The sequence below is a fragment of the Scyliorhinus canicula genome, chromosome 12 (genome assembly GCF_902713615.1).
Source record: "Scyliorhinus canicula chromosome 12, sScyCan1.1, whole genome shotgun sequence".
NCBI lineage: Eukaryota > Metazoa > Chordata > Chondrichthyes > Carcharhiniformes > Scyliorhinidae > Scyliorhinus > Scyliorhinus canicula.
Genome location: NC_052157.1, coordinates 41,799,446 through 41,871,534, shown reverse-complemented (window position 1 = coordinate 41,871,534; position 72,089 = coordinate 41,799,446). Strand labels below are relative to the sequence as shown.

Sequence of the window (72,089 nt, the reverse complement as noted above, 5' to 3'; positions counted from 1 at the left end):
TTTTAACATTAAGGAAACATTTTTATTAAAATATGTTACGTCCCCGTGGGTCTTGTGAAGGTTATCCCTTGGGCCAAGAAGGGGAGAAGTGCATTCCTCCAACCTATCAAGCTCATTTGCTGTCCTGTGCTGTAAAGTAGCTATTGTTTGATTTAACTATTCGATAAGTCTGACCAAATGTTTGTCGTGTACATAGTCATTAATCTGGTGCTGTGATATTTCCTGCCGTTGAAGTGGTTATAAAAAAATGTGGCCAGCATCGCACACAATTCTCGAGTGGCTGACTGCAATTACGGTTTACTTGGGGAACTCCGGGCCAATGAACCTGGCACAATTGAACATACAAAACTCCATTTAATTCTTTACTTAGACTGCGCTCAGCAGTGAATGTGATACCAACACCAGCTTGCATTTACATCGCACCCTTAGCAGAGTAAAACATCCAAAGGGACGCCACAGAAGCATTATCTTTTTTTTATTAGAAAATGTTTTATTGAAGCATTTGTAAATTTCACACTTTAACACATTAACATCTCTTAAACAATTGAAAATGAAATGAAATGAAAATCGCTTATTGTCACAAGTAAGCTTCAAATGAAGTTACTGTGAAAAGCCCCTAGTCGCCACATGTCACGCCTGGTCGGGGAGGCTAGTATGGGAATTGATCCGTGCTGCTGGCCTGCTTTCAAAGCCAGCAATTTAGCCGTGTGCTAAACCAGTCCCTGGTTGTGCGGGCCGACACACGTTAAGAAAGAAAAAACAACCTACAGAACAACACTCCCTACTCCCCCCACTCCCCCCTGCCCATAAACTATGTTCTCTGTCCGGTTGTAACATTGGCCACAGAAGCATTATCAAACAAAGTTTAATGCTGAACCACATAAGGAGATATTGGGGGCGACTGTAAGATGTGATCATTTATTTTAGGAATGTTTTAAAGAGGAAGTGAGAGAGATAGACGGTCAGACAGAGAGACAAAGATGTTTAAGGAGGAAATTCCAGAGCTGAGGGCCTTTGGTAACGAAACTAAAGACATGGTTACTAATGGCGGAGCATTTAAAAATCAGGGAAGGTGAATCAGAGAATGCTGAAACCCTTAACTAAGGCTGCTCGACATTACTGAAAAAAGGGACATGCTGTGGACACTTTTCAACTTGCACTCATCAGGCCAGATATAGGAATATCAAATTTCAAAGGGAACAACAATTTATATTGCATGAGAAACAGGTGCTTATTGGTTGGCATGTGGACTCTGATTGGTTGAGGCATTGCCATAGAGAATGCACCAGCGAACAATTATCTGCCATGCTTTTGTTAAATTGAAAATGATGCAATGTCTGGACATGTTCTTTCTGTTTAAAGAGGACTGGGCCCTACGTATGACGATATGTAGTTTCTCGCAAGTGAGTTTGACTGGTCATCTTAAATTGGTTGTTGGTGTAATTCTCAGCACATTTGGGACTGTTCAGTAAGTGCTGTTCAATCGCAGAATCATATGTAACATAATGTGGGACATTAAAATTTGGGTTTTGCAAGCTGTAAGATGTGATCATTTATTTTAGGAATGTTTTAAAGAGGAAGAGAGAGAGATAGACAGACAGACAGAGAGACAAAGACGTTTAAGGAGGAAATTCCAGAGCTGAGGGCCTTTGGTAACGAAACTAAAGACATGGTTACTAATGGCGGAGCATTTAAAAATCAGGGAAGGTGAATCAGAGAATGCTGAAACCCTTAACTAAGGCTGCTCGACATTACTGAAAAAAGGGACATGCTGTGGACACTTTTCAACTTGCACTCATCAGGCCAGATATAGGAATATCAAATTTCAAAGGGAACAACAATTTATATTGCATGAGAAACAGGTGCTTATTGGTTGGCATGTGGACTCTGATTGGTTGAGGCATTGCCATAGAGAATGCACCAGCGAACAATTATCTGCCATGCTTTTGTTAAATTGAAAATGATGCAATGTCTGGACATGTTCTTTCTGTTTAAAGAGGACTGGGCCCTACGTATGACGATATGTAGTTTCTCGCAAGTGAGTTTGACTGGTCATCTTAAATTGGTTGTTGGTGTAATTCTCAGCACATTTGGGACTGTTCAGTAAGTGCTGTTCAATCGCAGAATCATATGTAACATAATGTGGGACATTAAAATTTGGGTTTTGCAAGAACATGCTACTTAATAAGATCCTGGTGTATTCAGTGTTGCAGGTCAGGTGCCGTACTGTAAAGTAGGGTTGAATCTCGTTGAGGAGTCGGGGTCACGCCTGCTGGCTGGCGAGGCCATTCAGCCCATTGGGTCTGCACCGACCCTCTGAAAAAGCACCCCACCTAGAGCCACTCCCCCGCCCTATCCTTATAACCCAAGCTAATCTTTGGAAACGAAGGGGTAATTCAGTACGGCCAATCCATGGCCTAACCTGCACATCTTTGGACTGTAGGAGGAAATCAGAGCACCGAGAGGAAACCCACGCAGACACGGGAGAATGTGCAAACTCTGCACAGTTACCCAAGGCTGTAAGTGAACCCGGGTCCCTGGCGTTGTGTGACAGCAGTGCTAACCACTGTGCCACCATGCCACCCCGTAGTGTCAGCTGCTCCACAGAGGAGGCCATGGTTGCATCTGGAAGAACAGCCCCTGGAGTCCCAGGATTGTGGAGTGACCCAGGACAAAGTAAAGTAATGTGTGTTGGGGGGGGGGGGGGTTGCAGGCAGTGGGAGTTGTGAGGAGAGGGGGCAGAGGAGGCAGTCTGCATGTGCACAGGGATGGCTCCCAGCCGGTCCCAGCTGTGTAGTCTCCCAATCAGGCATTGAGTGCCTTTTATTAAGGTACCACCCCCCTCCCCACCTCCACAGCGGTGACCAGCTGCTCGCAGGGCAACAACTGTCATTCACGTTGTATGGTGCCGGGCCTCCAGCAACTGAGTTAATCCCAGCGACAATGGGATGAGACCCTTAAATGGTCCTTAATTAGCAACTCAAGGGCCTCAATTTGCAGAATGGCAGAAGGGTCAACATTGGGTCTTCCCGCCCAGAACTTAATTTGGGTGAGATGAGACGGTGTCGCCGTTTGTGTATGCAACCATCCTGTCTAAATCACGACCTTCCTGCCTCCAAGCACGCCACCTGTGAGAGAATGGAGTCCTTCTGTTCTTCTATCAACATTGACAGTGTGTATTCATCCTTGCTCTGTGTTAAGCAATACTGTAGCATTAACCCATTCTTATTTCTGAGAAAATGAATCTGCGGCTGACACCACACGGATGGACATTTCCCAAACTTGGTTGGAAGTTTCTTTTTGGACAGTCTGAGAAAAGTCCTTGGGCTAACTCCGGTTCTAATGCTTAAGGTGCAAATAGAAAATGCCGGAAATCCTCAGCATGTCAACCCCAGGAACAATGGAAAATGAAGCAGAGTTCATGTTTCCGGTCAATGATCCTTCACAGAACTGGGAAAAGTTTGAAATATAATAGGTTTTAAGCAAGTAAAAGGGGAGTGTGTGGGGAAAAAGAACAAAAGGGAAGGTCAAACACGCAGAGAGAAATAGGAAAGCAATGAATGTGAACCAAGTAAAAGATACAAAGGAAATTCCCTTGCAGAGAAGAGCAGAACTTCCTCAAAGTGGGGAATTTTTGGACGAGAAATTGCAGTGAATTGGAGACTGATTAAACAGCAAAATACTGCAAGATGCTGGGAATCTGAAATTAAAACAAAAAATCTGGAAAATACTCAGCAGGTCTGGTAGCACCAGTGAGGAGAAAAGGAGAATGAACGTTTCGGCGGTTGCCCTCTCATCAGAACTGGGAACGATTCTTTGTTCAAAGACCAAAGATGTGAAGATTAGAGGGATTGGTCATGCTAAAAGTGCCCTTGGTGTTAAATGAAGTGCGGGTTAGGTAGGGTTATGGGGATAAGGTGGGGGAGTGGGCTTAGGTTAGGGTGTTCTTTCAGAAGACCAGTGATCGATGGGCCAAATGGCCTCCTTATCCCCCTGAAGGAATTCTATGGATTATCATGAGATCTTTATTAGCACCAGTGCAATTAAATGAAACAGGCCTGGAGAATGATGTGGAGTTGGTCTGTGAGCTTGGGGCATTGTGTGTGAGCAAGTGGACAACTGCTTAGTAAGCACGTCCCTAATTGAACTGTTGTTCAGAAGACCTTTGACGATCTGTGTCTTTTAAGCCACTGGAGTCGTAGTCATTAGATTTAGTCCTATTGATGGCATTGCTTAGAGGTCAAAATAATTGAGGACCAGAATGCTTGGTTAGTCAATATTAAGATGTGAAATTGCAACTCTCTAACTACATTTCTCCAGGGAGGATAGACAAAAGATCTTTTTAAAACATATTTCTATGCAAAACTTTTTCATCGTAACAAAATAACATAATAATATAATTAAAAACAGAGACGTCAAGTCAAAATGTAAAAAGAACACAATCAACAATCAAAAACACATTCAATCCTTTCCAACCCCACATTAAACTAAAACCCCCTTAACAACTGACGGTGACTAACTCTATAAAAAAGGAAATGAATGGCTGCCATCTTAGGTAGAACCCTGTTATCGATTCCCCTTAATGGTGTGTAATTAACCTCCTCCATCATGAACATCCGACCCCCCGCCAGGTCGAAGAATCACCGAGGGGCGGCTTGAAACCTATCCCCGCTGTCTCCCGAAGTCTCCAGCACCAGAGATTCGGCGGGGGCGGTAATCGCGCCGCGCCGGTCGGCGGCCCCCCCCGGCGATTCTCCGGCCCGCGATGGGCCGAATTCCCGCTGCTGTAATGCCGGTCCCGTCGGCGGGAATGAAACCACCTACCTTACCGGTGGGACCAGGCGGAGTGAGCGGCCTCTGGGGTCCAGGGGGCGATCTGGCCCCGGGGGGTGCCCCCATGGTGGCCTGGCCCGCGATCGGGGCCCACCGATCGGCGGACGGGCCTGTGCCGTGGGGGCACTCTTTTCCTTACGCGTTGGCCATAGTCTTCACGGTGGCGGATGCGGAAGTGACCCCCTCCCCTGCGTATGCGCAGGGATGATGTCAGCAGTCGCTGGCGCTCCAGCGCATGCACGGACTTCCGCCGGCCGGCGAAGTCCCTTCGGCCCAGGCTGGTATGCTGCCAAAGACCTTTCCCGCCGGCCAGCGGGGCGCCAACCACTCCGGTGCAGGCCTAGCCCCTCAGGGTTAGGGCTTGGCCCCTAAAGGTGTGGAGAAATCCGAGCACACGAGGACATGGAGTTGACCCAGCAAAAAGCCTCCCTCCGCACCACCTCATCCAGAATAGGACCAAGTTCACCCTCCCATTTCACCTTCACCTCATTCAACGGAGCCGGCTCCACTGACAGGGTCTGGCCTTAAATACCCAAAATATTTCCCCAACCAGACCCAGCCAAAGATAAAATCCTCTCATGCAGGGAAGACAGTGGTTCCAAGGGAAAAGAAGGAAATATCTAAACAAATTGGTCCCAAGGAATTGAAATTTTTTCCAATAGCTCCTTAAAGCTGGCAAACCTTCACTCCTCAAACAGGTTCCCAAAGCTCTCCAAACCCTTCCCCTCCCATTACTTAAACATCATGTCTAAGCCCGCGGGCACAAAGAGATGATGACAGGAAATAGGGGCCAACAAGGACATGGATCTAAATTTAAAATGCTGTCTGAACTGCTTCCAGATTCTCAGGGTGGACACCACCATCAGATTCGAAGAAAATCTTGCATGAGAGAATGGAAGCGAGGCAGTTACTAAAGCGCACAGGCTAGATCCCCTAAAAGAGCTCACTTCCATTTGCCCCCATACGGAAATCGGATCACTAAGCCACCCAGCACTTTCTCAATATTGGCAGCCTAATAATAAAATAACAAATTAGGTAAAGCTAAACCACCCGACTGTCTACCTCTCTGGAGGAACGCACTATGGATCCTGGGGGTCTTGCTCACCAACTTGGGGCACTAACTTGTTAACTATGATAAAGAAGGATTTGGGGAGTTTAGCCATCTGAGATGACCACCTGCAAAGGACCATGGGAATTATGGCCAACCCAGGACTCAGACAGCTACAGAGCTTATGTGTATCTGAAACACAGGTAGCTAGACCTGATCGAAGCCCCCGCTCATTTGCATTCTAATGGCCTATTTCCCCGGAACAATAGGATTCCACTCAAGAAACTGATATAGCCACAGACTGATCGGTGCCACACCCTTTACTCAGATAGCGCAACTGCCAAGGTCAATGACCGCTAAGGACCCGCCCAGCCACCAAGGCACCCGCCCCTTTATTGGCCGAAATCAAAGGCAGTGATCAGAGCCCTATCAAACTATTGGGTCCAAAGTTAAGGACCGCCCCAAAGCGCGCAAAATCCCAGGGGGATAAAAGAGAGCACAGCCATGTGTTCTGTATCTTTTGGACCCGGCCTGTGCCAGCCCAACTGTAACAGGAACAGCCAGCCAAGTTCAAGACCAACGATCGCTACCTGACGGATGAACCCAGCAGAGACAGAGCCACTTTTTTCGAACCAGCCACGTGAGATCAAGATAAAGACCGTATCCATTTGCACAGTGCCGGTCACCCTGAAGTTAAGTATAGGTTATTGTAGCTGATAGGTGTAGTTTAACTTGTAGTAGATATTGTGTTTGCATGTCGATGTAATCCTTGTGTGTGTAAATAAACCATCTTTTGAACTGACTAACTGGTTGTGTGGTCATTTGACCGATAACAGGGAAAGACTTGTGGTTCACCGAGATAAATAGAAATACCCACGGTATTGACGACGCTGTTGAGACATAACATCATATTACCAGACTAGCATAATTGAATTTATGAAACGAGGTCCATTCGTGGGCTACCTGGATTCCCAGATACTGAAGGCTAAATCTGGCCTTCAAAAAGACAGCATTTCCAGATAGGTGGCTTTTCCCAGGGTTAACCGGAAAGTATTCGCTCCTGTCCAAATTCAATTTATACCCAAAGAAGGAGCCAAAACTCCGAAGAAGCTTCATTATCTCATCCATAGTAGAAACTGGGTTCGCAATATAAAGAAGCAGATCATCTGCGTATGAGGACACCCTATGTTCCCTCCCTCCCCGACTTAACCCCTTCCACTTACTGGAAGATCTTAACGCTATGGCTAGCAGTTCGATTGCTAAAGTAAATAGAAGCAGATCAATGGACAATCCTGCCTCATATCACTGTTCAGCGGCAAATATCGCATGCTCAAGGCATTTGTGCAAACACTAGCAGTGGGCCCTATACAGTAAACAAATACAAGATATGAACTTTGTCCCAAAACCTAACGTCCCGAGAATCTCAAAGAGATGCTCCACTCCACCTTATCAAATGCTTTGGCTGGTTTAGCACAGTGGATTAAACAGCTGGCTTGTAATGTAGAATAATGCCAGCGGCGCGGGTTCAATTCCCGTACTGGCCTCCCCGAACAGGCGCCGGAATGTGGCGACTTGGGGCTTTTCACAGTAACTTCATTGAAGCCTACTTGTGACAATAAGTGATTATCATTATTTTTTGGCATCCATGGAAACAATCACCTCAGGTTCAAGCACTTGAGAGGGGGAAAGGACAATATTCAGTAGCCAACATACATTGGCCGACAATTGCCAACCCTTGACGAAGCCTCTCTGGTCTTCCGAGATCACCTCAGGGAGACAGGTCTCCAACTGCCATGCCAGCACTTAAGTGAGTAATTTAGTATGTTTTCAAAAGTGAGATGGGATGAAACGACCCACATTTCTAGGGTCCATGTACTTCTTCAGGATCAGGGAGTCACTGAATATATCTAATATGAAAGGGACCAACTGTCCTGCAAACTTCTTATAAAACCCAATAGGGAATCCATCAGGGCTGGGAGCTTTAGCCATCTGCATTAACCCAATGCAATTTATAATTTCCTCAGGGACCAATGGGAATTCCAATTCCTCCCGCCTCTTCCTCTCTACCAATGGGAAGGATAACCTAGCCAAAAACTCTGTCATGGCCGAACTCTCCTCTGGGGGCTCCGACCTATAGCGATCCCGATAGAAAGTTTCAAAAGCCACGTTGGCCTTAGGCAGGATGGAAACCAAACTGCCACCCGAGTCTCTTATCTTCACATTCTGCGGGGAAGCAGCCGCCACCTCAACCGATGAGCTAAAAGGCAACTGGCCTTCTCCCCGTGTTTATAAAATGCCCCCTGTGAACGTCGCAGCTAGCTCGCCTTACACATTGATGGTGACTCTAACTGTGTCTACAGCTTTTCCTACTTGCCAGCAACTCCAGGGTAGTGGCAAGCTAGTACTGATGGTCCACCTCAAGGTGGGATCCAGCAGCCTCTGCCACTTCACGCTCGCAGCCCTTTCCATGTATGCTTTGCAGGAAATGATCTCCACCCAATAACCACCTTAAGGGCTTCCCACAACGTAGAAGGTGAGATCGACTCACTTTTATTAGATTTAATATATTCCTGAATAGCGGGGGACATGCGTTTGCAAAATCTTTAGTCCACCAACAACGTTGTATCCAATCTCCATGGCGGATGTTGAGATGAATCAAACTCAAGAATCAAATTTACAAAACATGTGGCATGATCTGCTCTCTTCACCCAAGGGAGGAAAGACCTTCCCATCACAAAAAAGTCAATATGTAAAGGTGATGGACATGGGAAAAGAAAGAAAAATCTTTCTCACTTGGGTGCAAAAAACCACAAATTTGCACTCCCCAACTACAACCCCCCCCCCCCCCCCCCCCCACACATACACACACACACCCAACACCCCATCTTCTCCATGAAAGCCAACAACGCTTTCGCCACACCTGATGGAGTCAGATATTTTGGCCTGGATCGATTCAACCTCAGATCCAGAACACAGTTTAAGTCTTCCCTCAAGATTAGCTGATGCGAATCCAAATCAGTAATGGAGATTAGTAAATTGCTAATAAAATCTGTATCATCCCAATTCACCATACAGACGTTAATCAAGATTACCAGGGGATGCCCACCAAGGCCCCATTGACAATCACATGCCTGCCATCAGGATCCACCAGTATCATAGCGGCGGACAATTGAACCATTTTGCTTCTCAAAATCTGTCTACACCTCCCGCTGCCTCAGGAAGGCAGACAGCATTGTCAGAGACCCCTCGCACCAAGGCTTTGCCCTCTTCCAGACCCTTCCTTCAGGCGAAGATACAGAAGTCTGGAGACCCGCGCATCCAGACATAGGACACAGCTTCTTCCCCACAGCTACTGGACTCTTCAATGACTCTCCCTCAGACTGATCTGTTCCCTGTCAGAACATTACTGACAAAGCCCTGTGCTGCTCTTGCTTATGTCATATTTACTTTATTTGGCCCTTGTTCCTGTAACTGGACGAAATGGGCTAAAAATACAATACCCGAGGGGGTGGCACCTTGTGTACGTCATCCCCCTATTTACCACCACTGGAAATCCTTTAAGAGATCTTAAAGTATTTTAGAATCCATAATAAAGTTGTTTATTTTCAGCCATTTAATTTCAGGGTACTGTGGGACTACAGACACACAGATATGTGATTGGCTCTTAACTGTCCTCCAAAATGATCTAGCAAGCCATTCAATTGTACGCAAGAAGGTGTCTCACTCCCACCTTCTCGAGAGCAGTTGAGGATGAACAATAAAAGCTGGCCTTAACAGCAATGCCGACATCCTGTGAATGATGAAACGTTATCAACCAGTCCTCCGTATTTTTCGTGCCAATAAGGCAGGCCTTCTTTCAGGGTTAAACATCTGTCCCTCCCTCAATAATTCAGTTCATACACTATGCCTATTTTTTGAGCTCGAGTGCAGGAGATTATGTGATGCTGATTGGTTGCTCGAATCTATCCGTGATCAGTAGGCTGATTCATAAAAGAATAAGAATGAAGCTGCCTTTCAGTTTAATTTATGCATGCATTTTCAGTTGCTAAGCCACTTGTCCCGATTTTAGTACCGCCCTTCGATTTTGTTGCAGTAATACACAATGTCACTCCGGTGACCCCAGGCACAATACAGCCTGTGCAGCAGATTAATCTGGTTGGTGGTGGTGGTGGTGTGTGTGTGTGTGTGTGTGGGGGGGGGGGGGGGGGGGGAGAGAGAGAGAGAGAGAGAGAGAGAGAGAAAGAGAGAGAGAAAGAAAAATCACTTCTTTTTCGTCATCTGATTGCCCGGATCTGATTAAATTCTCCTTCAGAATACCATCTCAAATTACTAAGTGGGAAATTATTGCATTTACCGAATGAGCGTATGGAAAAGCTTCCACACTATCTGAAGATTATTCCACTTTATAAGGAGTGTAACCTAGTTTTCATTTGGTCATGCTGTCGCCCTAACTATGAATGATGAACTTTTTCCTGACTGCACTACATATTCCAGTCTGAGATGACGATGTTAAGAGCCAAGGTTAAACAAGCAATGAAGAAACCGGGGATGGAGGTCATTCAAGGGTGCAAGATTTTTAATGGGCATTTTTCCAACTAAGGAATAGATAAAGAAAGACAGACACCTGTACTTTTCCTTCTGTTCACATTCTGTCAAATTCCTCCCCTCCTCATTCCATCCATTCTCCTACCTCTATCTGGGAACAGTGGAACAGTCCAAGGAGATTTAGGGGCCACTATGCACACGGCGCTGCTAAAACATAGCAGTCGGGTGAGAAAAATAATCAAGAAGGCTAATGGAATGTTAGTTGTAATAACCAGAGGTCACGAATACAAAGCAGAAGTTTGGCTACAGTTAAACACAGCCCTTGTTAGACTATATCTGGAGTACTGTCTACTGTTCTGGCGATCACATCTCAGAAAGGATATAGTGACTTCTAAAGGAATGCAGCATAGGTTCACTAGAATGTTACCAGGGTCCACGAGTTACATTATGACGATGGGTTACACAACATAGAACATACAGTGCAGAAGGAGCCATTCAGCCCATCGAGTCTGCACCAACCCACTTAAGCCCTCACTTCCACCCTATCCCCGTAACCCAATAACCCCTCCCAACCTTCTTTGGTCACTAAGGGCAATTTTATCATGGCCACTCCACCTAAACTGCAGGTCTTTGGATAGTGGGAGGAAACCACAGCACCCAGAGGAAACCCACGCAGAAGGATTGCATTCCCAAAGTTTGGGAGATATTTTGTTTTGATTGACATTTGCTGGATTTTGAAAGGAATTGCCAATGTAAGAAGAGAGAAGCATTTTTTGTTGGCTGGGTATCCTCGGTCAGGGGGACATAACTGTGAAATCTGAGCCGGGCCATGTGGAAGAGTGCCGCATCTCTATAATGATATAAGTCCTTGAGTTCTTTTGTTTTTTCGAATAAATAAATAATCATCTTTATTATTGTCACAATTGGGCTTACATTAACATTACAATGAAGTTACTGTGAAAATCCCCTAGGCACCATATTCCGGTGCCTGTTCGGGTACACAGAGGGAAAATTCAGAATGTGCAATCCACCTAACATCATGGGCGGAATTCTCCATTGTGCTGGCGCCCGGGCGTTTCCCGATGGCACGAGACTGCCCCACAATTGGAAAAACCATTGCCCGGCCGGCGTAACGGAGAATCCCGCCGGCGGGTCGGGGCAGAAAAGTGGTGCAACGGGGCGGAGAATCCAGCCTCATGTCTTTCGGGACTTGGGGGAGGAAACTGGAGCACCCGGAGGAAGCTCATGCAGACACGGGGAGAACATGCAGATTCTGCACAGTGACCCAAGCCGGGGAATCAAACCTGGAACTCTGATGCTGTGAAGCAACAGTGCTACCGTGCTGCCAAAATAGCACAAGGCATCATTCACTGATAAAGGATTGGGTAAGCACACTGTGGTTTAATTTATTAAAATTAGACAAATGTGAATGGTCTTCCATTGTTGTAAAGCTCTGGACTGTCTTCTGCTCTGCTGCTTAAAACAAAAAGTGAAACTGGATGCTGGATGCTGAAACAAAGAGTCATCCGGGCTCCCTTCTCTCTCCACAGAGGCTGTCAGACCTACTGAGATTGTCCAGTGTTTTCTGTTTTTGATACACACACACCATTCCCCTTCCAGCCTTATGCACCATGCAGGGCAGCACACGCAGCACGGTTGCTTGACAGCATCAGAGTTCCAGGTTTGATTCCCCGGCTTGAGAGTGGATGCAGTGCGCCCTTGAAGGCGGAGTTAAGCGTCGTGTGCGCGCACGCAGCACGTCACGTCGTCATACGTCAGACGCATGCGAGCCGGCTGGCCGGCAAAGTTTATAAAGGGAACGTGGAGCCGGGCGCCGAGACCCAGTCGGAGAGGCGGCGATTGATTCATGGCAGCAGTGGGTTACCTCAGAGTGTGGAGCCGGATCTGGCTACGAACCACCAGACACCCCGCAGCCCTGGCACCAGCCCTCGGGCACGCTACAACCCAGCGGCGCCACTGTGAGTGTCTCCCCGCCGTAGCCGGCTTCTCCCGGGGGGGGGAGGGAGGACGAACCCGGCCGACACTGGTTTCAATGAGGGGAGGTCCCGGCTTTCATCGCCCGGGGACGTAGGTCAACTCAAGGGCGCCGCATTCCGACAGCAAAAGGCGCCCGGATCTCCCTTACCTCCCACCACCGTTTCTCCGCCCCCTTTACTCCTTCCCCCCCCCCCCCCTTACTCTTCTCCCCCCCCCCCTTACTCTTCTCTCCCCCCCCTTACTCTTCTCCCCCCCCTTACTCTTCTCCCCCCCTTACTCTTCTCCCCCCCCTTACTCTTCTCCCCCCCTTACTCTTCTCCCCCCCCTTACTCTTCTCCCCCCCCCTTACTCTTCTCCCCCCCCCTTACTCTTCTCCCCCCCTTACTCTTCTCCCCCCCTTACTCTTCTCCCCCCCTTACTCTTCTCCCCCCCCTTACTCTTCTCTCCCCCCCCTTACTCTTCTCTCCCCCCTTACTCTTCTCTCCCCCCCTTACTCTTCTCTCCCCCCCCTTACTCTTCTCTCCCCCCCCCTTACTCTTCTCTCCCCCCCTTACTCTTCTCTCCCCCCTTACTCTTCTCTCCCCCCCTTACTCTTCTCTCCCCCCCTTACTCTTCTCTCCCCCCCTTACTCTTCTCTCCCCCCCTTACTCTTCTCTCCCCCCCTTACTCTTCTCTCCCCCCCTTACTCTTCTCCCCCCTTACTCTTCTCCCCCCTTACTCTTCTCCCCCCTTACTCTTCTCCCCCCTTACTCTTCTCCCCCCTTACTCTTCTCCCCCCTTACTCTTCTCCCCCCTTACTCTTCTCCCCCCTTACTCTTCTCCCCCCTTACTCTTCTCCCCCCTTACTCTTCTCCCCCCTTACTCTTCTCCCCCCTTACTCTTCTCCCCCCTTACTCTTCTCCCCCCTTACTCTTCTCCCCCCTTACTCTTCTCCCCCCTACTCTTCTCCCCCCCTACTCTTCTCCCCCCCTACTCTTCTCCCCCCCTACTCTTCTCCCCCCCTACTCTTCTCCCCCCCTACTCTTCTCCCCCCTACTCTTCTCCCCCCCTACTCTTCTCCCCCCCTACTCTTCTCCCCCCCTACTCTTCTCCCCCCTACTCTTCTCCCCCCTTACACTCTCTCCCCGTTATTCTCTCTTCCCCCCTTGCCCCATTTCCCCCTTTCTCTCCCCCTTGCCCCATTTACCCCTTTCTCCCCCTTGCCCCATTTACCCCTTTCTCTCCCCCTTTCCCCCTTTCTCTGCCCCATTTCCCCCTTTCTCTGCCCCTCTCTTGCTCTTTCTCCCTCCATCCTCTTCTCTCATTCTCTCTCTCTCCTCACTGATCATTGACGTGGCCTCTTCGCCGAGTGGTTTCTCATATCTGCTTCAGTAATCCGCTTTGTAGTGTGGCCTAATTTCACATCCTCAGTTGGGAAGGGGGGGGGGGGGGGGAGGAGGGAAAACTGATGTTTGTTATCACCTTGTTGTATTTTAGTATCTGGTGCAGTTGCTGGGGACAGGATATTTTCTGTTCGGCTCGAACCGGATCTGTTTGCATCACTTGTTTGATAAGTAGTGAGAAATGGCTGCTCTCTGGGAGCTTGGTGAGCATCTTTGAATGTTAAACGGTGTGACCTCGGGAAAACAGGAGTGCATGCGTGGTTCGTGCTCAATGTCAAACTGCTCGGATTTGGAGTGCACTCAATGAGAGGCTTCGTTTAATATTTCACCGCCATTGGAACATAGTCTGCTATGAATGGGTGCTGCAGATTGAATTTCAGAAAAATCCTTGAGAGCATGTAACCTGATGCCTTGTGTGGGATCAAACGGTTATAAATGCTGGCCTTTTTCTGAAACCCAATTGAAATCAGCTCTTTGTTTAAAATTGCTCGCTGTACTGTGAATGGTGCTTTGCTCTTGTTAGGCCACTCGTGTTTATTTTATGAAAATTGCAAATCCCCACAAATCATGAATCAACTGCTGGTTGATGCAGTGGTATTAAATCTTTCATTTGGCTGCAGACCTGACTTCTGTTTTAAAGTTTGCCAGTCTGATAATTATATGCCCAAGTGTGGATTGGAAGGTGTTAAAATGGTGGCCTTCGTTTATAGATCCACAGTCCTGAAGAAGGGTTTTATTCTTTGATCAAAGCATTTATATTTATCTGATTTCAGTGTCAGATTAATTTTATGTTTGCGAACTGAGCATTTTGCAGAGAAGGACATTTGCATTCCCAATGCTCATTCAGCTGACACGATCAGGGAAAATTAACCAGTGTGTTACTTGAGTTGGCGCCTGTGTTTTGAAATTAGCTGCTGTGGGGGGGGGGGGGGGGAAGAGGGAGGGAGAGAGAGAGAGAGAGAGAGAGTTAATTTGAAAATGGCTTTACTTGGAGGGAGAAATGCAGAAGAATGTGTGGGCAAGTTGGACGGACATTGTTGCAAATAATTTGCAACATACTGAAGGTTCAGATACAGACAAATAGACATCTAGAGGAGACAAAAAACTTTCATATATGTGCCCACTGGTCCGCTTGAATTCTAATGGCACTCATGTACTAAGCTTTCTGGACTGTAACTTGTTGATTACAGCATTGAACCTTTGCTTTCATCTAGAAGCCATTGATCACTTAAAATAGCAAATTTAGTCAATGGTAACACTTGCAACTACAGTTTGTTCTGGTACTGTGCATTTTGGCTGCACTGTGGCTTGAAACACAGGAAACCGTGTTTGAAATGTACTATGTTATATCTTGTTGTAGTCAGCATTTCAGTGCAGTGCAAACTTCTCAATCATTTCAAAAGGAAATTGTAGTTAATGTACCCGTTTATCACTATCGTGGCTCAAAGTTAAGGTTTTACAACTAGATTATGAATGGAGAAAAGTACACTTGCAATAGATAATGTGACGTTGACTGTGATTGATGATGGTAGGTGCCTTCCAAGGAGTTTGCTTGGGACTGTGTGATTCCACATTCCAAATGTTGCCTCTGCTGAAAATTTCCACAATTCTGTAGGAACTGATATCAACCATTCAACCCCATAGTCTGTTCACATTCAATTAGACCGCGACTAAGTTGTCTCTTCCTCCCATCTACTTGTAATCCTAATACTCCTGCTAAACAAAACCATTGATCTCCACAATGTCATTTTTAATTGATATCACCTGCCAATCTTGAGTTCCAGATTTCCAAAAACTGACAGTGCCTCCTGAATGGCTCAGTTCGAATCTCGACATTGTGCACGCTTGATCTGAGCTGGTCATTAATCAATTATTTCACAATCCAATGGTAGTGCCCAAGGTGTCTGACTTCATACTGATAGGAAAGTTTCACTATTTGGTGGTGAGGAAATCTTATTCCACTTGGACCTGCAGTCAAATTGAGAAAACCACTATAAAATCCTTTGGTGAAGTGAACTGTTGGGCATTAGTCTGGTTTTGCCAAGTGTAAGTCAAATAACCATACTTTATCAGAGTTACAAAGCCAGAGCTTGGAATGTGGACAGGGGCAAACCCCTAATCCAGATTCTTGTCTGCTCCAAAAACAAATTCAAACTCAATCCAATTCATGGTCCCCACAAGAGAGACATTTCAGATCCATGCATTGCACCGTACCTTGCTAAAAGGCCAAGAAGCGAATGTGTTTAGAATCCTGGGAACCCAGAATTGGCTTTCTTCCAAATAGTCATGTGTTTACTGAGCAGATTGCTCAAGGTTCATGATAACCTTGAAGCCGCCAAGTATTTAAAATTCCTGTCTAAATATTGAAGAAGTCTTTTGAATTTGATGACCTTTTGGGAGAATATCTTATTTTGTTTTTGAGTAAAATATTCACGGATACTAGGTTGCTGATATTTATATTTTTACTGGGGAATGGGAGAGAAATGATTTAAGATGAGAAAAAAGCTATTTGCAGTACTGGTGTCCCTCCAGGATGCACAAGGTATTGCTCAGTGACCTCTACCAGTAGATGTACACTGCTGAAAAATCATCAATGTCAAATGATTGTGTGCATGATCACTGTACTAGCTGTTGACCAGATACTTCCATCTCTCTCCCTTCACAATACCCCTGGTAAAGAGAAACTTCAATGAGCAGTTGAAGCATTCTTGTCTGTTGCGATTTTAGGATAGTACATTTCAGTTAAATTTATATTGAGCATAGTTTGTGACTAAGCGTCCACCTTTTTTGGACCAGTGAAGTAAGACCATAAGACATGGGAGCAGAATTAGGCCACTTGGTTCATCGAGTCTGCTCTGCCAGGACTTCCGGTGTGCACTATGTGAGTGGTCACACAAAAGGCAGCTCCTGCCAAGGTTACAGAAAACAGCTCTTTTTTGGGCAGTGCGGGGTGGAATTTTGATGGGAGTGTGTGGGTGAATGTTGGAGGAGTACTTTCCCCCAGGAATGGTATGTTTCTTGGTTTCCAGACCCGCAGAAACAGTGCAAGATTTGGCTGGAGCTACAGAGACAAAAGCCTCTTCAACATGCAGGCGGGGGAAGGGCTAGTTTAAAGGCCTCAAGCTGACTTGAAGGCCTTTATGAAAGTTGAATTCTTTCAACAGCAGAGGGAACAACTGTGAAAAGATCTCACCCTGGCCATTGAGGTGATGAGGCTTCTGGTTGCCGCGATGCAGTGCTGAGCCGCACGTTCGGTGGCTCCTGCTATTTTTGGACTTTCGGACTCTTTTAAGGGCCCGCAACGGTGCTGATTTGATTTTTCCCCGGGTGGGAACGCAGCCTCTGTGCTTGGTGGCCGGTGGATGGGCTGGACTGGAAGTGGAGCAACCAGAAAATCAACTTTGCAGCGGAAGAAGGTGCAAGGCAAAAAGGACAGGATGGCGGCGGGCGGGGAACCGGCAGCGTGGCAGCAGTGGGCTAGGGAGCAGCAGGAGCTGCTGCTGCGCTCCTTCCAGGAACTAAAAGCTGAGATCCTGAAACCGTTGAGGGCATCGCTGGACAAGCTCAGGGCGACTCAGGCGGCTCAGGCTGCAGAGATTTGGGAGCTGCAGCAGGCGGTTTTGGAGAACGAGGATGAACTCTTGGGCCTGGCGGTGAAGGTGGAGTCGCATGAGGCGCTTCACAAACGATGGTTGGCAAGGATGGAGGAGATGGAGAACTGCTCCCGCCGGAAGAATCTGCAGATTTTGGGGTTCCCGGAGGGGCTGGAACGTTCGGATTTGGGGGCTTATGTGGTCCTGATGCTGATGGGCGCGGTCGTTCCGGGGACCCCTGGAGCTGGAGAGTGCCCACCGGGTGCTGCTGTGGAAGCCCTGGCCGAATGGGCCGCCCAGAGCGGTGCTGGTCTGCTTTCAACGCTTGGCCGACCGTGAGTGTGTGCTTCGTTGGGCGAAGAGGGAGAGGAGTAGTAAGTGGGAGAATACGGAGATCAGGATCTACCAGGACTGGAGTGCGGAGGTGGCGAAGAGAAGGGCTGGGTTTAACCGGGCGAAGGCAGTGCTCCATAAGAAGGGGGCCAAGTTTGGCCTGTTACAGCTGGCACGCCTGTGGGTCACTTATAAAGAACGCCAACTTTATTTTGATTCCCCGGAGGAGGTCTGGACTTTTGTCCAGGCAGAGAAGCTGGACTTGAACTGGGGGCTGGGGAGCATTGTGCGCAGCCCGGAGGCTTTGTCCTCCTTGATATCCTTTTGCTCTTTTTGGTTCTATTGGACGATGTTTGTTTTTGCTGTTTTGCCTTTTCTTTTCTGCTTTTTGGGACTGTTATCTGTTTACTTGGGTGTTTTATCATATCATGTTGGGATTTTTATTATTGCACTGGTTGTGGGTTTGGGTGGGGTTCGCGGCCCTGTTGGGTCATGTGCCTGTCTTCTCACGTTTAGGGTCGGGGGCGGGGCTTGGGATGGGGGCGTGGGCTTTTCTCCCGCGCTGGGGAAGCAGGGGGCAGGGTGTGCATTGGGGGAATGGTTGTATGACACTGGGGAGGGTAATTGGGGTGGCAGGAGCAGCCGGGGTCAGCAGGAGTCGGCTGACTTACGGAAGTATAATGACCGGAGTTACGCAGCTGGGGGGGGCCCTAGCTTGGGGGGTGGGGGGGATACCGGGTTGCTGCTGGAATGGCCAAGGGGGTCGGGATGGGGGTCTGTCGCTGTGTGGGGCGGGGGGTGCGTGCACGTAGCGGATTACGGAAGGGTGATGGCTAGTCGACGGGGGAGGGGGGCAGGTGGCCTTCCGATCCGGCTGATCTCCTGGAATGTGAGGGGACTGAATGGGCCGGTCATATAGTCCCATGTGTTCGCGCACCTGAGGGGGGTGAACGCGGACGTGGCTATGCTTCAGGAGTCTTACCTGAAGGTGGCGGGTCAGGTTAGGTTGAGGAAGGGGCGGGTGGGCCAAGTGTTTCATTCGGGGCTGGATGCAAAAAACCAGGGTGTGGCGATCCTGGTGGGGAAGAGGGGTGTTGTTTGAGGCGTCAAGTGTGGTGGCAGACAGCGGCGGGAGGTACGTGATGGTGAGCGGCAAGCTACAAGGGGAGCGGGTGGTGCTGTATACGGTCAATGTATACGCCCCGAATTGTGATGATGCAGGTTTCATGCATGTTGGGCCGGATTCCAGATATGGAGGCGGGGGGTGGGCCTGATAATGGGGGGGGGGGGGGGGGGGGGGGGGACTTCAGCATGGTGCTGGATCCGCCACTGGATCGATCCAGTTCCAGGACGGGTAGGAAGCCAGCGGTGGCTAAGGTGCTGATGGGGTTTATGGACCAGATGGGAGGGGTGGATCTATGAAGGTTCGCGAGACCGACGGCCGGGGAATTTTCATACTTCTCCCATGTGCATAAGGCCTACTCCCGGATTGATTTTTTTCGTTTTGAGTAGGGCGCTGAGTGCGAGGGTAGTAGACACTGAGTACTCGGCGATAGCCATTTCTGACCATGCCTCGCATTGGGTGGACCTCGAGCTGGGGGAGGAGAGGGACCAGCGCCCGTTGTGGCGCTTGCTGGCGGACGAGGTGGTGAGGGGGCGGGTTTGAGGATGTATAGAGAGGTATCTAGAGACCAACGATAATGGGGAGGTCCAAGTGGGGATGGTCTGGGAGGCGCTGAAGGCGGTGGTTCGGGGGGAGTTGATTTCCATTCGGGCCCACAGGGAGAGAGGGGAGCAGAGAGAAAGGGAGAGATTGGTGGGGGAGATGGTGAGGGTGGACAGGAGGTACGCGGAGGCCCCGGAGGAGGGATTGCTGAGGGAGCGGCGCAGCCTTCAGGCTGAGTTCGACTTGTTGACCACCAGAAAGGCGGAGGCTCAATGGAGAAAGACTCTGGGTGCGGTGTACGAGTATGGGGAGAAGGCAAGCAGGATGCTGGCACACCAGCTCCGTAAGCGGGATGTGGCCATGGAGATTGGTGTGAAGGATCGGGGAGGAAATGTGGTTGCGGAGGGGCGTAGACATTAATGGGGTCTTCAGGGACTTTTATGAGAGACTGTATCGGTCCGAACCTCCGGCGGAGGAGGGGGGATGGGGCGCTTTTTGGACCGGCTGAGATTCCCGAGGGACGGGTGGAGGGTCTGGGGGTGCCAGTTGAGCTTGAGGAGCTGGTCAAAGGGATAGGGAACATGCAGTCGGGGAAGGCGCCGGGGCTGGATGGGTTCCCGGTTGAATTTTACAAGACGTATGCAAATCTGCTGGGCCCCCTGTTGGTTAGGACCTTCAACGAGGCAAGGGAGTGGGGGGGCCTTGCCGCCGACGATGTCTCGGGCGCTGATCATCTTGATCCTTAAGCGAGACAAGGATCCCCTGCAGTGTGGGTCATACAGGCCGATCTCACTTTTGAATGTGGACGCCAAGTTGTTGGCAAAGATCTTAGCCACGAGGATAGAGGACTGTGTGCCGCCGGTTATCCACAAGGATCAAACGGGGTTTGTGAAGGGGAGGCAGCTGAACACTAATATACGGAGGCTCTTGAAAGTTATAATGATGCCGGCGGTAGAAGGGGAGGCGGAGATAGTGGTGGCGCTAGATGCGGAGAAGGCCTTTGATAGGGTCGAGTGGGGGTACTCGTGGAAGGTGCTGGAAAGGTTTGGGGAGGGGTTTGTCAGTTGGGTGAGGCTGTTGTATGAGGCCCTGATGGCGAGTGTGGCCACGAATAAGAGGGGGTTGGAGTATTTTCGACTATATCGAGGGACAAGGCAGGGGTGTCCCCTGTCCCCCCTACTTTTTGCACTGGCAATTGAACCCCTGGCTATGGCGCTGAGGGAGTCGGGGGATTGGAGGGGGCTGGTCCGGGGTGGGGAGGAGCACCAAGTGCCTCTCTATGCCAGGGGTGGGCAAACTACAGGCCGCATGCGGCCCGCCAAAGGTCTTTATGCGGCCCACCAAGTCATTAAAAAAAAAAAAATTTTTTTTTACAAAAAAAAGTTTTTTTTTAAGGTTAATGGGGGGGGGGGGGGGCTGTTGGGTTACTTACTGGTATAGGCTGGATATGTTGACTTGAGTAGGGTGATCATTGCTGGGCACAACGTCGAGGGCCGAAGGGCCTGTTCTGTGCTGTACTGTTCTATGTTCTATATGAGGCGCCCAGAATCATAACCGGGTGAAGTAATTATTTTACTTAATATACTATGCGGCCCTTTAAAATTGTGAATTTCTGAATGTGGCCCTTGCACGGAAAAGTTTGCCCACCCCTGCTCTATGCGGACAACTTATTGTTGTATGTGGCGGACCCGGTGGGGGTGATGGGGATTCTCCGGGAATTTGGGGATTTCTCAGGGTATAAGCTTAACTTTGGGAAAAGCGAGCTGTTTGTGGTGCACCCGGGGGACCAGGAGGGGGGATTGGGCGGCTCCCACTGAAAAGGGCGGAGGGGAGCTTAGGTACTTGGGGGTTCAGGTGGCCAGGAGCTGGGGGGGCCTTGCATAAGCTTAACCTCACAAGGCTGGTGGAGCAAGTGGAGGAGGAGTTTGAGGTGGGACATGCTGCCGCTGTCTCTGACGGGTAGGGTGCAGTCAGTCAAGATGACGGTGCTCCCGAGGTTCCTGTTCCAGTGCCTCCCCATCCTTCTCCCGAAGGCCTTTTTTAGGCGGGTTAACAGGAGCATTACGGGGTTTGTGTGGGGGGGCTGGTGTTGCCCAACCTCTGTGGGTATTATTGGGCTGCCAACGCAACGATGGTGCGTAAGTGGGTGATTGATGGGGAGGGGGCAGCATGGAAGAGGATGGAGATGGCATTCTGTGGGCACGAACCTGGAAGCGCTGGTAACGGCGCCGCTGCCGCTCCCTCCAACGAGGTATACCGTGAGCCCGATGGTGGCAGCTACCCTCAAGATTTGGGGGCAATGGAGGAGGTGGGGGCCTCGATGGGGGAACCACCGGTTTGTTCCGGGGAGAATGGATGGTGGGTTCCTGAGTTGGCACAGGGCAGGTGTCAGGAGGCTGGGGGACCTGTTCAGAGACGGGAAGTTCGCGAGCCTGGGTGAGCTGGAAGGGAAGTTTGCCCCCCCCCCCTCCCCCCCGGGAACACTTTTAGGTACATGCAAGTAAGGCTGTTTGTCAGTTGGCGGGGTTCCCTCTGCTACCACCGCGTGGGGTTCAGGACAGGGTGCTCTTGGGGTTGTGGGTTGGAGAGGGGAGGATCTTGGAAACGTACCAGGTGATGCAGGAGGTAGACGAGGCCTCGGTGGAGGAGCTGAAAGGTAAATGGGAGGAGGAGCTGGGTGAGGAGATTGAGGAGGGGACGTGGGCGGATGCCCTAGAAAGGGTGAACTCCTCTTGTGCGAGGCTTAGCCTCATACAGTTTAAGGTGCTGCATAGGGCTCATATGACCAAGACGAGGATGAGCCGGTTTTTTGGGACCGAGGACAGGTGTATTAGGTGCTCAGGGAGCCCAGCAAACCATGTCCACATGTTCTGGGCATGCCCGGCGCTGGGGGAATTTTGGAAGGGGGTGGCAAGGACTGTATCGAGGGTGGTAGGATCCAGGGTCAATCCAGGCTGGGGACTCGCAATATTTGGGGTTGCAGTGGAGCCGGGAGTGCACACCCAAGTGTGGTGGCCTGGGTCAACGATATGGCGGGGTTTATTAATTGGAGAGGGTGAAATTTTCCCTAAGGGGGTCAGTGCAGGGGTTTTTCAGGAGATGGCAACTATTCCTAGATCTCCTGGCAGAACGGTAAAAGCAAAAGGTCAGCAGCAGCAGCAACCTGGAGGGGGGGGGGGTTGTCTCTTTGTTTTTGTCTTGTGTTGAATCTTTGCCAACGACGGGCGTTAATTTATTTTTTCTCTTTTATATATACGGGGGGGGAGGTCTGTTTTTTTTTTCTTTTTTTGTGTTCCTAGAATTTTCTGTGTTCTTTTTTGTGAAAATTTGAATAAAAATTATTTTAAAAAAAAGTCTGCTCTGCCATTCATCCATGGCTGATATTTTCTCATCCCCATTCTCCTGCCTTCTCTCCCTGATCCCCTTATTAATCAAGAACCTGTCCACCTCTGTCTTAAAGACACTCCATGAATTGGACTCCACAGCCTTCTGAGGCAGAGTCCCACAGATTCACCACCCTCTGGCTAAAGAAATTCCTCCTCATCTCTGTTTTAAAGGATCGTCCCTTTAGTCTGAGATGGTGTCCTCTGGTTCTAGTTTTTCCTACAAGTGGAAACATCCTCTCCACGTCCACTCTATCCAGACCTCGCAGTAACCTGTAAGTTTCAATAAGATCCCCTCTCATCCTTCTAAACTCCAACGAGTACAGACCTAGAGTCCTCAAAACGCTCCTCATACGACAAGTTCTTCATTCCAGGGATCATTCTTGTGAACCCCCTCTGAACCCTTTCCAAGGCCAGCACATCCTTCCTTAGATATGGGGCCCAAAACTGCTCACAATACTCCAAATGGGGTCTGACTAGAGCCTTATACAGCCTCAGAAGTACATTCCTGGTCTTGTATTCTAGCCCTCTTGACATGAATGCTATTAGTTGTCCCTAAGCTTGTGAGTTTAAAAGCTAATGAATGCCAATACTACTGAAGGATATCTGGGGAAGTGTAAGAGCATATTCTAGATTTCTGCAAGTTTTAATAACATTTTGTTACTGAGAATTATCATACTCATATCTCAGTATTTTTCTCCCACTCTAACTTGATGAAACAAAATACTTTGGTGCTTCTGTCACCAAAATGAAGCCTTGGCATCTTTGACTAAGCTGGGTTTTTCCCAAGCTTGCTGAGCAAGAGGGAAAAATTGTACTCGAGCTAATGCTGTGTCCTATGCATTTTTGTGGGGTGAATTTAATTTAATTTACTCCATTCGGTGATAAACCACAAATTCCCCAAAATTCAAGTTTGTAATGCCTCATTGACAAACATGACTTTGATCTGGAGAAACAAAGTCAATGGGTGGCACAGTGTTAGCACTGCTGCCTCACAGCACCAGGGACCCGGGTTCAATTCCAGCCTTGGGTGACTATGTGGAGTTTACACGTTCTCCCCATACCTGTGGGCTTTCTCCCGGGAGCTCTGGTTTCCTCCCACTGTCCAAAGATGTATAGGTTAGGTGGGTTTATGGGGATAGGGTGGAAAAGTGGCCGAAGTTAATTGCTCTTTCAGAGGGTCATTGCAGACTTGATAGGCCAAATGGCCTCCTTCTGCACCATACAAATTCTATATTTAGAAAATTGTGATTATGCTTCACTGTTCATATCCTATTAGTATGAATATTTCACTTGCTGCCTTTCAACCAACAGTGCTGAACCTGATTTATTGCAGTTACAAATGAACTTCCCAGACGAGTACAAACTGTGAAATATTGATGGGCCCTTTGAACCGTAGCAGCATCTAAATCATTGAGAAATAAACTCTTTAATGGTGGCCTTGGATTTAATGCAAGTGTTATTAGATTGTCACCAAGTTGCTTTCATCTGAATAGATGCAGACAAACGCATTAAAGTGGCTAACCCAGTGGTTGAGATGGACGGTGATGAGATGACCCGCATCATCTGGGAGTTTATCAAGGAGAAGGTAGGAACGTTGCTCTTTTTGTAAAGTTTTAAGAATGCTCAAGCTTCATTTTTAGCCCTGGTGATTGTTCATTCATCAATAACTTATTAGATGTGAAGAGCTCAGAAGAGTTGTGCTACTATATGAATACTAGCTGGTCTCCCCATCTTGCTCATGATGTGCTGGGTGTCACATTTTTCTAACAATTAGTATTAGCAACAAAATGGGGAAAGTGCTGCAGTGTGCACACAATAAATATCCATTTCTCACATCGAGTTTGCCACAGACTGGCATTTCATTCAAACAATTTATAGTGCACAAGGAGGCCACTCAAGCCCACACCTCCACCCTCTGGGCAGCACAGTAGCAGGATCCCAGGTTCGATTCCTGGCTTGGGTCACTGTCTGTGCGGAGTCTGCATGTTCTCCCTGTGTCTGTGTGGGTTTCCTCCGGGTGCTCTGGTTTCCTTCCACAAGTCCCAAAAGACGTGCTATTAGATAATTTGGACGTTTTGAATTCTCCCTACGTGAACCTGAACAGGTGCTGGAATGTGGCGACTAGGGTTTTTCACAGTAACTTCATTGCAGCGTTAATGTACTTGTGACAATACAAATTATTATATATCCCTGTCGCCCCACCTAACCTAACCTTTTTTTGGACACTAAGGGCAATTTATCATGGCAATTCACCTAACTTGCACATCTTTGGACTGGTAGAAAATGGGAGCACCGGAGGAAACCCACACAGACGCAGGGAGTGCATGCAGACTCCGCACAGACAGTGACCCAAGCTGGGAATTGAACCTGGGACTCTGGAGCTGTGAAGCAACTGCTACCGTGCTGCCTTTTGTAGCTGGGCAGAACATGCTCCTGGATTTTGGTGGTGTTTACTGTTGGAGCAGGGGTGTCGGCTTTTTTGGCTTGGCCAGCATTTGTTGCCCATCTCTAATTGCCCTTGAGAAGGTGGTGGTAAGCTGCTGCCTACTGTACTTTAGGGAGGGAGTTCCATGATTTTGACCCAGCAACAGTGAAGCAACGGCGATGTATTTCCAAGTCAGGACAATGAGTGACTTGGTGGGGAACCTCCTAGGTGGCATTCATATGTATCTGCTGCTCTTGTACTTCCCAGTGGTAGTGGTTGTGCATTTGGAAGATGCTGCCTAAGGTGCCTTGGTGAGTTCTTGCAGTTCATCTTGTAGATCGTATATACACTGCTGTTACTGTGTGGTGGAGGGAAGGAATGCTAGTTTAAGGGGTGCAAATCTAGCGGACTGCTTTGTCCTGAATGATGTTCAGCTTCCTGAATGTTGTTGGAGTGGCACTCATCCAGGCAAGTGGGGAGTATTCCATCACACTCCTGACTTGTGCTCTGTAGGTGGTGGACAGGCTTTGGGGAGTCAGGACATGAGTTCCTAGCCTCTGGCCTGCTCTTGTAGCCACAGTGTTTATATGGCTAGTTCAGTTTATGGTCAGTGGTAGCCCCAGAATGTTGATAGTGGGGTATTCAGTGATGGGAATGCTATCGAGTCATGGGGCAATTATTTGATTCCCTTAATGGAGATGGTCATTGCCTGAGCACTTGTGTGTTACTTGACACTTCTAGCTGAAGATTATTGCCATTGCTTCAACTTTGTCTTTTGTACAGATGTACTGAGCTCCTCCTCCATTAAGGATGGGGAATTTTGTGGAGCCCCTTCCTCCAGTGAGTTTAATTGTTCACAACTAGTATGTTTTTCCCTTTTGAGATCTAGTATGTTTTTCCCTCTTGGTTCCCTCACCATCTGTCACAGACCCAGTCTAGCACTTATGTCCTTTAGCACTCTGCCAGCTCGGTCTGTGGTGGTACTACTGAGCCACTCATGGTGATGCACACTGAAGTCCCGCACCCAGAGTACATTGTGTGACATTGACATTCAGTGCTTCCTTCAAGTGGTGTTCAACATGGATGAGTGCTGATTCATTAGCTGAGGTGAATGGTACGTGGTAATCAGGAGGAGATTTCCTTTTCCATGTGTGACCTGAAGCCATGAGACTTGCAGGGTCCGGAGTCAATGTTGAGGACTTACAGGGCAACTCCTCATGACTATACCACTGTGATGCCACCTCTGCTGGATCTGTGCTGGGACGGACATACCCAGGGATGGTGATAATGGTGTCTGCGAGGGTTTTTTTCAGGTGCTTTGGTTTCCTCCCATAGTCCAAAGATGTGCAAGGTAGGGGAATTAGACCTGCTCAATTGCCCCTTGGTGTCCAAAGGTAGGGTTTAGGATTGGGGTGGGGGAGTGGATCTAGATTGGGTGCTGAGGGTCAGTGCAGACTTGTTGGGCCAAATGACCGCCTTTTGTACAGTAGGGACTCTATTTTTTTTTAAATTAAAAAAAATCCCTACCATTGATTGGGTCAGGATATGCAGAGTGTTTTCAGTTTCTATCTTGACTTTGGTATTTTAAAGTCATTCCCACCTTTCAACAAAAGCACTTATTGGCAGTAAAACACTTTGGAATGCTCTGAGGTTGTGACAGGTGTTATATAAATACCATATTTTAAGTAGTGTTTAAGGCCAGTTGCTTAGTGCTGAAAAAAAAAGGCCTGCTCTAACTGCTGTTGGGAGTTGATGAAGTGCATTCTGGTGTTAGCCGTATAATGTTCCCATTTCAACTATTTGGCCACTTCCAAAGCTCTTCCAACAATCATTCATCACAAGTGCTCAACTATAAACAATTGTCCAAAATATCTAATTTCAGCTAATGATACCCTTGGATAAGATTGCTTTGGTTTCAGACTGGACACCATTGGGTCATACACTCGGCTTACTTTCCTCCTAGCTACAGTCAGCAAACTTAATACATTATACTGTTTCCTCCTCTAAATAGTTGCTGTAGACTGTAAATGGCTCAAAACCCGAGCACTGAGCCTTTGTGACACCCCATTAATGATGCCTTACCATCACCTGATCATTCCTATTGGTTTCCAATTTAACCAGTCCTCAGTCTATACCCATGAGCACTAAACGCTAGAACAGTATCTTGTGGGGGCACCTTATCAAATGCCCTCAGAATCCAAATATACTATATCCTGGAGGTTCTCCCTTGCTTACCTTATTAATTACACCCTCCAAAACGATAATAAACCTCCTTGAAACAATGCTTGTCAGTGATTTGCAAGTGATCTGTTACCATGTCTTTGCTAGAATCTGGCATTCTACCGATTACTTATGGCAGTCTAACTGGCCTGCGGTTCCCTGCTTTCAATCCCTCTTTTGAATGGTAGGGTTAAATTACTACCTTTACCCAGAATGTAGGGAATTCTGGTGATCAAAACCAATTCATCCACCATCTCTGAAACTAACTATACGTCTATCATGTATCTCAACGTGCACAAAGTCCAGGGAGTTTGTTGACGTGGTCTCATTCATTTTCTAGGACATTTTCTTTGCTAATATTAACTATTCTCATTAGATCCTTGGTTCTGCACAATTTTTAAAAGTGTTTTGGGCCTTGCTTGTGAAGGCAGGTACATTGTTTATGGTACCTGCTGTTTCCTTAATCTCCCCTTTTGTGCCTGTAAGGTTATCACATTCATGTTCAGTACTCTTGTCCAAAGATGTGCGGGTTAGGTGGATTGGCCATGCTAAATTGCCCGTAGTGTAAGGTTAATGGGGGGATTGTTGGGTTACGTGGGTTTAAGTGGGGTGATCATTGCTCGGCACAACATCGAGGGCCGAAGGGCCTGTTCTGTGCTGCACTGTTCTATGTTCTTGCTTTTTGCATATATGTAAAAGCTTTTGTACTACTTGCTGATTTATTGTCATTTTATTTTTCCCTTGAAATTTCATGTTGCTCAAACAGCTCCAAATCCTCAGACCAGCTAACCTTTAGCAACATTGTACGACCGTGCTTATAGTATGTATCCTTAACTTTGCTAGTGAGCAATTGCTGCACTACTGTGCCAGTGTAGTTTTTGTTCCTCAGTGGAATGATATTGTAAGTTATGAATGGCTTCAAATATTTGCTTCTATGTACTGTCATCTTTCAATCTAAATTTTAAATTTACCCCCTCCCATTGATGTACCCCACCCCAACTATACACCTAATTGCCTTTTTAAAAAAACGCAATAGTTTAAGAATGAACCACATCACTGCAACTTAATGTTAAAGAAAATCATGTCATCACTTTCCCCCAGAGAATCTTTAAATAGAACCGCAAGACTGCTAATTAATGTCATTTTGCACCATGCTCAATCTAGGTGTAGCTACTCCATGTATTATAGAAAGCTACTGCCAATGTGTTTCATGAACTTCTCCCTTTCGTTTGTTGTCCAGCATATAGGAAGATTAGAATCATTAGGATACCTCTGACCAACAATGATCCAACAATGATCTCTGGTGGCATATAAACTACACCTACCATATTCTTTGCCCTTTGTTACAAGGAAACACAGAAAATAGGAGCAGAGGATGCCATTTGGCCCTTTGAGCCTACTCAGCCATTCATTATGATCATGGCTGATCATTCAACTCAATAGCCTAATCCTGCTTTCTCCCCATATCCTTTGATCCTGTTCACCCCAAGTGCTATATCGAACTGCTACTTGAAATCATGCAATCTTTTGGCCTCAACTACTACTCTGGTTTAAAAAAATCCACAGGCTGACCGACCACACTCTAGGTGAAGAAGTTTCTCATCTGTCTTAAATGGTCTTTCATGTATCCTCAGACTATGACCCCTGGTTCTGGACACTGCCATTGGGAACATCCTTCTTGCACCTGTCTAGCCCTGTTAGCATTTTATAGGTTTCTAAAGAGATCCCCCTCATTCTTCTGAACTCCAGTGAATTCAATCCTAAGCAATTGAATCTCCTCGTATTTCAGTCCTGCCATCCAGGAATCAGTCTGGTAAACCTTTGCTGCATTCCCTCCAGAGCAAGAACATGCATCCAGATGAGACCGAAGCTGCACACAATATTCCAGGTGTGGTCTCACCAAGGCCCTCTATAATTGCAGCAAGCTATCCCTGCTCCTGTAATCAAATATGAAGGCCAACATACCATTTGCCGCCTTTACTGCCTGCTGTAGCTGCATGCTTCAGTGACTTGTGTGCAGGGACACCCAAGTCTCGTTGCACATTCCTCCCTCCAAATTTATGGCCATTCAGATACCGCTTTGTTTTTGCTACCAAAGTAGATAACCTTGCATTTCTCCGAATTACACGGCATCTACTCACTTGTCCGAATCACACTGAAGGATCGCTGTATCCTCTTCACAGCTCACCCTCCCATCCAACTTGGTGTCATCTGCAAATTTGGAGATATTACATTTGTTTCCTCATCTAAGTTATGAAAATATATTGTGAATAGCTGGGGTCCCAGCACTGATCCCTGTGGTACCCCGCCAGTCACTACCTGCAAATTATTACGCCAACTAGGTTTCTATCCATCTCAATACTCTGCCCCGAATCCATGTGCATTAATTTTGTACACTAATGTCTTATGTGGGATTTTGTCAGAAGCCTTCTGAAAATCCAAATACACCACATCCACTGGCTCTCCCTAGGCTCCCCCTACTCGGCTTTACTAGCTACACCCTTGAAGAACTCCAGTAGATTTGATGAGCATGATTTCCTCTTCATAAATCCATGGATTGGCTGCCTTTTCCATTTTAATTTTGCGCCAGACAGGTATGGACAATTGTTGCAGTTCCCTCATGTTCCTTGAATGTTTACCATTGCCTAACCACTGTCAACCCTTTAAGTAACATTTCCTAATCTATCATAGCCAACTTGCGCCCCATATCATCGTAGTCTATTTATTAAGATTCAGGACCCGAGTCTTAGAATCAAGTTCTTCACTCTCCATCTTGTCATATTATGGTTGCTCAATCCCAAGGGGTCTTGCACAACTAGATTGCCAATGATTCAGTACTCGGTCTAGAATGGCCAGCTCTATAGCTAGCTCCTCAACGCATTAGTGTATACACTCCAGGAATTCTTCCTCTACGGTATTGTGGCTAATTTGATATGCAGATTAAAATCACCTATAATTACAGCTGTTCCTTTATTGCATGCATCTGTACTTTCCTCTTGAATGCCATTCTCAACATCACCACTGCAGTTGGGAGGGGGGGGGTGCCTGTATGCGACGGCCACTAATGCTTTTTGCCCTTTGGTATTTCGTAGAGAGGCCATTCGGCCCATCGATTCTGCACCGACCCTTGGAAAGAGCACCCCACTTAAGCCCACACCTCCATCCTATCCCAGTAACCCCACCTAATCTTTTTTGGACACTTGAGGGCAATTTTATCATGGCCAATTCACCTAACCTGCTCATCTTTGGACTGTGGCAGGAAACCAGAGCACCCTGAAAAAAACCCACACACACTGGGAGAACGTGCAGACTCCGCACAGACAGTGACCCAAGCCGGGAATCGAACGTGGGACCCTGGAGCTGTGAAGCAACTGTGCTAACCACTGCTACTGTGCTGCAAATTCTTGCGTCATCCAGTTTTCTATCCATCTCAATATTCTACCCTAAATCCATGCGCATTAATTTTGCACACTAATCTCTTATGTGGGACTTTGTCAAAAGCCTTCTGAAAGTGCAAATACACCACATCCACTGGCTCTCCCTAGGCTTCCCATAGTCAGCTCTACTAGCTACACACTTGAAGATCTTCAGTAGTTTTGTCGAGCATGATTTCCTCTTCATAAATCCATGGAATTGGCTGCCTTTTCCATTTAACCTTTGCGTCAGACAGGTATGAACAATTGTTGCAGCTCTCCCATGCTCCTTGAATGTTTGCCATTGCCTAACCACTTGTATCCCTTTACGTAACATTTCCCAATCTATTCCCAGCTCTACTCCTGCAGATTCCACATTGTCAGAGCTAATAGCCTTCCTCACTATTGTGTTAATTTCCAGTTTAACCAGCATTGCCACTCCATTGCCGTTTCCTTTTTTTTACCTTCCTAAATACTGAATACCCCAGGACATTCGGTTTCCAACCCTGGATCCCCTGCAGCCATGTCTCCGTCCTCCTGATTACATCATACCTGTTTACGTCAATTTGCTACCTGTAATAATTCTATATGGTGATTTTTCTTGTCCAAGATCCTTTCTCTGCCACGCCTTTATCTGTGCTTCATCCGAGCTACAACACCTTTTCTATTTTTTCCCATCTTTTCTAATCGGCAGAACCTGGAATAATTAGTTCGAACCTTAGTCATCCTTTAACCGTTTCTCAATTATCACTCATTAATTCATTTATTACAAATTCTTGTGTGTTTATATGTAGCACTTCAATTTTTAAATGGGCTAGTTTCTCAAATAGAGAATCAGCGGTATCAATGTATTGAGTGTACCTTGGGATACATGTACAGTGGGGCTTGACGGGAACCTTCCATTGTCTTGAGATAGTTACTGGATTGCCAGGAGATTGTATTTAAAAAATCAGGCTCTGTCCAGGATCAGTGGACTGATCTAGCATTGTGCGAAGTGCTTAAATCAAAGTATAAGAATGTGTTTTCAGTTAAGTGGTGGCAAAAACATAATTGGTTTCCAGCTGTGCCATTTTTTTGCAGGAGATGCAAATTGTGAATTTTCTGTAGTCTGCAATATTTGTGCAGAATTTCCACACTAATTTTCAAATTGCTGCTTGTATATGTAAGTATGCCTTCCTGTTGTAATTTTTTAAAAATGGAATCCTTTTCAACAGTGTAAATGGAACCACAAAGGGTAATTCTGAGGGGTAAAAAAAGACTTTTTGTCAAGAGTTGAATTTGAGGACGCTTTTCAAGATCGAAGGACAGGTGGTGATATTTGGGCAGAGTTTTCAGCAGCACCAAGCTTGTTAAAACCCCATGCCCTCAATATTTGGGTACAGTATGGATAAGTGTAAAGAAGGGTATTGGTTAAAATTTAAAGGTAGGGTGGGGTCTGACCCGGTTTAGACTAAGACGAGGATTTTGAATCTAATTTGTTGGAGGACAGGGAACAGCACAGATAAATATGTAGAACAAGGTTTTGGATACGATGAGGCTAGGGAAGGATGGGATGTTTAGCTGTGAAAATAAATGCCTACACGGGATGTGACTGGTTTAAAATTCAGTCCTGAACTTGATGCCAAAACTGCATGTGGTGCAGCATATAGAATGGGAAGGAGAATAGAGTTGGCAAAAGTTTGGGGGGAGGGGGGAAAGAACAGCATGTGTTAATGCCACCATAGTCCAAACAATTTTCCTTTTTGTTAAACTTTCTAAATGTTAATCCACTATCATTAGTCTTTTCACATTGTTGCAAAACTGTGCTCTACAAATGAGTAAGACTATAGTTGAGCAGTCAGCTGCTTTAGGTACACCACTTTTTTAATCCTCTGCATGGTTGGCATAGTGTTAGCACTGCTGCCTCACAGCACCAGGGAACCAGGTTTAATTCCGGCCTTGGGTGTCACTGTCTGTGTGGAGTTTGTACATTCTCCCCGTGTCTATTAGTTTCCTCCTGATGCTCCGATTTCCTCCCACAGTCCAAAGATGTGGGGGTTAGGTGGATTGATCATGCTAAATTGCCCCTTCATGTCCAGGGATCTGTAGGTTCGTTATGGGATTTGGGGGATAGGGAGAGGTGGTTGGGTGAGTGGATATGGGTAGAATGCTCGTTGGTGCAGGCTCGATGGGCTGAATGGCCTCCTTCTGCACAGTAGGGATTCTATGATGCTGTAAGAAAGAATGTTTAATACAGCATGGTAACTGGGCTATGCTTTAAGTTTTGGGGGTACTGATCATCTATTTTCTTTATCAAAAAAAGCATCCATTGGAATGAGAGATGATGTCCCTGATGTGATATGTGGTGAAGTTGTCACAACAAATCAATAGTATTTAATCCAATCAATCAGCTTGTCATAAAATGGCTATGTTGAATGCTTTTGTGGAAAGTATGTTATACTCTTGTTTTGTGATTGAAATTGTTGGCGGGTTTCTTGCTGATCTCGTATCTTGCGAGCCTGAGTATATTTATCAGAAACCTCTTTCTGCAGCTCATCCTTTCTAATGTTGATGTGGAACTGAAATATTATGATCTGGGTTTGCCACATCGGGATGCCACTGATGATCAAGTTACTATTGACTCTGCGCTTGCGACCCAGAAGTATCACGTTGCGGTCAAGTGTGCTACAATCACGCCTGATGAGGAACGAGTAGTGGGTAAATGTTTCTCTTGTATTTCAGTTTCAAGTATAGAATTAAAAAGCCACTGCTACACAAGTTCAGTATTAAATTTATGTTGAATACTATACATCTTAATGCAAAGAAAATAACTGTTCAGGTTTGTACTTGGATGTGCAGTGTTCATGATCACAGTCCAGAGCGCTTTCCAACTGTTTTTGAACTAATCAAATTGCATTGTACCTCTTGCCAGTGTTGGAATGCAATTGTCAAAAGATCTTGGTTCAAGCCCAGCTCTAGACACTTGGTTGCATAGCTCGGGTTCACACTGCAGTATGGAAGGAGTGTTCTGAGGTGTTCTTTTGAGATGTCAAACTGTCTTTTTGACTCTTTCAAATTAGTGTAAAAGATTCAATGGCACCATTGGAACCGGGAGTTCTCCTAGTTTCCGGATTAATATTTATTGAGCCATCAATTTTTTTTGAAGAAAAATTACCTAATGGTTTATCTCTCGTTTGTGGAATGGTGTGCAAATTGGTGTTGCCCTAAATTACAACTATTAAAAAAAATAATTTTTATTGACATTTTTGAAAAATGTATAACAATAATAAACACCCCCCGACCCGTAACAACGCATATAACGAACCCCCCCCCCACCCCCCCACCCCAAATCCGATGAACAACAAAATAAATTATAAATAAATTAAATTAACATAAACAATACCCCCCTGAAGCCCCTCCCTTCCTCCCCGGGTTGCCGCTGCTGCTAACCTAGTTCCCTATCGTTGAGCCAGAAAGTCGAGGAAAGGCTGCCACCGCCTAAAGAACCCTTGTACTGACCCCCTCGGGACGAATTTGACCTTCTCCAGCTTAATGAATCCCGCCATGTCATTGATCCAGGTCTCCACGCTTGGGAGTCTCGCATCTTTCCATTGCAACAAGATCCTCCACCGGGCTATTAGGGACGCAAAGGCCAAAACACCGGCCTCTTGCGACTCCTGCACTCATGCTCCACTCCAACCCCAAATATCGCGAGCCTAAATTACAACTTCAAAAGCACTTCATCCATTGCAATATTTTGGGATATCCTATTCAGCTGTGAACCGCAACATTTATTTAAATGCTTATCTGTGAAATATTAATTAGTTGCATAGAATCTAGGTATACATACAACTTGAGTCTTATTGAAACCTCCATGTGCATGAATATCTGAAGGTAGTGGGAGGACACCAGAAGTCAAGGCTACTGACCTTGTTTTCTTTGCTGACTTGCTACAAGGCACGTTGAACTGAATTTGGGTTTCCTCCTTAAACCTGCCCCTCCCCCCAACCATCCTGACTAGGGATTACCAATCCTGAATGTCTGTCATCAACACTCTTGCTGGGTGTTGGTACCAACAACTACTACAGAACGTGCATGTGTACATTTGGTGAAGCTGTTAATCATCTAGGATGAATATATACTTAGTCTTTCCAGAAAGATCAGAAGTGCAGTTAGGTAGAAAAATAAAGCATCCAGGTCAGTGGAGGGGACAGTGACTTGGTGGAGGTGATGCATAACTACAGATCATAAATGAGGGCAGCTAATGCAAGTAAGTTTCTTTTTAAAGTATTGGTTTTAATGCACAAGTTACAAATTGATCTTCTAGAGAGCTACTTCATAACCGTGTTGTATAATCATTGTTGGAATGCAAGGTTCTACTAAAAACAATGTAGCAAGTTCATTATCTAAAGATGCATCTACACTTGTAGTGTCTTCCCAGAGAGTGATTAGAATCTGGGACTTGCTCCCTGGAGGAGCCTTCATGCCTTGGAAAGGAAGCTAGATAAGTAACAAGGCAGAAGTAAATGCTGATGCGGCTAGGTTACCTCCCGCAGTCCAAAGATGTGCTGGTTAGGTGGATTGGCCATGCTAAATTGCCCTTAGTGTCCGGTGGGGTTATGGGGATAGGGTGGAGGTGTGGGCTTGGGTAGGGTGATCCTTCCAAAAGCCAGTGCAGACTCGATGGGCCGAATGGCCTCCTTCTGCACTGTAAATTCTATGAAGTGGGGAGAATCATAGGCTGGGCTGTTCCTATGCTACTCCTACTCCTATATATGTAATTGGCCATGGCCACGTGGAACAGCTGATTTGTACCAATTCTGCAATTCTAGTGTAAATGCAACCTGCATCCAGTGTCTGATCTTAATCTGAAACTGGACAGAGAGGTTTCCTTTTGACTTTAGTCAGTTTGGATCTTCACGATGGACTGGTACTGCATTACAACTCTTGATAAGTCTTTCCTTTTCTGTCTGTTTTCAACTTGTCAAAATATCTGCTTTCCCAGAATTTAAACTGAAGAAAATGTGGAAGAGCCCAAATGGTACAATCAGAAACATCTTGGGTGGTACAGTCTTCCGTGAGCCAATTATCTGCAACAACATCCCTCGACTTGTTCCTGGTTGGACTAAAGCCATCACCATTGGCAGACATGCACATGGTGACCAGGTGTGTAATTTTATTTCTTGGTGACAAAGTGATTCGTAGCTTTTTATAAATTTGTACACCGTTAACTGTTTTGTACACTTAGTAGGACTAGTTTATTGGTGACTATCCTCTGGGGCTGATTCTTGTGCATTTTCAGCGAATTTTATGATTGCAAAACCACTAGGTGGTGACTGATACTTTCTTCACAGAAAAAGTGCTTGTGGGCTCAACTCCCCTGTTTTGCCCATTGCCATGGTGAAGTGCGCATTGACTTAAAATAACTACCCATTGCTTCTAATTGGAGACTGAAGAGTTCAAAAGTTCCTTTGGAAATGGCAGGTTAGGTTGTCCCATCTCCTAGTAGATATCTATATATGGTGGCATCGTATCACATTGGTTAGCACAATTGCTTCACAGCTCCAGGGTCCCAGGTTCGATTCCCGGCTTGAATCACTCTCTGCGGAGTCTGCACATTCTCCCTGTGTCAGCGTGGGTTTTCTCCGGAGGTTCCGGTTTCCTTCCACAGTCCAAACATATGCAGGTTAAGTGGGTTGGCCATTCCAAATTATCCTTGGAGTTAGTTTGCGTTACGGGGATAGGGTGGAGGTGTGGGCTTAGGTAGGGTGCTCTTTCCAAGGGCCGGTGCAGACTCGATGGGCCAAAATGGCCTCCTTCTGCACAGTAAATTCTATGATTCTATATTCTACAGTAATTATGGAGTGAGTTGATGGGCTTCTTGAAGGGAATAGGTGCTTGAGCTCTACCCACATTGTCAGGTAGTTAACTAGAGGATGAACAAGTGAGAACAGCCCACAAACTCGATGTATGTGGGAGAAGAGGCTGTTGCAGTACATTACTGTACAGCTTAGCTAGCATGGTTTTACCAAGGTCCTTTTGGTGCCTTGCAATCATGAGCTGATTAAATGCCACCTGCTTGAAGTAGACCATCTGAAATGATCATCGCTTTAGTACTGCTACCTGGTGTTGATGATCCTACAAGGTGGTGTTCCAGGTGGTGATTGGGAGGAAGCTGAGTGACGAAATGCATTGTTCTTAACTTGATGTGCCGGTTTGGTGGATTAGCGATGCTAAATTGCTGCTCAAGTGTAAAAAAATGTTTTATTTTTATAAATGGTTAGCTGGGATTACTGGGTTATGGCGATAGGATGATGAAGTAGGCCTAGACAGGGTGCTCTTTTGGAGGGTCGGTGTAGACTCGATGGGCCGAATGGCCTCCTTTTGCACTGCAGTGATTCTATGATCAGGCGAAGCAACAACTAACACAAGATTGTTTTAACCTGACCAGGCTTCCACAGGCTATGACAGTGTAGACTATACCTATTTAGCAGTTTGTGCCAGATTAAAATGATTTTATCTGAACAAAGGATTGTATTGTGTAACTCCTGACTCATTGGCTAAACTAATATAACGTGCTCTGTTGGCATGTCAAATGTGTACACTGACAAGGTATTAATTATTCTGAATTGCGCTCTTGTCAGACTTTTTTAAAAAAAAATAAGTTGTAGTCAGTGACTAGTTACTCAAGATTGTGAAATTTGTTTGTTATGGCGAAACTGCATGGAAAACTGCTTTGATTTGATTTATTATTGTCACATGTATTGGTATACAGTGAAAAGTATTGTTTCTTGCATGCTGTACAAACAATGCATACTGTACATAGGGAAGGAAGGAGAGACTGCAGAGTATAATGTTAGTTATAGCAAGGTGTAGAGAAAAGATCAATTTAATATGAGGTAGGTCCATTCAAAAGTCTGATGGAAGTAGGGAAGAAGCTGTTCTTGAGTCGGTTGGTACGTGACCTCAAACTTTGGTATCTTTTGCCTGACTGAAGAAGGTGGAAGAGAGTATGTCCGGGGTGCATGGAGTCCTTAATTATGCTGGCTGCCTTTCTGAGGCAGTGGGAATTATAGATAGAGTGAATGGATGGGAGGCTGGTTTGCGTGATGGACTGGGCTACATTCACAACCGTTTGTAGTTTCCTACGATCTTGGGCAGAGCTGGCTCCAAACCAAGCTGTGATACAACCAGAAAGAATGCTTTCTATGGTGCATCTGTAGAAGTTGGTAAGGGTCGTAGCTGACATGCTAAATTTCCTTAGTCTTCTGAGAAAGTAGAGTCGTTGGTGGGCTTTCCTAACTATAGTGTCGGCATGGGAGACCAGAATGGGCTGTTAGTGATCTGTACACCTAAAAACGTGAAGCTCTCAACCCTTTCTACTTCGTTCCCATTGATGTAGACAGTGCATGTTCTCCACTACGCTTCCTGAAGTTTATGACAGTCTCCTTCATTTTGTTGACATTGAGGGAGAGATTATTGACATCGCACCAGTTCACCAGATTCTCTATCTCATTCCTCTATTCTCTATCTGTCTCGTCATTGTTTGTAATCCGACCCATTATGGTGGTGTCACCAGCAAATTTGAAAATCGAGTTGATGGGGAATTTGGCCACACAGTCATAGATGTATAAAGAGTATAGTAGGGGGCTGAGGACACAGCCTTGTGGGCCCCCGGTGTTTAGGATGATTGTGGAGGAGGTGTTGTTGCCTAACTTTACTGATTGTGACCTGTGGGTTAGAAAGTTCAGGATCCAGTTGCAGAGGGAGGAGCCAAGGCCAAGGAGTTTGGAGATGAGTTTTGTAGGAATGGTGGTGTTGAAGGCTGAGCTGTAGTCGATAAATAGGAGTCTGAGATAGGTGTCTTTGTTATCTAGGTGTTCCAGGGTAAAGTGCAGGGCCATGGAGATGGCATTTGTTGTGGACCTGTTGCAGCGGTAGGCGAACTGTAGTGGATCAAGGCAATCCAGGAGGCTGGAGTTGATTCGTGCCATGACTAACCTTTCGAAGCACTTTGTGATGATGGATGATGTTGGCTTTTTGGTGCGGGAAATTTGTATAGTGGAAATGCGCACAATAGTTTAAATCTAATCTGCTTTGATTGCCCCTGATTTTAGTCCATGCCTTTTTAAGCATTGTTTAGTGATTCCATATTCATGTTTCTTGTGGTTCAGGACATGTTCCAGGCTGGAGAGGAATTTGGACTGAGAGGGACGATCCAGTAGTTGTGGTCCATGTAGATACCAATGACTTGGGCAGGATGAGGGAGGAGGTTTTGAATAGTCAGTATGAGGAGCTGGGCACCAAATTAAGGAGCAGAACCTCAAAGGTGGTCATTTCTGGATTATTACCGGAAGAATGTGCAAATTGGCATAGGACAAATTAGATTGGAGAAATGAATGAGTAGGCCAGTGCAGGAGAAGTGGGTTCTAGTTTGTGGGACACTGGTGCCAGTACTGAAGAAAGTGGGATCTGTACGGTTGGGATGGACTACACCTGAACTCTGCTGGGGCTGATCTCCCAAGGTGCATAACTAGGGGAGTAGAGAGTTTAAACTAAATAGTGGGGGCAAGGGATCAAATTTCTAGTCTACCGAAGAGAGGCAAAGCAAGTGAAAGGTATTAAAATGGGAAATGATGAGCACCATGGCAGGAAGGGACAGCATACAAAATCTAAGAGTAAATCACAGAGGCTAGATGCTGCAAAAATAGACGGCCGAAACAAAGACTCTGTATCTGACCGCATGTAGCATGTAAAATAAAACAAGCTGATTGTAGCACAATTAGAAATAAATAAGTACAATCTGATGGTGTACAGCGACATAGCTACATGATGACACAGAATGGGACCTGAATATTGAAAAATGTGACATCTAGGAAGACCAGAATTTTGAGAAAATAGCTCTGTTAACTAATGATGGCTTTAGCACATCATAGAACGATGATCAAAGTTCAAGAAGCCAGGATGTCAAAGTGGTTTGGGTTGAGATAAGACTGATGGGTAACACATCACTTGTGGGAGTGATTTTTATAGGCCCCCTAATTGTAACTACATGGTAGGTCAGGGTTTAAATAAAGAAATAATGGGAGCTTGTCAGAAAGATAGTGATAATCATGGGGGATTTTAATTTATGTAACAGTGGTTCACAGTGAGGTTGAGTGTCTTGGGTTACAAGAAGATGTAGACCGGTTGGTCAAATGGGCAGAAAAGTGGATGATGGAAATTAATCCTGAAACGTGAGAGATAACTTTGGAAGGAGTAATGAGGAAGTATTCAATGAATGGCCTGACGAGGCATTTCTGAGGAACAAACAACATAGAACATTACAGCGCAGTACAGGCCCTTCAGCCCTTGATGTTGCGCCGACCTGTGAAACCCCTCTAAAGCCCATCTACACTATTCCTTATCGTCCATATGTCTATCCAATGACCATTTGAATGCGTTTAGTGTTGGCGAGTCCACTACTGTTGCAGGCAGGGCATTCCATGCCCTTACTACTCTGAGTAAAGAATCTACCTCTGACATCTATCCTATATCTATCTCCCCTCAATTTAAAGCTATGTCCCCTCGTGCTAGACATCACCATCCGAGGAAAAAGGCTCTCATTGTCCACCCTATCTAATCTTCTGATCATCTTGTATGCCTCAATTAAGTCACCTCTTAACCTTCTTCTCTCTAACGAAAACAGCCTCAAATCCCTCAGCCTTTCCTCATAAGATCGTCCCTCCATACCAGGCAACATCCTGGTAAATCTCCTCTGGAGGGGTTTCCAATGCTTCCACATCCTTCCTATAATGCGGCGACCAGAACTGCACGCAATACTCCAAATGCGGCCGCACCAGAGTTTTGTACAACTGCAACATTACCTCAAGGCTCCGAAACTCAACCCCCTCAATCTGGGTGGCAACTTTCAGGGATCTATTTACATAGACACCGAGATCTCACTGCTCATCTACACTACCAAGAATCTTACCATTAGCCCAGTACACTCTCTTCCTGTTATTCCTTCCAAAATGAATCCCCTCTCACTTTCCTGCATTAAACTCCATTTGCCACCTGTCAGCACAGCTCTGCAGTTTATCTGTGTCCCTCTGTAACTTGTAACATCCTTCTGCACTGTCCACAACTCCACCGACTTTAGTGTCATCTGCAAATTTACTCACCCATCTTTCCAAGCCCTCCTCCAGGTCATTTATAAAAATGACAAACAGCAGTGGCCCCAAAACAGATCCTTGTGGTACACCACTAGTAACTGGACTCCAGTCTGAACTTTTCCCATCAACCACCACCCTCTATCTTGTTCCAGCTAGCCAATTTCTGATCCAAACTGCTACATCACCCTGAATCCCATGCCTCTGTATTTTCTGCAATAGCCTACCATGGGGAACCTTATCAAACGCTTTACTGAAATCCATACACATCACATCAACTGCTTTACCCTCATCAACCTGTTTGGTCACCTTCTCAAAGAACTCAATAAGGTTTGTGAGGCACAGGCCATGCCCTTCACAAAACCATGTTGACTATCTCTAATCAAATTATTCCTTTCCATGGAGGGACCATGGAGTGTTTATCCATAGATCTCTGAAGGCAGATGGGCAAGTTAATAGGGTGGTGAAAAAGACATGGGACACTTGCCTTTAAATCGAGGCATAGATTACAAAAGTAGGGAAATCATGAGTACTGTGCAATTCTGTTTGCCACGTTATAGGGAAGATGAGATTGAACTGGAGGGGGTGCAGAGGTGATTCACCAGGATAATGCCTGGGATGGAACATTAGTAAGTTAAGAGAGGGTGGATAGGCTTGGGTTGTTTGTTGGAGCAGAGAAGACTGAAGGGTGACCTGATCACAATGTGCAAGATTGAGGGACATAGGGTGGATAGGGAGTAGCTGTTCCCCTTCGTTGAAGGGTCAGTTATGAGGGGACACAAGTTCAAGGTGAGGGGCAAGAGGTTTAAGGGGGATTTGAGGACAACCTTTTTACCAGAGGGTGGTGGTGATCTGGAATGCACTGCCTAGGGGGGTGGTGGCAGCAGTGGGTTGCCTTACATCCTTTAAATATCTGGATGAGCACTTGGTATGTCATAACATAAAGGCTATGGGTCAAGTGCTGTCAAATAGAATTAGCTAGGCAGGTCAGATTTTTTTCATATGTCGGTGCAGACTCGATGGGCCAAAGGGCCTCTTCTGCACTGTGACTCTCTGATATAGACTGGAAAAATCAGATGGGCAGAGGTACTGTGGATGAGTTCATAATATTTTCACAATAGTTTCTTCAAACAACATGTTCTGGAGCCAAATGGAGAGCAGGCCGTACTAGACTTAATATAGAGCAATGAGGTGCGATTAATTGATGACCTCAGTGAAGGCATCCTGAGGGAGCAATGACTATAATATGATAAATTTTAGTCTGTTTCAGGAAGAGAAGAGTGCATCCAAAATTAGTATTTTAAACTTTAATAAGGACAACTATGAGGGTGTGAAAGCAGAACTAGCTGACGTAAACTGTCCAGTTGCAGACAATGAAGGGGCTATTTCAGAATAGAGATTGGGCAGCAGGGTAGCATGGTGGTTAGCATAAATGCTTCACAGCTCCAGGGTCCCAGGTTCGATTCCCGGCTGGGTCACTGTCTGTGTGGAGTCTGCACGTCCTCCCCCTGTGTGCGTGGGTTTCCTCCGGGTGCTCCGGTTGTCCTCCCACAGTCCAAAGATTGCGGGTTAGGTGGATTGGCCATGATAAATTGCCCGTAGTGTCCTAATAAAAGTAAGGTTAAGGGGGGGGTTGTTGGGTTACGGGTATAGGGTGGATACGTGGGTTTGAGTAGGATGATCATGGCTCGGCACAACATTGAGGGCCGAAGGGCCTGTTCTGTGCTGTACTGTTCTATGTTCTATGTTCTATATTTCAGTGGGAGAAGTGCAAGCAAAGGATCCACTGCAGTTGACTATTAATGACTGTTAAATGTGAAAGAAAAAGCATGGGCTGGATTCTCCGCCCCGCCGCGCCACATTTCTGTTTTACCCCGCCGCCGGGATGCTCCGTTACGCCAGCCGGTCAATTGGATTTCCCATTATGGCGCAGCGCCAGACTGTCAGGAAACCCCGGGACTGCGGGCAAAACGGAGCATCCCGCCGGCAGAGAATCAAGCCCCATATGTGCAAAGATGTGGCAGGTCAGGAGGTTGGAAAGAATATAAAGAACTTCAAAGAATAAGGAGGGAAAAACTAGTCAGTAATATAAATGTGTACAGCATGAATTTCTGAAAGTTAACAGTGAGCATTGGTCCTATGGTATGTATGTCTGTGGAATTGGTAATGGAAGATGGGGCTATGGTGAATGAATTAAACAGGCCCTGAGTCACCAACCGTCTGGGGTTTGCACATTCTCCCAGTGTCTCCGTGGGTCTAACCCTCACAGCCCAAAAGATGTGCCGGGTAGGTGGACTGGCCACGCTAAAATTGCCCCTTAATTGGGAAGCACCAGCTTTTTATCTGGGCATGGTGGTTTATCAAAAGTCCCATTATTCATTTTAGTACAGTCCCATCATGAGTTTCTCCTCACATTCTGCACCTTCATTTTCTAAGCAGAGTAAAATGTTCCTTTCTTTACTGTAGAGTTACTGCTGTCATTATTTGAATTGTTCAAAGGCACCTATGCATTCCTATACTTAACTTTTTTGTCTTTTTTCTTCCCCTTCCAGTATAAAGCTACAGATTTTGTGGTGGACAGGCCTGGAAAATTCAAGATGGTCTTCACTCCAAGGGATTCTGGTGCTGCCAAGGAGTGGGAGGTGTATGACTTTCCAGGAGGTGGTGTTGGAATGGGCATGTACAACACTGATGAGGTGAATCCGAGATCCTTGTGTTAAATTTCTCAACAAAGGGAAAGTTTTCTGTTTCTTCTGACGGGAGAGGGGGCAGGAGGATAGAGGAAATAAGTGCGGGGTGCAGGGGGGAAGAGAGAGAGGAGAAAGAGAATCGGACATGTCACTCATGGGGAGGTAAGAATTACAATACAGTGCAGAAATGGGCCATTTGGCCCAGCTTGTATGGAGAATAAACGCCAGCATAGATGTCCTTTCACTCTCAGTTTTTTTTTCTTGCATTTGCTTAGTTTCTGCTTTGTTTCAGTTACAAATTTCGCATTCTGACCAATCTTTAAGGAAGTTTCTCTTGAGTTCCCTGTTGAAATTATTGGTAACTGTCTAAGAGAATTGGTTAGCATTGCTGCCTCGTGGCGCTGAGGACCTGGGGTCGATCCCGGCCCCAGGTCACTGTCCGTGTGGAGTTTGCATATTCCCCCCATGTTTGCATGGGTCTCACCCCCACAACCCAAAGATGTCCTGGGTAGATGGATTGGCCATCCTAAATTGCCCCTTAATTGGAAAAATAAAAATTGGGTACTTTGTAAAAAGCTTTCCCACTGGTGTTGGAGGCAGTCCACAGAAGGTTCACTACAGTGATCTTTGGTATGGAGGGATTTTCTTATGAGCAGAGGTTGAGTTGGTTGGTCCTGTACTCATTGGTGTAGGTTGAGTCTGTACTCATTGCTGTTTAGAAGAATGAGAAGTGACCTTATTGAAATATTTGGGATTCTCAGGGGGGCTTGACTGGGTGGATGCTGAGAAGATGTTTCTTCTTGTGGGAGGGTCTGGGACCACAGGACATAATTTGAGTTTCCCAGTTATGACAGATGATTGGATTTGTTTGTTGTCACATGTACCGAGGTACAGTGAAAAGTATTGTCCAGTCCAGACGGATCATTCCATATATGATAAAAACATAGGGCAAACATATATATACACACATAATGTAAATACATAGACACAGGCATCGGGTGAAGCATACAGGAGTGTAGTTCTACTCAGTAGAGAGGATGTGTGAATGGATCGGATCGATCCACAAGAGGGTCATTTAGGAGTCTGGTAACAGCAGTGAAGAAGCTGTTTTTGAACCTGTTCAAATGCGTGTTCTCAGACTTTTGTATCTCCTGCCCGATGGAAGAAGTTGGAAGAGTGAATAAGCAGGAATTTCTTCTCTTGAAAGATATTGAATCTGTGGAACTCTTTACTGAAAAGGGCTGTGACGGCTGGTTTATCCAAGATTGCGATACAGATTTTTAATCAGTATGGGAATCAAGGGTTATGGGGATAAAGTGGGAAAGTGGAGTTGAGGATTTTCAGATCAGTCATATCCATTGAATGGCAGAGCAGAATAGATGAGCGAATGCCTACTTCTCGTCATATGTTCTTTCCTGTTTCCCAAATCTCTATTATCGGTCAAAAATCTGTGTCCCTATTCTTGATGATGGACCATCCACAATTCTTGAGCAGATAGTTTCAAAGATTCACAACCTTCCAAGTGAAGCTTCTCCTAATCTCAGTCCAATGTGATTGACCCCACGTTTTGATCCCCAGCCAAATCTATCCTACAGAACCGTTGCAGAATTTGCTCCAACTTCATTCTAACTTACTACTTTATTTAGCCCAATTTATTCAACCTTTAGGGTAGCCCTCATCGCAGGAGCAATCTACTAAACCGTTGGTATATACCCATCCAATACAAATATGTCCTTCATTTGACTGGGAGACCAAAACATGGTGGTTGGCCAGCAGGCCAGCAGCACGGTTCGATTCCCGTACCAGCCTCCGAGGACAGGCGCCGGAATGTGGCGACTAGGGGCTTTTCACAGTAACGTCATTGAAGCCTACTCGTGACAATAAGCGATTTTCATTCATTTTTCATTTTCAACTGCACCTACTGTGTCCTGTCAAAGCCTCTTAATTGTAGGAGACAGAATTACCATCCCCTTGCAATGAAGACCAGTGTGCCATTTGCCTTCCTAACACCTTGATGTGCATGCATGCAGACTTTGTGTTCCTTGTATGATTACTCTCAGGATGTTGAATATAAGCATTTAGTCTCTTACTTTATTGTTTTTAAAATAATTCTGCTTTTCTACTCTGGATGACGTGGCTGGATGACTTTTTCGGTGAACAGTTTGTGGGCAAGTAATTTTTGAGTCTGCAGATTTTGGAGGTGTGAAATGAAAACTGGCAATGTATAAATGGTGGATATTCTCTTCCCCAGCAATGAACCTGAAATGTGATGTTTGGACTGAGGAATGCTTGACTAGCTATCTTCCCCAACACAGTGTTCTGACGATGACACTGAAATGTGCTATTTGAACTGGGAATGCTTGTCTAACCTTCGGTCCAAATAATTTTTCTCTTGCTTTCCCTCCCTAGTCCATCAATGGTTTTGCTCACAGCTGCTTTCAGTATGCCCTGCAGAAAAAGTGGCCACTCTACATGAGCACAAAGAATACTATTCTAAAGGGTTATGATGGACGTTTCAAAGACATCTTTGAGGAAGTTTTTCAGCAGTAAGTATTTGCCTCCTTTCTCTCTTGCACTTGTATTAGCCCAATAACTTAAAATCAAATGCATTGGAATTTAAATTTGGAAAATGCTGTAACATTAAAAACTCTTATGTATGCAAATGCTGTAATCATAAACTGTTCTGCTGAGTTTAAAAAAAAAAAAAATTTTATTAAAGTTTTCACAAAATATAAACAACAAAAATAAAAAGTGCAGAATACTGTATAAAAAATGTAAAAAAAACTCAATAACAGGAATAATAAATTAACACCCACCCAAACACATAGCAAATATATGCACCCAGACAAATCCTCCAATATATAGAAACAAAACTAAAAATAACCCCCCCCCCCCCCCCCCCCCCCGGGGGGGGGTTTGCTGCTGCCACTGATCGCTGTCTACCGTTCTGCCAGGAAGTCCAGGAACGGTTGCCACCGCTTGAAAAACCCCTGTACCGACCCCCTGAAAGCAAATTTCACCCTTTCCAACCCTGCCATGTCGTTGATCCAGGCCTCAACGTTTGGGGGCCTCGCATCCCTCCACTGGAGAAGAATCCTCCGCCGGGCTACCAGCGACGTAAAGGCCAGAATACCGGCCTCATTTGCCTCCTGCACTCCCGGCTCCTCTGCAACCCCAAATATTGTGAACCCCCAGCCCGGTTTAGAACATAGAACAGTACAGCACAGAACAGGCCCTTCAGCCCTCATGTTGTGCCGAGCCATGATCACCCTACTCAAACCCACATATCCACCCTATACCCGTAACCCAACAACCCCCCCCCCCCCCCCCCTTAACCTTACTTTTATTAGGACACTACGGGCAATTTAGCATGGCCAATCCACCTAACCCGCACATCTTGGACTGTGGGAGGAAACCGGAGCACCCGGAGGAAACCCACGCACACAGGGGGAGGACGTGCAGACTCCACACAGACAGTGACCCAGCCGGGCAGGGTTTGACCCTGGATCCTACCACCCTCGACACTGTCCTCGCTACGCCCTTCCAAAACTCCTCCAGTGCTGGGCATGCCCAGAACATATGGGTGTGATTTGCTGGGCTCCCTGAGCACCTAACACATCTGTTCTCACCCCCAAAAAACCGGCTCCTCCTTGTCCCGGTCATGTGTGCCCAATGCAACACCTTGAACTGTATGAGGCTGAGCCTCTCACACGAAGAGGAAGAGTTGACTCTCCCTAGGGCATCTGCCCAAGTCCCCTGCTCGATCACCTCCACCAGCTCCTCCTCCCACTTACCTTTCAGCTCCTCCACCAAGGCTGCCTCCTCCTCCTCCTGCATCACTTGGTATATTGCTGAAATCTTCCCCTCTCCAACCCACACCCCCGAGAGCACCCTATCCTGTACCCACCACTTGCCACCTAACAGACGCCCTTACCTCTAGGTACCTAAAGGCATTTCCCAGAGGGAGCCCGTACCTCTCCTCCAGCTCACCCCGGCTCGCGAACTTCCCATCCACGAATAGGTCCCCCAACCTCGTTTCCCTGCCCTATGCCACCCCGCAAACCCTCCATCTATCCTCCCCGGGACAAACTGGTGGTTTCCCCGTATTGGGGTCCACACAGAGGCCCCCAACTCCCCCCTGTGCCGCCTCCACTGCCCCCAGATTTTGAGGGTAGCCGCCACCACCAGGCTCGTGGTATACCTCGTTGGAGGGAGCAGCAGCAGCGCCGTTGCCAGTGCCTCCAGACTCGTACCCTCACAAGATGCCGTTTCCAGCCTCTTCCATGCCTCCCCCTCCCCCTCCCACTCCAGCACCCACTTGCGCACCATCGCCACATTAGCGGCCCAGTAGTATCCACAGAGATTGGGCAGTGCCAGGAATACTCTTCTCACCCTCTGAGTCCCATGCGCCCAAACAAACCCCATTATGCTCCCATTGACCCGTCTAAAAAAGGCCTTCGGGATAAGAATGGGGAGGCACTGGAACAAAAGCAAAAACGTCGGGAGCACCGTCATCTTCACTGACTGCACCCTACCCGCCAAGGACTGTGGTAGCGCATCCCACCTCTTGAACTCCTGCTCCACCAGCCTCGTGAAATGAAGTCTAACTCGACCCCCAAATATCTAACGCTCCTCTCCACCCCTTTTAGTGGGAGCTCACCAATCCCCTTCTCCTGGGTGAACCACGAACAGCCTCTCTTTCTTCCCCCCCCCCCCCCCATGTTGAGCTTATACCCTGAAATCCCCGAACTCCCTGAGGATTCTCATTACCTCCGGCATCCCCCCCACCGTGTCTGCGACATAAAGTAGCAGGTCGTCTGCATAGAGCGTACCTATGCTCCTCCCCGCCCCGCACTAGCCCCCTCCAGTTCCTCAACTCCCTCAGTGCCATAGCCAGGGGTTCAATCGCCAGTGCGAAAAGTAAGGGGGACAGGGGACCCTGCCTCGTCCCTCGGTACAGCCGGAAGTACTCAGACCTCCTCTTGTTCATGGCCACACTCGCTACTGGGGCCTTATACAGCAACCTACCCCACCTGATGAACCCCTCCCCAAACCCGAACCTCTTCAGCACCTCCCATAAGTAACCCCACTCTACCCAATCAAAGACCTTCTCAGCGTCCATCGCCTCCACCTCCCCCTCACTTGCTGGCATCATAATGAAGTTCAGGAGCCTCCGCACATTCGCATTCAATTCCCTCCCTTCACTAACCCCGTCTGGACTTCGTGAATGACCTGAGGTACACAGTCCTCAATTCTCGAGGTTAACACCTTCGCCAGCACCTTAGCATCCACATTTAACAGCGCAATCGGCCTGTAAGACCCACACTTCAGGGAGTCCTTGTCCCACTTCAGGATCAAGGAAATAAGTGCCCTGGACATTGTTGGGGGCAAAGCCCCGCCCTCCCGTGCCTCATTGAAGGTCCTAACCAACAGCGGGCCCAACAAATCCGCATACTTTTTGCAAAATTCGGCCGGAAAACCATCCGGCCCCGTTGCCCCCCCCCCCCCCCCCTCCCCCTTGCATGCTCCCTATCCCTTTAGTCAGCTCCTCCAGCCCAATCGCACCCCAAACCCACCACCAGTCCCTCCTCCACCTTCGGGAACCTCAGTTGGTCCAGAAAGCAGCCCATTCCTCCTTCTCCTCCTCCCCCCCCCCCCCCCCCCCCCTCCTCCAGTGGGGCTCGGACCGATACAGTTCCTCGTAAAAGTCCCTAAAGACCCCATTGATGTCAACCCCACTTCGCGCTACACTCCCCCTCCTGTCCTTAACTCCCCCAATCTCCCTAGCTGTGTCCCGCTTCCGAAGTTGATGCACCAGCATCCGGCTTGCCTTTTCCCCGTACTCCTAGATCGCCCCCTGGGGCTTCCTCCACTGTCTCCGCCTTTCTGGTGGGCAACAGGTCGAATTCGGCCTGGAGGCTATGCCTCTCCCTCAACAGTCCCTCCTCTGGCTCCTCGGCATATCTCCTGTCCACACTCACCATCTCCCCCACCAGCCTCTCCCTCTGCTCTCTCCTCTCCTTATGGGCCCTAATGGAGATTAGCTCTCCCCTGACCACCGCCTTCAGCGCCTCCCAGACCATCCACACTCGAAGCTCCCCGTTGTCGTTGAGCCTCCAGGTATCTCTCTATACTAGCGTGAACCCGCTCACTTACCACCTCATCTGCCAACAGTCCCACATCCGAACGCCACAGTGGGCGCTGATCTCTCTCCTCCCCCAGCTCCAAGTCTACCCAATGCGGGACGTGACCTGAAATGGCTATCGCCGAGTACTCGTTATCCTCTACCCTCGTGATCGATGCCCGACTTATAACGAAGAAATCGATCCGGGAATAGGCCTTATGAACATGCGAGAAGAATGAGAATTCTCTAGCCCTCGGCCTTGCAAATCTCCAAGGATCTACCCCTCCCATCTGATCCATAAACCCCCTCAGTACACTAGCTGCCGCCGGCCTCCTGCTCGTCGTAGATCTCGAGCGATCTAGTGTCGGATCCAACACCGTGTTGAAGTCTCCCCCCATTATTACGCTCCCCACTTCCAGGACTGGGATTCGACCTAGCATGCGTCGCATAAAACCCGTGTCATCCCAGTTCGGGGTGTAAACATTAACCAATACCACACTCTCCCCTTGCAACTTGCCACTCGCCATTACATACCTACCGCCATTGTCTGCCACAATGCTAGTCTCCTCGAACTAAACCACCTTTCCCACCAGAATCGCCACCCCCCCCCTGATTTTTTTGCATTGTACCCTGAGTGGAACACCTGGCCTACCCACCCCTTCCTCAATCTTACCTGGTCCGCCACCTTCAGGTGTGTCTCCTGGAGCATGACCACATCCGCCTTCAGGTGCGCAAACACCCAGGCCCGCTTAATCGGCCCGTTCAGTCCCCTTACGTTCCAGGTTATCTGCCGGATCGGGGGCTACCCTCCCCAGCTGACTAGCCATAACCCCTCCGCGGCTTGCCACGCGCCCACACTCTGCGCTCGGCCCGTTCCACACGGCGGCAGACCCCTGTTCCGACCCCCTCTGCTCGCTCCAGCTCCCCCTTGACCATACCAGCAGCAACCTGGTTTCCCCCCCCCCTCCCCCCCCCCACAGCTAGGACCCCTCCTAGCTGCACTGCTCCCCCCCATTGCACTCCCGCAAGTCAGCCGACTCCTGCTGACCCCGGCCGCTCCTGCCTTTCCTTCGACTCCTCCCCTTGTGGGACATCCCCTATCCCTTCACCACCCACCCACCGGGTCCCCACCTCCCCCCTCATCTCAAGCGCGGGAAAAAGCCCGCGCTTCCCCGCTCTGGCCCCACCCCTTCCAGCCTTCAGCCCAGGAAAAAAGCCCGCGCTTTCCACCTGCCTGGCCCCGCCTCCTCTGGCGCAGCTCCTTCCCCAGGCCCAGTCCTCTAACCCCCATCTCGGCCCTCCCCTCTCCCACGGGGGCCCCGTCCCCCCCCACCGACCCTCCACCCCACCGACTCCCCACTCCACCAATTTGCCTCCCTTCACAAACCCCCCCCCCCCCGACGGATCCAACCAAAACAGTGCCCAACTCACCCCAAACATCCACCCTAAATCGTGAAATAACAAGAACAGAGAACGAACAAAAAGAACCCCCACTCGAAGTGCAACACAACCTCGGCAATCTCCGACCATCCCAATGCACGGCCCCCACCCTGATCCTCAGTTTGTGTCCAAATACTCGGCCTGAACAAAGGCCCACGCCTCCTCCGGGGACTCAAAATAATGGTGCTGGTCCTTGTAGGTGACCCACAGCCGCGCCGGCTGCAACATGCCGAACTTCACCCCCTTTCTGTGCAGCACCGCCTTCATCCGGTTGTACCCGGCCCACTTCTTTGCCACCTCCGCACTCCAGTCCTGATATATTCGAACCTCCGCGTTCTCCCACTTGCTGCTCTGTTCTCTCTTGGCCCACCTGAGGGCACACTCCTGATCAGCGATCGGTGAAACCGCACCAGTACCGCCCGCGGCGGCTCATTAGCCTTGGGCTTCTTTGCCAGCACTCTATGGGCCCCTTCCAGCTCCAGGGGCCCCTGAAAGGACCCTGCTCCCATCAGTGAGTTTAACATAAACAGGCCCCCACGACCGGCCCCTCCGGGTGGCCCAGGATCCGCAGATTCTTCTACCGCGACCGGTTCTCCATCTCCTCGAACCGCTCCTGCCATTTCTTGTGGAGTGCCTTGTGTGCCTCCACCTTTACCGCTAGGCCCAAGATCTCGTCTTCGTGCTCCGAGATCTTCTGTCGGACCCCGCGGATCGCCACCCCCTGGGCCGCCTGGGTTTCCAGCAACTTATCAATGAAAGCCTTCATCGGCTCCAGCAGGTCCGCTTTGAGCTCCCTGAAACAGTGCTGGAGAATCTCCTGTTGCTCCTCCGCCCACTGCATCCACGCTGCTTGGTCTCTGCCCACTGCTTGGTCTCTGCCCGCCGCCATCTTGCTTTTCTTCCCTCGCATTTTCTTTGGCTTCACCACCACTTTTTTAGTCTCCCCGCTCCTGGTCCAAGCCATACACTGTCGGGCGAATATTGCAAGCTCCTTCCCACTCCGGGAAATGTCAAAAATGCCGTTGGGGTCCCTGAAGAGAGCCCAAAAGTCCATTCTAACTGGGAGCTGCCGAACGTGCGACTTAGCTCTGCATAGCCGCAACCGGAAGTCGTTCTGCTGAGTTTTTATTGTCTTCTGAAAAAGTGCTGAAAAATCAGGGCGGGGGGTACAGTATGGAAACATGTCCATATAGTTTCTAAATAGACTATTGTGTTTGTGTGTGGCTGGAGGTAAATGCTGTCTGGATGGGCAGAAGAGCCCATTAACTAAGTTTTGAAGCAGACTTGTGTAAAGTTCATCTTTTGCACTGTCTGTAACGAGTTGCAATTAAAATGAAAGTCACTCCTGGTTCTTGTTGAACTGATGATTTGTCTTTTTGTACCCTCCCTACAGAAAATACAAAGGAGACTTTGAGAAGGCTGGCATATGGTATGAGCATCGTCTCATTGATGACATGGTGGCTCAAGTACTAAAGTCGTCTGGCGGTTTTGTTTGGGCTTGCAAGAACTACGATGGTGATGTACAGTCTGATATTCTAGCTCAAGGTGATTACCTGTTTTTAATCATGAGTCAACCTTTTGACACCGACTGAACATTCTAATTTGCAAGCTTTTCTATCCCTCTTGGAGGCATTGGGTTCCCATGACCCTGACCATCAGCTGAGTATGTGTTTCTACCTCAGTGGAACTAAAATTGGAAGTGATATAGTATTTGGAATGAATGTTGGCAGGGTTTGCTGTTTTGTAACTGCTACAACAATTATTGCCAAATAAGTAAGCTGAACTTGCAGTTTTTCCAAAAAATAAATTCATTTTTTGTTTTTGATTTAAACCTGGATACAGAAAAGGTGAGTAACCTTTGATAAGATTTTTGCTATTTAGGAACTTGTAGTTGGTTCTGCATCACACTAGCTAATTACCTTTTCAGAATTGCTAGTTTTGCTTTGTGTATCTCATGCTTATGATCGCCAGTCCCACTCAATGGTATTAACAGAGCCGGCCCTAATTACACTGTGCTGTTCTTGACAACTTCATGTGACATTCTGCAGCTCAGTGGCACACATTCAATTTTCTCATGCATGGAACTTCTGAAGTTGTTGAATAATTGGTATACATTACCAAATAGATACGCTAATTGATAAATATTGTTCCTCCTTGCAAGCTTGCATTTTCTTTTGTCCTCCTTTGCCTTGATCCCCAACTACTAGTGACTTGTGAAAATGGCAATTGAGTAGTTCCAAAGAGCTCACGTTTGCAGAGTTGCCAAATAGCACGGATTTTCCGTATTTTATATGGAAAATCCGCTTGAATACGGGAGTACGATTTCTAGCATTGAACTACTGGGGAGGAGAGCTGATTGGCAAGCCACCTGAAATGCTGCTTTTGGTTTCCTTGGCGACAGGGCCCTGCATTTAGGCCCCACCCCCTCTCCTCTGCATCTGTTTCAGTCTCCACAGATGCTGCCAGACCTGCTGAATTTTTAGGGTTATTGTTTTTGTACATGTTGCAACCAAAATTTTCCATGAGCTTTTGGTTTGGCATGTGCAAAAAAAGTACGCTCTGCAAGGCAAAATCCAGAGGGATGAGAATAGACACAACAGCTGAAAGGAGAGTAGCTGCTGCCAATGTATCTGGTGTAAAACATTGAATGTTGCTATTCCAAACATTCCATGTCTAAAATTCTGCCAAAATTAATACAGCAGTTTCTTCAGCCTGCAGTCAGCTCGAGGATTGAATGCATTTTTCTTGGCTTGGGGGCTAAACTTGCTCCGTGGCAGCAACTTAAAGTAGTGCAACACTGGATTTGTGCTGTAAACCCAGAGGACTTGTAACTCACTGAACAGACAAGGCCCACATCACCTAGTGGCTGCTGAGACAGATGGTGGTGGTTCAGCTCTAACTGGCAAATATTAAAGGATTAAATACAAAAATGGCACTTTCAGTACAATCACAATTGAAATTGGTTGGCTTATATGCTTGCTTTCCTTGTTCAAATCTGAGTCAATGACATAATGCTGAGCATGTACTCACTTTATCCAGCATTGTGCATGTTTTTAAAGACTGATCTTGGTGATGGGCTATTCAGATGGCTAAAGTGACTTCTGGTGTGACCCAAACCATTCAATCACTTGTTGTATGCTCTGGTATTTGACCAGGGGGCACAGAGTACAGGATCCTTGGGGGCAGTGATGAGGGAAGTGATCCTAATACAATTGAAACCCATATTTAATTTGAGTAACATACTTGGGTTTAAAATGAGGATCTTAGTCATTTGCGTGGGTATAAATTTATTTGATGGATGCGTTGCTAAGATTGGGTAAATGAACAGTGGGAAAACAATTGGAAATAATTAGATCTTCAAAAATAATTCCATTAAACAAAAAAACTTTGCAAGAAAAATCCGTGTGGGGCTTACCAGGGAAGTGAGAATATTAAAAAAGGGTCATGTTAAGAATAATAGTAATCGTAAAGGTTGGGGGGGTGGTTAAAAACTAATGGTGACAAAAAATTGACAATGCGGGGAAAAAGTAGAATTGAGTAAACTATCCTGGAATATAGAAAGGGAAGTAGCTGAAGTAGACACCGATTCCTTTGAATCAGAAGAAACGATCACCAACAGCAGAAACCCTTTGACTTCAAGACCAATTACATATGAGATAGACAGTAACTAAAGGGCTAATAAGAATGCGAAACTGGTCATATGAGTGCAGTAAGTATCTTTGAGAAACCCAAGAGACTAAAAGAGGACTAATCACACCAGGATCTGGTGGCTCAGGCCCAACCTGAGGGGCAACTGCAGAAATTATTGATGCCCTGGTTCTGACTTTCAATATTCCCTAGATTCTAGAATGGAACCTGCAGGTTAGTTAGCAAATGTAGCACTGCTATTCAAGAAAAGGAACAGAAAACTAAACAAACATGCCAGTGAGTTAATGGAAAGGAGGCTGAGAATGGGGAATAGCCACAAGGATTGGTGCTGGGGCCTGGCAGAGTATAAGGTGGGGAAGTGAGAGCCATAGAATCGTACAGTACAGAAGAGGCCCTCCAGCCCATCAAGCCTGCAAAAAAAAGAAATCTACACTAATCTCACCTCCCAGCATTTGGCCAAAGCCTTGAATGCTATAACATTCACTTTTTAGTGTGAAACTTTTAAGTCTTGATGTTCATGAGTCCTCGATGTTCTTGCACATGAATCATTAAGTTGGTATGCAGATACAGGAAGCAATTAAGAAATCAAATGACATATTGGCCGTTTGTAGCTAAAGTGGATATCCTCTTTTAGAGGATTGTAGTACAAGAATAGTGAAGTGTTGCTGCAATTTTATAGGGCTTTGGAGTACTGCACAATCTCCGTATATCATTCTCAGACATTTGCCTTGGAGGTAGTTGCTGGAATGACATACCCAATGATAAAAGCTGAGAATATTGGGCCTATACTTAAACGAGGGCTGATCGCATTGAAACATCAAGATTCTGAAGTGGTTTAATAGGCTAGATTATCCCATGGCTAGGGAACTAGACCAGGGCACAGGATAGTTTGATCGTCCAGATTTAAGATGAGAAATTTACACTAGTTTGTGAGTCTTTTTGGGAATTTGTTACCCAAGGATTGTAAATGCTCCATTTGATAAATTCAAGGTAGAGACATATTTTTGGTCACTCGGAAATAGAGATGTGGGAATGGGTTGGAAGTGAAGGTGAGGTAGATTAGCAATGATTGTGTTGAATGACTTGGGCTTGAGGGACTGTGGTCGATTTATTATAAATATTTGTACATAGTACAAAATTCTAGACCCTAAATAAACCATGCTGGTCCCTTTTTACATGCTGTTCCTTTCTTCTTTATCCTCCAGGATTTGGCTCTCTTGGCTTGATGACTTCTGTTTTGGTTTGCCCTGATGGAAAGACTATCGAAGCAGAGGCAGCCCATGGCACAGTTACACGCCACTATAGAGAACATCAGAAGGTAAGATTGAGACTGTTGCCAGCTGACTAAGATTGGTCGATCTTATCAGTTTGAAGATTATTTTAGGTGGCAATCTGTAACTCTTGAATGTACTTATCAAATGATGTAATTGGGAATCCATGTCCAATTCTCAAAGGTCTGAGCAATATAAAGTGCCTTACCAAAAGGGTGGGGAGGAACACCTTGAATTTTACTGCCATTTTTGTCTGCAAAGGAGCAGAGCTGTACAAAACCTTAGCACATGTTTCCTGCCCTATAATTCTGCTCTTCTATCAGTCTGCCAAGCAGAGCTTGTGATTTGTCAGTTTACAATGTGAACTTTCATAACTGAAAGAGGAGCTAGTATTGTATTGTGGTATTAGAGGTGAAGAGAGAAATTGATCTCCAATCGGAGGGAGGACAGTTGGATGACTCTGCAAACATTTTAGCTTGCCACAGAATTAAAGTGATTAGAATCTCTGAAGCCAACTGATATTGAAGCAGGCCCACAAATTAAAAGAAAAATTTGATAGTTTGACAGAAAAATTGAAGAATGAGGGGGTTTGGACTAGGGTTTTATGTAATGAAAGTAATGGCGTAGACCTCATGGGCATTGTGGCCTGTTTCTGTGTTGTAATCTAATTATATCCATTAACACGATCTGTATATAATTCTGTATCCACTTGGTGAAAAATGGAACTCCATTAGGCATCAAAGGAATCAATCGCCAAGGAGCTTGGTATAGTGTGGCTAGTTGCTCTTTGCTACCACCTGGTGTTGATGTGATCACTCTGTGCTTGGGAATATACACATTTTTAATAGAATAACCTCTTGCTTCTCCCCAAGTGAGTATTGAGAATGTTTCTGGACAGGTTTGATTTTTTTTTTTAAACCTTGGGCCCAGCTTAACTATATGCTTGCAGGTGTTGTCCTTTCTAATTTAACCTGCACTATGGTCAGGCGTGGAATCTGGTTAAATCCTCTCAATCTTTTGTTTACACCAAGAGGAGCCCATGTAATTAAGTTTTGAATATAGATCTCTGCAGTCGTTCATATTAAAGCTGTCCCCACCTTTCTAAAGTTTACATTGGTTGTTGTGGGAATTCAGTGTGGTATATAGTAGAATAGATGGCCATTGTGCCTGTGCTAGCTCTAAGAACTATCTAATCAGTTCAATTTTAAGTATATATATCTTCCCTTTTGAAAGTTTACTACCTGCCATGCTTTAATTCCTAACGATCTATATCTTATTTCATGGCATGAATCTTTTTTTAAAAATCTCATTGCCCCTCTGGTTCCTTTGCCAATTACCTTAAATCTGCCTCTGATGGTCACTGAATCACCAACCATTGAAAGCCATCCCCCCCCCCCCCCCCCCCCCCCCCCCCGGCCGCCGCCGCCAAATGACCTTGTTTCCTATCTCGAATTGTCCTTGAACTGAGTGGCTTGCTAGGCCATTTCAGAGGGCAATTTAAGAGTCGGCTGTATTGCTGTGAATCTGGAGTCACATGTTGCCAGACCAGGTAAGGATTGCAGATTTTCTCCCTGAAGGACATTAATCAACCACGTGGGATTGGTCTCCATTGAGACTAGCTTTACATTCCAGATTTATTGACCTCCTGGATTACTAGTCTTGTGACATTACCACTGTAAGTGGTTCCTTAAGATAAGATAATTTTAATGTTTAAGAGTTGCATCTCTGGATTCACTCATCAAATTAAAATTTGAGTCTAAGCTTGGCTTCGGTGAAGGAATGCTGCAGTAATCAATTGGTAGAAGTGAACTAATCCTCTTATGTTACAGGGCAATCCTACCAGCACTAATCCCATCGCCAGTATTTTTGCTTGGACTCGAGGCCTTGAACACCGTGGAAAGCTGGATGGCAATCCAGACCTAATTAGGTAAAACAGGCAAATATGAGTTAAAACTTTAACTGTGACCAGGTAAATAGTTGTGAATATTTTAAAATGGGATAAAATTTAAGCTACCCTGAACAGTTGTCCTATGCCTTCCCTGGCTGGGTTTGGCCTGGAGATCAGGAATCTACTATATCTGTTCTTCCAGGAATTATTGTACAAGTTACTACACCTCTGCCTTTTCATAACCGAACATACAAGTTGAGGTTCGCTGTGTAATAATTTGTTGATGCGAATAACAAACATGTTTTGCCAGGAATACTGAAATTTGGGACTAATGTGATTCACTGTAGCACTTGTTTAATGATACTGTAGCACCCTTTTCATGACTACTGTCCTGGCAAGGTAGCATCTTGTTAATCGTTTAAAATGCTAGCTCAATGCACCTTAACATTTTTTATTTTTATAAAGGTTTGCTCAGATACTGGAACAGGTGTGTGTTGAAACAGTCGAGAGTGGTGCCATGACTAAGGATCTGGCTGGTTGTATCCATGGCCTAAGTCAGTAAGTTATACTTTATATTTCTCATCTACTGAGCTTAAAAGAAACTAACTGTAAAATAAGCATCAAGTTATTCTGAGGTATGCAAGAAAAAATTCATTGATCTGTGGTAGCCATAAGCCAAAAAATAATTCTCTACTTCCCAGAGGCATAGACCTTTCTGGTGGTTAGACAGAACCCCTCTATAAAAGTCCCGTTACAAAAGGTGGGAAACTGGGCTGGAATGCACTTCCTCGGGGATTGTCTTGAGAGCTTCAGTTTTGAACCAGATTGAAATGGCACGTCCGAGCATTTGTATGGATGGGAGACTAAAGTGGAGGCCTGGGTTTAGGCTGGTATGGGGGTCAGGAAGTCTCTCAATACAGGGTGAAAAGCTGATACCAAACGCATTGATGCTGGGCTGGGTGAGATAAGGCATTATAGGAGCTTGCTGGCTCACTCACTGGTACAGCATAGAGTGGGGAATAGTTGTAATAGAACTGCATTGAAGTTATGTGGGTGGGGAAGTAAGGCTGCAAGCAGGGAATCAATTATCCATGTTGCAAGATAAAGGAACTATTTATTTTGATGACAGAGTCACATGTGGTCAATACCAGACTGGCTCCTAGATTTTTAAAAACATGGTTTAATGGAGGGAACCATGTTTACTTTCTAACTTGTGACTATGTCGCCCTAATTTGGATATGTTCTACATTTTCCTTCAGTGTACGATTGAACGAGCACTATGTGAATACTACTGATTTCCTGGATGCCATAAAGAACAACTTGGATAAAGCCCTGGGCAAGAAGTAGATGGTTTTCATTTTACCTCATTTTTAACTTAAGATTAAGGTCACATCAAATGGAAGGAAAAAGCCTGTCAGTTTACTTATTTTTTTAAGTTTAAATTTATTAAGGATAAGATTTCCCAGGATGTCCTGGGAGGAAATTGTACAGAAAGTTTGGACTGATGCGGATTTTGTATTGTGAAACATTTCATTAAAATCTGTAATATATTTGTCACTAGGAAAGAAGTTGGCATTAATTGACGAGCAATAAAAAAACCTTTTAATGTGTTCTTTCCTCTGTGTACTTCTTTCAATCATCCCAAAGTTTAAAAGGCTTCATGGCCAAGGTGGAATGGAATACAGTGTTTTGAGATAAACCAATGTTTGACATGGAACACTCCAGCTTGGGTACATAACCAATTGAAGTATACAGCTCCTCTCCCATGAAATACCTGAAACAATCTGCATCTGTAAAACCTTTCTAGTTCCTGTTGGCTTCAAGAGCCAAATGTTCATTGTGGTTTGCCTGCTTGAGAACTAATCTTTGAACTTGGATGCAGATGAGAGTTGGCAACATAAAAACCGCCTGTAAGAGTAAGGAGATGAGTAAGTAAATTGGAATACCTAGGCTCAAAATGTTGAACACTATCTAAATGTTAATAATGTACTGAAAGCTCACTTGGATGTAAAAATGAGACCACAGACTGATCTGTGAAATCCATTTCAGTATTTTTCCTGATATCTGTTGAGGAAGAGTTTGGGTATTCACAGGAAGGTCTGAGTTTTTATTATGTTGTGATAAAGCATGGGTTTTTATTTGTTTGAATATTGGGTAATGGTCAATTCAAGCAACAACATTGCTCAATCATTCTGCTCTTAATCCCCTTTCTAGGTGTAAGTTACTGGCATTGCAAAGTTATCCTTTACATATACCCTATTGAATCCTTCCTTTTGGCGTTTCCAGTCTGGGAGTCCAAAATTTGGTCATAACCTGGTCATAAATTAAATCCAGTGAGAACGTTTTTACCTAGTGGTTTGTGTATGGAACCCTATTCACTTCAACCATTCCAATGTGGTAGCAATGAGTGCTTTTAATGGAAGGTTCAATGCATAATGGAGAAAGGAATTATGTTGATAGGGTGGGAGAAGGTGAACACTATTTTTGCACTGTAAATTCTATGTCGACAAAGATAGGCTGGAAAACGAAACGGATTGTTACTATAGCAAACCATTAGCAATACCTTTTTGTATATGGTTTTGTTTCAAATAGCAAAACAGTAGTTAAGCAGGAAATTAGAAAGAAGATTTAAAATGAATATGCTCCCTGGGTGGCTGAGATGCCTTGCAAATTGACCTTTACTTTTGGGAGTACTTAATTTAACACCACCTGCCTCCAGTTTTATTCTGGCTGTTGAAAATGACCAGAGTAAACTGTCACTTCAAGATCTTGTGGGGAGGTTTCTGTAGTTCAGGAAGTGAATTCAACAGAGATGAAATTCAAAATTACTAGAAATAAACCATCGAGCGTGAGCAAACGGCCAGGATATCTTGGACAAATGGAGCAAGGTTTGAAAAGCAAAAACACCAAAATAAAGCAGGTTACTGTTTACATACTGTTGAAAGTCTTCCTATTTGTTTTTACATTGAGCTAGCTTCCTTGTTTCTTCCTGATTAACCTTTTTAATCATTCACTGCTCTTCTTTATATTCTGACTAGCCACTCATCATTGCACAGTATTGTTTCCTTGACTAACCATCAATGGTTAAATGGGTGAAAAGTCATGTGATCTTTAAAATTACACAACTATAGAGTTTTCCCCTACCAGTGATTTAGTGGCTTCTCTGGAGTCCCTGCAAAGCTGTAGCCTTTCTCTAACACATTTTGTATGTGACAAAGCTGAGCAGCTGATCTAGTATATCAATCAGAAGTGAGCAAAGGGGATGAGTGCCAGCCAAGGCAAATTGCAAATGGAAGGGGAAAAGTGGTCTCTATTGGCTGCATATCCATGCTGCTCATGTCACAAGAGGGTTGGTTTCCCATATAAGATGTGCTGGCAGATTTTTGTTTGACGGATGCAGCTAAAATTAGACTCTCTCTGCTGTTGACAGTTCTGTGTTGCATCTGTTCTGTTTATATTGCACAAGGCAGTAATGGGCTGGACTGTGCAGGGGTGGGGGCAATCTTGTAGAATAAAATAAATTTTTCCAAAGTGCATCAGAACCAAAGCATCATGTCTTGCCCAGCTTCAACATGATTGCTGTGATTTTAACAGAAAATTGTAATTTTGGACGCTTTATGGCTGTGTTGGCAAGATCAGAGCATGTATCTAATGGCACTTGGAGCTGGAAATGAGCCCCCACACACGTCATCACTGGCTGTCTTGTGCTTCAGCAGATTGCTTTTAACTGCTCTGTCACCACTCTGTCAACACAGGCATAGCAGTGTGCAGGCCTGGCCAGGCTTGTGGCGGAGGGATAGGACAAAGGCTATGGGTGCAGGAGATGATGCTGACAATGTGTGGCTATGAGGCCAACACTGACCGCAGGAAATCCTGCAGCTCCAGGTCAGCGTATTGAAAGGTGGTGTCCAAGGTAAAGCTCAGTCTGAGGGCTCCATGTCATGTCCCAGTCAATGAGGGACATGTCCTGTAAGCAGGTGGATATTGGTGAGGCACCCCAGACCATAGCCCAGTTGCATTGCTGAGGGCATCAACTCCATGGTGCAGACGAGGTTGAGCATCCATGACTGGCACTGTTAGGGGTTTCCACAATATTTAAAGACGTTTTGAATGCCCTAAACACCCTCCCTTCCCCACCCAACCCAGGGGTGACCAAGTTTCTCCCCCTCCCCTGATGAGGATTGGGGCAATATCTAGTTAGTGCAAGTGAGCTACATGCCAGGAAATGGTTCCTTGCCTTCAGTTTCCCCTCAGCAGGATTGTGATTTGTGCTAGCATCATAATTTTTAAAAGTACTAAACGACTCCAGCATGATTTCTCACTGGATGGCCAGTTTATTCTCAGGGTGCCATTCCAGTTGACTTCATTCTCACTAATGAGGGAAATTGTTGCAAATTTGGGCCAATGATCTGTTTGCCATATTTGGGCATGATCCAGAACTCACCATAGGGAGAGGGAAAGTTAGATAGCAAACTGGTTCGCACCCACCATAAATCTTGATTTTGGCCGTTCCTGCTATTTAACTGTGTACTCAGATCCATTTCGGGCACTACGCAATGATTAAATCACACTCATGGTCTCTGCGTTAATGATGAAACCGAGAGCATTTGGGTATTATTGCAAAGTGCGAGTTTTTAAAAAAACTAGTGCTCTAACCATTCTGCATTTAGATTACATTGGAAATACACCAATTTAAACTTCTGCATACCCAGCACTTTGAAAATGACGAAGATTTTCGGTAAATGTCCTGTTCACCAGTTTTCCATTCAATTCTTCATTAAATTGATAATGTTGGGTTTGTATGTTTTCCATCTTTGACTTAAAAAAACACATTACACTGCTATCCAGGAGCTTTATTTACCTGTGTTCAAATGAGTTGACCTCACCAGATGATGCAAAGTTAACTCATTTTCCTGGAACTTCAAGGGTGCAGTGAGGCCCAGCAGGTTGGCAGTTTTCCATTGCTGTGGTGCGGATGCCTCCTGGCATTACTCCCACAGTCATCTGATATTTTTCCTTCCTTGTCCTGGCCTGTCCCTTGCTCAAACATGTTCTCATTCTTAGGTGAAGAGACATTCAGAAATTTCTAATTGTATTTCTGTTTGTATCCCTGCGCTTTCCTATTTCTACCACCTCCCTCCAAAAATGACAGGGAACCCCCACAGGTGTAGAGTTGTGCGGCAGGAGGAATTGAAAAAACTTAAAATGAAAATCACTTATTGTCACGAGTAGGCTTCAATGAAGTTACTGTGAAAAGCCCCTAGTCGCCACATTCCGGCACCTGTCTGGGGAGGCTGGTACAGGAATCGAACCGTGCTGCTGGCCTGCTTGAAAAGCCAGTGATTTAGCCTGGTGAGCTAAACCAGAATTGAAGGGCAATGAGAGTTTTGATTATGGAGCTGAGGCACCACTAATGAGTAAGACAGGCTAATAATAATTGCTTATTGTTACAAGTAGGCTTCAAATGAAATTACTGTAAAAAGCCCCTAGTCACCACATTCCAGCACCTGTTTGGAGAGGCTGGTGCAGGAATTCAACCTGCGCTGCTGGCCTTGTTTTGTAATACAAGCCAGCCATTTAGCCCGCTGCTAAACCAGCTGTTTCATGTAGAGATGGGTGGCTGGAGATTGTTTGGGGCAGGGTAACTATAATAATGAAATGACCAAAATAGTCACTTATAAAATTACAAACAGCAGCTCGAAGATCTAAATGAACCCCTCCAGATTACAGCAGAGAAGGCAGACTGAATCCCTTGAGACAGTTCAGTAAAATCCTGGCTGATCGTTACCTCCCATAGGTTGCTTGCCTTTAATCCATATGCCTTGATACCTTTACCTAATAAAAATTTCAATTGATCCTCAGCCACTGGAGAAGGGAATTTTAAATTTCCACTGCCCTGTGTGAAGTGACCTCTGATTACATTCGCACAGTCTCATTACTGCCATCTCTTGGAACTGAAAGTGCACACAGGCCTCTCCAACATGCTGCAAGTTTCACTTGGGAGTCTAGCCTGACTTGAGCAGCAGAGAAAATTGCATGACTGAAAATCTGTGTTGGGATTTACAATCATTTTTAAACCTAGCATTTTGGAAGAGTTCCATTTATATGAATTATACAAATAAATGATTTTATTGCAGTTTGCCATAATTCAACTTTTTCAAAACAACAATGCCTGGGGTCTGAAATCTGCAATTCCAGAGCTGCACAAGGCTCTAACTATTGAAAATTATTGGAAAACAATTCTGAGGGAGAGAACCTATCTCTACTTGAAGAGGCAAGGTTTAGAAACAGAAAATAGAAGCAAGAGGCCATTTGCCCCTTCGAACCAGCTCCGCCATTCATTATCATGGCTGATCATAGAGTACAATACTGTAATCCCACCTCTTTCTCCCCCCCCCCCCCCCCCCCCCCCCCCCCCCCCTAATTTCTTAAAATTTTGGCCTCAACTATAAGAGAATTCCACAGATTCACCACTCCCTGGGTGAAGTAGTTTCTTACCTCAGTGCTAAAAGGTTTACCCCTTATCAAACTATGACCCCTTAGTTCTGGACTCTCCCGCCATCAAGAACATTCTTTCTGAATCTACCCTGTATAATAATCCTGTTAGAATTTTATACATTTCTATGAGATCCCCTCTGACTCTTCTAAACTCCAATGAATAGAATCTGAACCAATTTAGTTCAAGGTGAGGGGTAGGAGGTTTAGGGGGGATTTGAGGAAAAACCTTTTTACCCAGAGGCAGGTGACAGTCTGGAATGCACTGCCTCGGATGCTGTTAGAGGCGGGTTGCCTCACATCCTTTAACATTTAAGGCTATGGGCCAAGTGCTGACAAATAGGATTAGGAGGCAGGTCAGGTGTTTTTCATGCGTTGGGGTGCAGACCCAATGGGCTGAAGGGCCTCTTCTGCACTATTATTCTGGGATCCTAATATCTCATCTGCAACACCCAATCTTTTCAGTTGAATTGCATTAACATGAAAAAGCCTAAAACTAGTTAAGCCAAGAAAAGTAGTTGTGTTTTATTGTCGGGATTAAAACACTAATCATTATGCTGCACATTTAAAGAGTTTCTAATGATTATTTTAATGAAAAACATGGTGCCCTAACTAATCCTGTTCAAGTGGTAGAGCTACAATATGGCTATAGATAATGGGCTATATTCTCCACTCGGGATGCTCGGTTTTGTGGGCAGCCCAGGGGTTTCTCGACGGCGTGTGGCTGCCCCACAATGGGAAACCCCATTGACCTACCGGCGTAACGGAGCATCCCGCCGGCAAGATAAAACAGAAATGTGGTGCAGAGGGGCAGAGAAACCAACCTCATGGCTTTGGTTTAAGGAACAGGCTTTATGATTAGAACCATTATTGTTTCTAATACAGCTGAGACAATTGATCTGAATGTACTATTATTTTTTTTCTTGTGTATCATTCTATGTATCATTCTATGTATCAACTGTCCTGGCTTGAGACAATTCACACCTCTTTAATCTGGGATCACCCCCTTTCTCTGGATCTGTTATGATTTGATTACCCGCAAATGCTCGCATTCCAAGCATTGTCTGGCATCTCTAACTTTGTCTATATAAATGTTTCTGGAACATACCTCTCTATTCACCTGAGGAAGGAGCAGTGCTCTGAAAACTCGTGGTTGAAACAAACCTGTTGGACTTTAACCTGGTGTTGTAAGACTTCTTAGTATTTTAAAGATTACATTAATTATAAAATTGAAACCAAATCAAACATGATAATTTGGTTACTTTATTTTTCCTTATGACACATAAATTTAATATATGTATTTTGTATTATATATTGTATTATAAATTGTGGATTCCACCAGAGTTTAGAAATGCCACAAGTGGACCCCAATAGCCTTTGTTTTAGAATATTTTATTTTAGAATTTTATTTGAAACTCACGTCCTGTTTTAAAATAAGTTTGCCATTTCCCCAAAGACTCTAAAGAAGCAATTCCTTAACCTATTATGGTAACTGAGAAAACAACACATCCCCATTGTGTTCAGATGTCTCCAATCCTGGGGCGAAATTCTCCAACCCCCAGCAGGGTCGAGAATCGCCTGGGGCTGCCAAAAATCCCGCCCCCACCGTGGCAGAAATTCTCCACGACCTGGGAATTGGATGGGGCGGGAATCGCGCCATGTCGAGCGGCGAGTCCCCTGTGGCGATTCCCCGGCCCGCGATGGGCCAAAGTCCCGCCGCCGAGGTTTGAACCACCTCTGTGGCGGTGGGACGGCAGCGCGAGCGGGCCCCCGGGTCCTGGGGGGGCGCAGGGCAATCGGACCCCGCAGTGGTCAGTCCCGCAATCGGGGCCCACCAATCGGTGGGCGGGCCAGTGCCGTGGGGGCACTCTTTCTCTTCCGCCACCGCCACGGCCTCCGCCATGGCGGAGGCAGAAGAGAATCCCCCGGCACATGCACGAACCGGCGAAGACCTTTTGGCCAGCCCCGGCGCCAGGCCTGAAAGGCCGCTGGTGCTGGTCTTCGCGCCAGTCGGCGTGGTGCCAACCACTCCGGCACGGGCCTAGCCCCTCAATGTGAGGGCTTGGCCCCCAAAGGTGCAGAGAATTTCGCACCTTTGGGGAGGCCCAATGCCGGAGTGGTTGGCGCCACTCCCCTACGCCGGGACCCCCCGCCCCGCCGGGTAGGGGAGAATGCCGCCCCTGGGCTCTGGCAGGCGTGGGCCTTTATGCTCCGAACACAAGATTAAAAAGGAGATGGAGAGCTTTAAACAGGAAGCAGCAAGAGCAAATTTTTCCTCAAGTATGAAAGGTTAGACTGCGGAAGGGTAGTTAGGAGCTGATTAAAGTTAACTTACCATGTGTAGCATATTCACAGTCAGAAGCACAAATTATACTGATTATATCAAGTGACTGATCAGAACTGTGTGTTTGCTTCCTGAGCTTAATGCATATCTCCTTCCTGAACTTAATGCATATCTGGTCTAATCTTATGAAGTGTTTCTTAGTACACATACAATAAGTAGACAGATATGAAAAATTATATCCGTTCTAGTTCACAAAAGGATCCAGCATTTGAACTCCTGGTTATGATATCATACGGTTAGATATGGGCAAAAGAGGCTTACCCAGATGCTTGGATCACCTATAGGAGTGGCAAGCACTGCTGTACCCAGGAGAGTAATCATACATGATCCAAATTTGTAGCAGATTCAAAGAACACTGAAGAGATGCAGCCTAGGCATGGGGGTTAGCTGCAAAGTGTATTGCAAAAGTAAAATGATGGATGATGTATGCAAATAAAAAATATGAATCAAGTTTATCTAAGTGGCAATTGCAGATGGAGCCCTTCACATGGATGGACTTCAACAGAAACTGGGGAACACAAAGTAGCGTGACAGCCCAGTCTGAATTTAGCAGTTCAAAGTCTTATGGAAATGCAGCCATGTTAATGCAGTATTCCCCTCAATGTTTAGACAGGACTTTTCAGTGGAATACAATATATGTATACTCATTTTAATTTTTACTAGTGGAGATCATTCAGCCGATTCAGTCCAAGCTGGGGCTTTGTAGAGCAATTCAGTCAGTCACATTCCCCCCATGTAGCCCTGAAAGTTTATTTCCCACAAATGCTCATCCAATTTTCTTCTGAAATCATTAATCATCTCCACTTCTACCACCCTTGCAGGCAGCAAAACACATGCCTTTATCACAGACTTCATTAAAAAAAGTCTTCCTTACATCACCCCCCCTCCCCCCCATCTCTTACAGCACCGTGGGTGTATCTACACCTCAGGGACTGCAGCAATTCAAGGTGGCAGTTCATCACCACCTTCTGAAGGGCAACTAGGGATGGGCAATAGATGCTGGACTAGCCAGCGCCATACTCATCCCGTAAAATTATTTTAAAATCTTGTCCCTTAATCCTTGCTCCAAGGAGAGAAACCACAGTTGTCCCAGCATAACCTTGTAGTCAAAGCCCCTCATTCTTCCTCTGCATCCCCGCAAGTACCCCTCATATCCATCCTAAAGCATGCTGACCAGAACTGGATGTAATACGGTACTATTGCTAGAGCCTAATTAAAACATTTTAAAAGTTCAGCATAACTTCCTTGTTTTGGTACTCAATACCTTTATTTATGAAGCCCACAAGATTCCTATGTTTTGCTAGCTACTCTCAACATGTCCTGCCACGTTCAAAAAGCCCATTCACATGAACCTCCATGGTCCCTCTGTTCCTGCACACCCTTTAGAACTATGCCATTCAATCTAGATTTAAGGAGGGTAGAATGGGGCACGCCAATTAGCAGTGCATTGGATTAGTCAATTCTTGAGGTAACAAAGGCAGTAATGAGGGTTGCTGCAGCACATGAACTGAGACAGTTAACTTGGATAGTGTTGTAGAGGTGGATATAGGTCTTAGCAATGATCTGAACATGATGACACTTGCTCATTTAGGAATCAGATGTGACATCAAGGTTGTGAACTTGCTAGTTTAAAACTTCAATTCCTCCTTATTTTGGTCCCCCCCAAACTTTACTTTTATTAAATCCTTTAATCATCTTAAAACACCACAGTTAGACAATCTCTTAATAGGTTAAAATCAAGGGATTGCAGCTCAGTCCATGCAACTTGACCTCTATTTAACTTTTGTAGCCCCAGTGTCATTCTGCTGAACTTCCACTGCTTCCCCTCAAGGGCCAATGCATTCTCTGAAATGTGGTGCCCAAACCAGAATGCAGTACTCTGAATCATGGTTTTTCAAACTGTGGGTGTCAGGAGGGTCATGGACCGATCGGTTGCGGCATCCCAATCGCAGGAGAAGCAATGGCCTCGACCGGCTTTTCAATTGAGAATGCCGGCTGCGACCGGTTTTTAAATAGAATGATGCAGTATTCTGGCCAGGAGCAGTGGCAAAGAGCAGGTCACATGCCCGGCCCAAAAGACTGATGTCTCACGCCCTGTACATCCGTGCTATTGGCACAAAATCAGGGAGGAGAGATTCCTCCATTTTCTAGCTGCAAGTTTGTGAAGAAAAGATGGAAGGCCGGCCGACGCGCGGGTCGGGGCGAAGGCCGGCCGACGCACGGGTCGGGCCGACGGTAAAAGTGGATCCCAGGAAAAAAAGCGTGAAAAATACAACTCTAAATGTAGTCTCGCTTTGTATTCCATTTACAACCAATTCTCTAATCATGGCAAATGGCTGCCTCCACTAATAAACTCCATGTGACTAAGGGGAAGAGTAGACAGGGAAGAGATGATGAACACAAAGGGACAGGTGGTCTGTCGTGCATTTGTTTTAATGCGAGAAGTGTAGCAGGTAAGGCAGATGAACTTAGGGCTTGGATCGGTACCTGGGAATATGATGTTATTGGTATTACTGAGAATTGGTTAAGGGAAGGGCAAGACTGGCAACTAAATATTCCAGGGTATAGATGCTTCAGGAGGGATAGAGAGGGAGGTAAAGGGGGTGGAGGAGTTGCATTACTAGTCAGAAATGATATCACAGCATGGAGGATTCGAGCACTGAGGCAATATGGATAGAGCTAAGAAATAGGAAGGGTGCAGTAACATTGTTGGGACTTTACTACAGGCCTCCCAAAAGCGAGCGTGAAGTAGAGGTACAAATATGTAGACAGATTATAGAAAAACGTAGGAGCAATAGAGTGGTCGTGATGGGAGATTTTAACTTCCCCAACATTGAATGGGACTCATGTAGTGTTAGAGGGATAGATGGAGCAGAATTTGTAAGGAGCATCCAGGAGAGTTTTTTAGAGCAGAATGTAAGTAGTCCAACTCGGGAAGGGGCCATACTGGACCTGGTATTGGGGAATGATCCCGGCCAGGTGGTTGAAGTTTCAGTCGGTGATTACTTTGGGAATAGCGATCACAATTCCGTAAGTTTTAGAATACTCATGGACAAAGACACGAGTGGTCCTAAAAGAAGAGTACAGAATTGGGGAAAGGCCAAGTATAACAACATTCGGAAGGAGCTAGGGAATGAAGTTTGGGAGCAGCTGTTTAAGGGTAACCCCACATTTGAAATGTGGGAGTCTTTTAAGGAAAGGTTGATTCGAGTGCAGGACAGACATTCCCTGTGCAAATGAGGGATAGAAATGACAAGATTAGGGAACCATGGATGACGGGTGGAATTGTGAGACGAGCTAAGATGAAAAAGGAAGCATACATAAGATCGAGGCGACTCAAAACTGATGAAGCTTTGGAGGAATATCGGGAAAGTAGGACAAATCTCAAATGTGCAATAAAGAGGGCTAAAAGGGGTCATGAAATATCTTTGGCTAACAGGGTTAAGGAAAATCCCAAAGCCTTTTGTTCGTATATAAGGAGCAAGAGGGTAACTAGAGAAAGGATTGGCCCACTCAAAGCCAAAAGAGGGAATTTATGCATGGAGTCAGAAGAAATGGGTGAGATTCTTAATGAGTACTTTGCTTCGGTTTTAAACAAAGAGAGGGGCATGATGGATGTTGAGGCAAGGGATGGATGTTTAAATACTCTAGGTCATGTCAGCATAAGGAAGGGGGATGTTTTGGGTATTCTAAAAGGCATTAAGGTGGACAAGTCTCCAGGACCGGATGGGATCTATCCCAGGTTACTGAGGGAAATGAGGGACGAAATAGCTGGGGCCTTAACAGATATCTTTGCAGCATCCTTGAGCATGGGTGAGGTCCCGGAGGACTGGAGAATTGCTAATGTTGTCCCTTTGTTTAAAAAGGGTACCAGGGATAATCCAGGGAATTATAGACCTGTGAGCTTGACGTCAGTGGTAGGCAAACCGTTGGAGAAGATACTGAAGGATAGGATATATTCACATTTGGAAGAAAATAGACTTATCAGTGATAGGCAGCATGGTTTTGTGCAGGGAAGGTCATGTCTTACAAACCTAATAGAATTCTTTGAGGAAGTGACAAAGTTAATTGATGAGAGAAGGGCTGTAGATGCCATATACATGGACTTCAGTAAGGTGTTTGATAAAGTTTCCCATGGCAGGTTGATGGAAAAAGTGAAGTCGTATGGGGTTCAGGGTGTACTGGAACTGGCTGGGCAACAGGAGACAGAGTAGTGGTGGAAGGGAGTGTCTCAAAATGGAGAAAGGTGACTAGTAGTGCTCGGATCACTGTTGCTTGTGGACGAAGGTATAGGTGGTCTGATGAGCAAGTTTGCAGATGATACTAAGATTGGTGGAGTTGCAGATAGCGAGGAGGACTGTCAGAGAATACAACAAAATATAGATAGATTGGAGAGTTGGGCAGAGAAATGGCAGATGGAGTTCAATCCAGGCAAATACGAGGTGATGCATTTTGAAGATCTAAATTCAAGAGCGGACTATATGGTCAATGGAAGAGTCCTGGGGAAAATTGATGTACAGAGAGATCTGGGAGTTGAGGTCGATTGTACCCTGAAGGTGGCAATGCAGGTCGATAGAGTGGTCAAGAAGGCATACAGCAATGCTTGCCTTCGTCGGACGGGGTATTGAGTACAAGAGTCGGCAGGTCATTTTATAGTCGTATAGGACTTTGTTTAGGATCATTTGGAATACTGTATGCAGTTCTGGTCGCCACATTACCAGAAGGATGTGGATGCTTTAGAGAAGGTGCAGAGGTGGTTCACCAGGATGTTGCCTGGTATGGAGGGTACTGGCTATAAAGAAAGGTTGTGTAGATTAGGATTGTTTTCGTTGGAAAGACTGAGGTTGAGGGGGGACCTGATTGAGGTCTACAAAATTGAGGTATGGACAGGGTGGATAGCAACAAGTTTTTTCCAAGAATGGGGGTGTCAATTACAAGGGGTCACGATTTCAAGGTGAGAGGGGAAAAGTTTAAAGGAGATGTGTGTGGAAAGTTTTTTATGCAGAGGGTGGTGGGTGCCTGGAACGCTTTGCCAGCAGAGGTGGTAGAGGCGGGCACGGTAGCATCATTTAAGATGCATCTGGACAGATATATGAACGGGCGGGGAACAGAGGGAAGTAGATCCTTGGAAAATAGGCGACAGGTTTAGATAAAGGATCTGGATCGGCGCAGGCTGGGAGGGCCGAAGGGCCTGTTCCTGTGCTGTAATTTTCTTTG

At 46.2% G+C, this 72,089-nt stretch overlaps 1 protein-coding gene across 1 annotated transcript; it reads left to right on the top strand.

The window, feature by feature from the left end:
• Positions 1-12,184: 12,184 nt before the first annotated feature.
• On the top strand, positions 12,185-59,643 carry idh2 (isocitrate dehydrogenase (NADP(+)) 2). The gene is made up of 11 exons (XM_038813335.1): positions 12,185-12,405; positions 24,278-24,369; positions 33,374-33,539; positions 35,827-35,987; positions 43,525-43,668; positions 46,072-46,208; positions 52,620-52,771; positions 56,080-56,192; positions 57,975-58,072; positions 58,499-58,591; positions 59,293-59,643. The coding sequence occupies exons 1-11, from the start codon at positions 12,294-12,296 to the stop codon at positions 59,378-59,380; spliced, it is 1,356 nt and encodes a 451-aa protein (XP_038669263.1). The 5' UTR covers positions 12,185-12,293; the 3' UTR covers positions 59,381-59,643.
• Positions 59,644-72,089: the final 12,446 nt, after the last annotated feature.

Bases quoted from the DNA above. Each gene is read 5' to 3' on its own strand.
- idh2 (XM_038813335.1), top strand. From the start codon at position 12,294: ATGGCAGCAGTGGGTTACCTCAGAGTGTGGAGCCGGATCTGGCTACGA. The intron at 33,540-35,826 runs GTAAATGTTTCT...CTGCTTTCCCAG, and splicing joins TGATGAGGAACGAGTAGTGG to AATTTAAACTGAAGAAAATG. The intron at 35,988-43,524 runs GTGTGTAATTTT...TTCCCCTTCCAG, and splicing joins GACATGCACATGGTGACCAG to TATAAAGCTACAGATTTTGT.